At 43.3% G+C, this 72,089-nt stretch overlaps 1 protein-coding gene across 1 annotated transcript; it reads right to left on the bottom strand.

Annotated features, from left to right (window-relative positions):
• Positions 1-16,481: 16,481 nt before the first annotated feature.
• On the bottom strand, positions 16,482-48,965 carry CPLX4 (complexin 4). Its single transcript, XM_030567536.1, has 3 exons — positions 48,799-48,965; positions 45,221-45,308; positions 16,482-16,709 (listed from the first exon to the last, which is right to left on the bottom strand). The coding sequence occupies exons 1-3, from the start codon at positions 48,963-48,965 to the stop codon at positions 16,482-16,484; spliced, it is 483 nt and encodes a 160-aa protein (XP_030423396.1).
• Between the last annotated feature and the right edge of the window lie 23,124 nt (positions 48,966-72,089).

Raw genomic sequence — 72,089 nt, 5'->3', positions numbered from 1 at the left:
GCTAACGAAGATTACAGTTTAAGACTACACTGCCTTTAAAATTGAACAACATGCCCATCAGAAACATGTAAGAAACCAAAGCAACCCCAGACCTGCTGCTAGAGGGGAACCCCCTCATTTTGTATCTTGTGTAACACCTAGTAAATTGTAGAGTTTCACATATAATACAAACAAAACCTTTCGCTTGCGGACTGCTGGCGCTGTTGGCGGGGTGTGTATGTGTTTGTGTGTGTGTGTGTGTGCGCGTGCACTTCCTCTCTGTAACCATGAAATAATAGTAATCATTTCTCTGAAAAATAACAGGAGCAGAGGAAGCAGAGGTGAGCGACACAGGGATCACCCTTAACTCTCCCCAGAAGGACTAGTTTCAGTGAGGAGAGGTGGACTGAATCCCACACGCCAAGAGCCACCAGACACCTACTGCTCCAAGGTGAAGTGGCAGATACGGAAAGGGCTTGGTCTACATGGATGATGCTCTCCCACTTTTGCTCTAGCACGTACACAACGCGAATCGTGGAAGCATTAATGCGGATCAGTCACAGCTGTGTTTAAACACAGTCCTCCACACAGGCTCAGAGCCGGTCTATGTGGCCCCTTCCCCCGTTTTCCCCACCCATGGAATGGTAGCCGCTGGGAATTGTGCTTCTGATTTATGCAGGTGGGATGGTTGAGCTCTTTTTGTGTGTAAAATCAGTGCTGTTCAGAGCTCTGCCGCTGGCCTGCTGAGGGACCTTGGTAAAGTTATTTCACTTTCGTGCCTCAGTTTCCCCATCGGTAAAACGGGGATGTTACTGACGCTTCCCTTCTTTGTAAGGCACTTTGAAATCCACAGAAGAAAAGTTCTATTTAAGAGGTAAGTGGTGGTGTTAAGGATTTTGTCAATTTTTACTGATAATAAACTGCTAGATTCCCCCGTGAGACAATTTAAGACACTGATTCTTCAAAGCTTTGCACCATTTGCCAGTAACCTCATTGAAGGCAATGGACCTAGTGCTCCCAGTTATTGAGGCAAATAATGTCTTTCCGTATTTGACTCGTGCATTAAAAAAAAATAACTGTCAATTACCCAGAAACGCCTCCACATCAGTATTTGTCTAGTTTGAAAACGCTGTTGAAGAAAGTGGCAAGCTAATTTCTGAAAACGCGAACCCTTTAACGACCAGAGCATGAGGTCATCTTTTCTAAATGCCAGACTGTGGGTCAGATGACAGGCAGGATTTACTATTCAATCCCGTTGCTTTTCATTCTCTGCTGGGCTTTTACATTTTTGCAAACCTAAACCAGAATGGGAATCTCACCTATTCCTCCGTAAAGTGCAATGTGTATTTGCATTCCTGTTCACAGGTCCTCGGAGGTGGTTTTTGTAGACAGCACCATGCATCTGTCAGCAAAGTGCCATCTCTTCCATACACAATTTTGAAACTTGTCTCAAATAAGTGATTTGATTTCCCAGAGGAGTTGAACATCTCCAGAGTCCAGTGGAAAATCAAGCCACCTAAGACGCCCAAACCTACGTAGATCCAGGTAGCGAATATTAGTCACCCAATTTTCAAAATTCTAGCTGGTGTTTTTGTTTTGAGCCCTTTGCTTGTCTTTAAAAATGGTGCAAAAACTAATCCGATCCCTTTCAAAAGGTATTTTAGTTCACTTCACTCTTGCCCAGCTTTGTCACAGCATCCATTTGCTTTGACGTTCTTCTCTAGCTGCCCTCAGCCCCCAGATTTCGGCGCAGATCACCCACACGTTAAAGACCACATTACTTTTTAGTAATGCGGGACAGCGTACAGCGAAAAGTCCTTTCCAACGGCGACTTCTATAATCACACTTTAAATCTATTCGCTTCATTCAACCCTTGATTTTTATGGAATCTCATTAATCACTTGTGAGTGATTCTGATTGTACTTTCTCCTTTGACCCTTTAAACTGTGAAAATGCTGATCCTATATGTACTGACGAATTTAATTAGCTGCTTCAAACCACCAGATGCTTTCAATAAGATTTTCAAGATGTTCCCGTCATGTTTTAATTCAAAGGTCAAATGCTTTAGATGTGTTTACTGGGGTGTTTTTAGACAAGGTACTTTAATCTGCAAAGCTAGACGAAGGTTCGGCGGTAGTGTCAGGTTTATGTAGGGAAAAAATAGGAATGGAGGCATGGACTGATCACCAGACGTTGAAATTGGGCTTGTGACAATGTTTTTCTTCTTTGTGACCGGCTGAAACTTTTTAGTTTAACACACAACTGTTTATTTATTTAAGTAAAAATGTTCTGGAAACTGGTGACTAGTTACACGATGACATCACAAGAGACAAACTCAAACAAGTGCAGGGGGAGGATTTTCAAGCATAAAATATATTAAACTCTGATGACTAAAGTACTCTTTGGAGAAAGGGGGTCTTTATTAAAGCTTCTTCTCACCCCTTCAGTTAAGACGTGAGAACCTTCAAGATGTCCCAGAAGTCTTTCAGAGAAAGGGAAGACCAGACTTGACATTCCTACTATTTTCTAAAGTGAAAAGGTCAAAAACAACAACAACAAAAAACAACCAATACTTTTTGAGGGAAGGCCCCATGCTCATACATGGGCTAGAGGAGAACCATATTATAACAAATCCAGTTATTAGCAATCCTTTGCAGTTCACCTTTTAAACAATAGTTGCCAAAAGATACAACATAATGGATCCTGTGGCACCTTATAGACTAACAGACATTTCGGAGCATGAGCTTTTGTGGGTGAACACCCACTTCATCAGATGCGTGCAGATGCATTCCCACTTCATGCATCTGATGAAGTGGGTATTCACCCACAAAAGTTCATGCTCCGAAACGTCCGTTAGTCTATAAGGTGCCACAGGATTCTTTGCTGCTTTTACGGATCCAGACTAACACTGATACTTAACATAATGGATGTTACAGTTACAGGGTTAGCTGTACCACTGCCCCACTCTGGTCTCTCCAAATGCATCTTCCAGGTGCCAGACCTCATGTGCTCGTCTATTCTGGGATGGAATTTCACAATTCCTCCACTCTTAGACCAGGCCCTGGGGCTGTAGTCCCTTATGGATGCCCCAGGCTTACCCATCAGATCTGATAGGGTGCAGAACCTGCAGTTCTTCCCTTCAGGAGCCTGTGTCCCAGGGTGAATACAGTGACAAGATAGCCTTCTAAAGCTAAAAATGTTCTTTGGTTTTTAAACCCATTTTTTTTCCCTAAATGCTTTGTTCCTACTGCAAAAACAAACAGTCCATGCAATCCCCTGATGGTAACCTAGGCAGGCTTAACTTCTTCAGCCAGGCCAGCAAGTGCCTGTGTCTCAATCTGGTTTCCCAGAACAGCTCCTCACTCCATTAAGAGACCCTACCCACACTCACGCATGTGCTTAATTTTACTATTATTAGTGGCCCATTGACTTCAATACGAACACTTGTTGTGCAGCAAAGCACAAGTGAGAATTTGGGGACATAACCAGCTCTCTCATCCTTGCTCTCTGGGATGTTATAATCCTCCTAGTATTGCAGTCTTCCAGAGTCTTCTAGGCCAGATAAGAATGGACTTTATAATTTAAACAATAAGCAGATTTTATTTTGAAAAAACAAATCAAATCAAGCTTTTTTTAAAAAAATGGCACAAGTCCATTCCTCCTCACCCCTTAATATTACATAGGAAACACAAAAAAGGCCCATATCGACATCTGTCAACCTAAGTGTAGGGAACCGCGGAAGACTGTGTTACGGCCTAGCTAGGGTAGTTCTGCTTTCTCGGCAGCCGGTCACTGTAGGACACGGCACGCCAGTTATAACCCGCTTTGAACTGGTTAGGACCAGTTTGCATGGCTCTTAGCCAAAGGGCGTATACCTCCTGTGGAAAGCCCCTATTTGCTTATGTATGAGCTGTGTTTGTGTCTTGTACATATAGCTGCATGATCCCGGTCCCGCCTTTGGATTCCACACCTGGCCGAGCTTTGGTGCGCTGGGTTCCCCGCCTCCGTGACAGCAACACCAGGAATCCCTGTTGCGGGTATGTCACTTTACCTTCATTAAAGCCAATAACTCAGTGTGTGTGGGCCTCGTTCTTGCAGAGCATCTTGGGTAGGCCTGTAGCCTCCCAAGAACCTTACACTAGGCATGACCAAGGTCAAATTTGTACTACCTATAGGGCTAAATTGGTGGAAACAACAGGTTGTGCCAAACCACACTGTCTTTTTACAACCACACCCTTATATACACCTACACACTTAAGCCCTAGTGTTCAAACACCCTGCTTTTCACACACAATTATTGCACACCTTTGGCATTAAATGGACTAGCCCATTTGTAAGGAATTAAAAATAATTTGTTTAATGAAACCCCTTCAGGCATCTACCACTATAACAGAAGATTAACTATAGTAGTAGAAGAAGAGATATAGTAAAAAAGGTAGATTTACTATTCATTAGCTAATTGTAATTTGTTATAAATAGGCTAGCTACCAATTTATGGAAAGCCCCATACACAGCTTAAAGGAAGGACCCTACACCCATTCCTTCAAAGGACTGATCACCTCTGGTGTTATTTCATCTTAGCAATGGGAGTATAAATATAGCGTTAATTTGTTATACTTCAATTTCAATACATGCTTGCTTTAGTCTCATAATACAATTTTGAATTTCATCACTCATTGTGTTACTAAAGGTTCTTAGACTGAATTTAATTACCTGTAATGAAATCAAGGCCCAAACCTTGGGCTCACATTTTTAAATTTTTTCATCTAAACATATTAATGAGAATATCCAAATAAAAGTTATAGGATGGGGAGCTTATCACAAAGGGGTCTTGATTACTGACTGAGGCCTCTGGGTGTTCACTGTTTCAATAGAAATAGATATAACGTGGTAGGTATAGAGGGCTGTATGTAGCAGTCATCTCTGCAGTCTATATATCTAAAATGCAGACTGTACATCTTAAAAAAAAAAAAAAGATTTAGGGCCAAACTCTGCTTCCCTTGCACATATGAAATCTCCAGCTACCCACATGCATGAGGCCCTGACTATGGTCTGACTAGAATCACAGCAGGGAAGCCAGTTACAACAAAACTCTCAATCTGAGGGTGAATCATCCATTTCGGTGGCAGAGTGACACTGGGAGGGTGTATCTCCAAGGAGCCTTTTGCAGAGCTCCAGCCCAGTTGCTCCAATGGTACGTTTGGGAGATGCCAGTGGAGTTCAGCTGCAGAGAACTCTTCCCACCCTGGAAGAGCCCCCGGAGATCCACAAGTGGTGATAGACACAGGACAGATGCCTCCGCACCAGGTCTTTGGCTCCTAGCAGTATAGCTCCTTTGACTGAGGCTATATTAGCTTTTCTGAGTTAGCTTCCATGGGGAAGCCCAAATGTGAAGGGGGTCCTCTTAGCAAGAAGATCTTGGAAAGATGATGAAGCAGCTGTCTATACTGCAAACTGGATGCAACTCCCACTAAAGATTCCCACTGGAGTCACTGGGAGTTGTATTGCATCCCAGGGCCCCTATTCTGTAAAGAGAACTATACAAATAGACCCCTTGCTTCAGTGAGACTTCATCTGAATGCAGACTTAGTCTGTGTGGTTCTCCTTGCAGGATCAGGGCTCCCATTTGTAAGTGGGTTAAAGGGATATGATTGATTATTATATAAGTTCTCTGATAGGGTTGTATTTGACAGGTAGACAAGGCCAAAGGAAGTAGGATTTGGTCCTTGATGAACAAAGACTACATCAAATTGTGGGCTTGATTCTCATTTACCCCATTCTGGTTGCATAAAGGGGCCTTACCGAATATAAATTGAGGTCCCATTATACCACTATGTATGTGAGAATCAGGTCCCTTATGTTTCAATAACTTTCACTTTTAACCTGACTTATAAACCTACATTTTATTTTATTTATTTTAATGATGAAATGCTTCCAGCACCATTGTACAGTTCTCACTTCCTCCCCTTGGAGCAATCAGGACAAACCGTATCCTTGGGAAGCAGAAAGATTTAATTTGTCAAATCTCTCCACATAAAATTGATGCCATCATCCAACTAATTCTATTTTTTAAAAAAACACTTTATACTTCCATTAATCATAAGAACATTGTCCATTCTCTAAAACCCAAGAGCAGTCAGTTTTCATTGATAACTATAACTTTTGTGACATTAAATTAAACCACAAAGAATTTACTCAACACGAGACAATATAAAGAAACCCAAGTGAATGCCTGTTGCCGAAGCCTGCACACATCAGCGTAAGGACTGCAGGATGAGGTTCAAAACAGTTGAACTGAGGAATGTAATTACACAGAGGTAACGCCAGACTCTCCTTTGGTTCTACATACAGCACCATTCATGCACAAGGAGGATAGGTCCATCAGTGCTCAGGGATGCAATCCTATGCTCCGGGGATTTCCTAAATGCCAGACTGCCAGAAGCTGGGACTGGACAGAGGATAGAGCACTCAATAATTGGCCTTTTCTGTTTATTCCCTCTGAAGCAACTGGCACTGCCCACTGTTAGAACACAGGAAACTGGCTCTGATGACCATTGGTCGGACCCAGTATGCAGGACCGGCACTAGGGGTTTGACCGCCCTAGCCAGACGGCAATTTCGGCGCCCCACGCACTGGTCCTGCAGCTCTGGTACAGCTGCCACAGTGGTGCCTGCGGCAGCTCCACCGGAGCCGCGGACCAGCGGACCCTCCACAGGCACCACTGCGGCAGCTCCACCGGAGCCGCCTGCCGCCCCCTCTGGCAAAACGGCGCCCACCAATTATTCTGGTGCCCTAAGCGATTGCCTAGGCTGCCTAAATGGTAGCGCCGGCCCTGCCAGTATGGCCATTCTTATGTTCTTATAAGGAATTTCAAAGCTTTTTACTATTAATAAACTGGCCAGATTGGAGGAAGCTAATATCTGGATACTGTCTGCATCTAAAATTTTGTAGTCATTTCTGGTACGGGTTGCTTGTTCAGACATCTGGAAGTGTTTCAGGCACTGAGGAGCCAGAGTGTACTAGAACTCTTGTCTGGAATAAGTCTCAAGGAGCTGGCTGAAATTTTTAATCTCAATTTTTTTTTCCTTTTTTGTTCCTTTTTTAGGATAAAGCCAAAATATCTATTTTCGCCCCCAGTTTTTGGTCTCTTTTCCCCCTTTCTTTTCTTTTCCTTGACACTGAGGACAATAGCACTAATGCTGTCTAGGATTTTCGTGCACTCCCATTTTTTCTGTGTGTCAATCTAACTATTCCAAAGTTGATGAAGATTTGAGAAGTGACAAGAGTGGCAAAAGGAAAAGGAGGGGAAGAATCTAACCCCCTGGGCGCATCAGTCATTTTGTCGTGCTCAGTGGCTGGACATTTTTTCTTCAACTTTTATAACATTTGTTTTTCAAAAAATATTAGGGCTGTTAAGTGATTAATAGCATGATTAATTGAAATTTTTTTAAACAATAGAATACCATTTATTTAAATATTTTGGATGTTTTCTACATTTTCAAATATCTATTTCAATTACAACACAGAATACAAAGTATACAGTGCTCACTTTATATTTTTGATTACAAATATTTGCATTGCAAAAAACAAAATAGTATTTTTCAATTCATCTAATAAAAATACAGTAGTGCACTCTCTCTCATGAAAGTTGAATTTATAAATGTACAAAAAAAACCTGCATTCAAAATTAAAATATAAAACTTTCGGGCCTTCAAGTCCACTGAGTCCTACTTCTTGGTCAGACAATCACTCGGACAAACAAGTTTTTTTAATATTTGCAGGAGATAATGCTTCCCACTTCTTGTTTACAAGGTCACCTGAAAGTGAGAACAGGCATTCTCATGGCAATGTTGTAGCTGGCATCTCAAGATATTTACATACCAGATGTGCTAAAGATTCATATGTCCCTTCATGCTTCAACCACCATTCCAGAGGACATGCGTCTATACTGATGACAGGTTCTGCTCGACAATGATCCAAAGCAGTGTGGACTGATGCATGTTCATTTTCATCATCTGAGTCAGATGCCACCAGCAGAAAGTTGATTTTCTTTTCTGGTGGTTCAGGTTCTGTAGTTTCTGCATCAGAGTGTTTCTCTTAAGATTTCTGAAACCATGTTCCATACCTCAACCCTCTCAGATTTTGGAAGGCACTTCAGATTCTTAAACCTTGGGTCAGTGCTGTAGCTATCTTTAGAAATTTGATATTGGAACTTTTGTGCTTTGTCAAATCTGCAGTGAAAGTGTTCTTAAATCAAACAACGTGCTGGGTCGTCATCTGAGACTACCATAACACTAAATATATGACAGAATGAGGGTAAAACCATGGAGCAGGAGACGTACAATTCTCCTCCAAAGTGTTCAGTCATATTTAACTAATGCATTTTTTTTAAAACAAGCATCATCAGCATGGAAGCATGTCTTCTGGAATGGTGGTTGAAGCATGAAGAGGCATATGAATGTTTATTATATCTGGCCATAAATACAGTACCTTGCAATGCCGGCTACAAAAGTGCCATGCGAATGCCTGTTCTCACGTTCAGGTGATGTAAATAAGAAGCGAGCAGCATTATCTCCCATACATGTATACAAACCTGTTTCTCTTAGTGATTGGCTGAACAAGAAGTAGGACTGACTGGACTTATAGGCTCTAAAGTTTTACATTGTTTTGTTTTGGAGAGCAGTTATGCAACAAAAAAAATCTACCTTTATAAATTGCACTTTCATGATAGAGATTGCACTAAAGTACTTGTATGAGATGAATTGAAAAATACTATTGTCATTTTTACAGTGCAAATGTTTGTAATCAAAAGTACTACAGTGAGCACTGTACACTTTATATTCTGTGTTCTAATTGAAATAATTGTATTTGGAAATGTAGAAGGACATCCAAAAATATTTAATAAATTTCAATTGGTATTCTATTGTTTAACAGTGCGATTAAAACTGCAATTAACTGATATTTTATTGACTTAATTGCATGTGTTAACAGCAATTAATCGACAGCCCTAGAAAATATTCAAAACCAAAAAATGGTTCTGCTTCAAACTCTGCACAATGGAAACAGCTCTGAGATTTCAACATGAAATTGGCTTGTCCATTTTTCTGATCAGCTTTACTTTTATCTCCAACACGTGCTTTCCATGTGACTTACCTTGCCATTGCCCAGGTTGGACCACTAGGTCAGGAATTGGCAGTTGGGAGGCCATTGGATGATGTATGCCTCTCCAAAGAGAAGGAACTGGTGGGAAGCTGGAGCAGATGGTAACAGGGCAGCACTTAAGAAGAAGAAAATAACGCATATGAGGGGTCAGATTGGGTTGCTAAATGGTGAGGGTGGGGCTGGGTCAGAGGCTGGGAGTGAGCCAGTTCCCTCGGTGGGAGGGAGAATCAGTTGCAGGGAGGATTAGGGTGTTGGATAGTTTGAGAACTAATTAGTATATTTAGTCTCCATGTTTGGAAGGTTGAACTTTACTAAACACAGGTCTCAGCTGCAGCAGAAGTTGAGGATTCTAAGCCCCTCAAAGAACAAGGCCCCTATTACTGGTATTGCAGCAAATACGTAGGCAAATGGAGTAGCTATTATGAGCTTAGCAATAGCTGACCCACAGCCGTAGACATTAGCATCTGTTTTCAAGAAATTTAGAGAGAGGAAATGTTGAGCACACTGTAACAGGGTCAGCACCTGCCTCTCATGAGCACCCGCTCTGGTTGGGTGTGTCTGTGGCCTTTCACCCAGTCCCAGCCCTGCCATCAGGCTGTACCCCCAGGGCTTCCTCCCTGGAGACAATGGTTTGCTTTCTTAGCCTGTTTTGGCCCCAGTCTTCACCTGGGCCTCCTGACAGTTCAGTCCCCTTCTGCGGGTTTACAGATGTCCAGTTGGAGGCCCTTCCCCAGTGGCCTGTGGGGGTGTGTGTGGAGGGGGCAAGCTTACCCACTACTCTGGTCCAGCCCAGGAATTCTAAGAACAGCAGCCATGCACCACCATGTCCCTTTAGTAAAACTATCTTCAGTTCCCTGGGCCACTTTCCCATGGCCCCAGCCTTCACTAATGCCTTACCCTTAGCTCAAGGCTCTTCTGCGCTCACGCCCAGTAGCCAGCCAGGAGTTCTTCCTTGCTTCCCTGGTCCCTACTAGCACTGAGCTGTCCATTGTGTTGGTCTTACCTTTGCCAGCCAGGAGTCCCTCTGCACTCTTGTGGCTCCAGCAAGGAACTGCCTGTCTCCAGTGCTGTAGCTCCTTTTTATAGGGCCCTCCTGGGCCGTTATTGCCCACTGCCACTCTAGTCTGCTTGGAGGACCTTTCCATGGCTTCTTACCTGGGACAAGTATGGCAGGACCCTGAGGCCTCCAGCAGGGGGCCTTTGGGCCTAGTCCACCCCGTCACACACAGCCAGAGATTTTCCTTTCTTCTTTTCTGCATACTGCTGGATTTTTAACTTCCACCTTGAGGCCCAGGGGACAGTCAATTTAAACATGCTAGATGAGGGATGACACATCTAGCACTATAGTACCTCCTACAGTGGCCACAGTGGGTGTGAGCCAAAGTTCCTGTACTGTACTTGAATCTGCAACACTTGACTCGGAGACAAACTTGCTACCAACAGCTTGATGACCATGCTTAACCCTGTACAGGTAAACTTTCCATCAGAAGGAGTAGTATATATTCTGAGAGGCTTTAAACATTCCAATTTTAATCTTCTTTCATATTTCTAATGGATACACCAGGTGTCATACAGTGTGTATCTAATCATCTGGTTACTATAATATATCAGAGTCCACAGCTGATTTTTCTAATGGTTTTATAATGCTGATTGCACATGTTTTGGGAAGCATGGTTTATAAATTACCTGTAATAAATATACAATTTTTTCCCTTCTCTTTACTTACACATCACCTTTGCCATATTTTGAAACCAGTCTTGTGTGCCTGACCTGGGCTGAAGCTCCATTGACAATAAATGCAACTGCTGCCTGGGTCAAGTTTGTAGCCCATTTCCATGACTGTGTTGCCAAAGCAGTTAAGATACAAAAAATAATAAATTCATTGAAACATTGTCTTGAATATGCCCTCCTTTTTCTAAGAGAAGTCTTTAAATGCACTGTAGCCTTCTCAGTGATTGTCCTAAAAGTTACCTGCAAAGGGCTTTAAAACTTTGGGCTTGTACCATTTGTGATTCTTGACAAAGAGGGGAGGAAAGGTTTTCTTCTTCTACTTTCTAACTGTTTTCTTATCTTACCAGTATTAGGAATGATAGGTCTGATTCACCTGGTCTTGTTGGAGGACTTGTTGGGGGATGCAGCAGGTTTCCATTGTTAGATCTCCCACCATAATTGAAGGAGGGTACTGAATCTTTAGCAAATGCTTTCTTTCCCCAGAAACATTAACTGAAGTCATTGAAGTTAGAGGCGGTTCAAATTCTAGGAGTCAAGGTCTACACACCATTTTTGTACCATGTTGGCTAGGGATGTGTGTGTGTGTGTTTTTTTGTTTTTTTTTTTTTACCAGTGTAGTTATACTGAGAACCCCTTGTGTAGACTCAGTTATAAGGTATAAAGATGCCTTTTACAGATATAGCTTTCCCCCCTGCTCATATAGGAATAAGATATATAGGTATATCTGCATCCACTCCAGGTGCACTGTACCACTTTAATTATATCAGAATGGTTAAAACACTACAACTTTTGCATGTAGACATGGCCAACACCTTGATTCAAATCTCTCCTCCTCTCAGGTCCATATCCTGCAATTAATTATGTGCAGGCACAGCCCTGCACCCATTTCAAACTCCATAGTCAGTTGCAGGTGTCTCTCAATCAATCTGTAGTTGCCCAACTTTCAATCATTGGGCTCACAAAATGTCCTCATGCTAGAGAGGACCTGAATTTTTAATGGAAAAAAACAAGTAGGAAAAGCCTCCCTCTCAGTGACCTTTTATTTATTTACTCCTAAAAAAACATTTTAGACCTTCATTAAATATCATAGAAAAGCAAAAAGGACCTAAAAAGCAGGGGTCACCTTTAAAAACTCAGGACCTAAGATTTATGGGGAACGTACATAATTCTTAAAGACTCCTTAAAGGTTCCTTTCACGTATATTAAATTAAAATAAAGTGCCCCTTCTGAGAAGCCAGGCAATATCAGATTGATGCCACCTTGGTTTGTGTTTGTACTTGACTGACACCTGCCTGGGAGTTTGTGACTGATAACTTCAACCTTAAAGGGTTTTTCTCTCTGTTTGGTGAGGGATTGAGACACAGAAAAACACAGAGCTAGGGACAGTTGATGTGACAGGAGTAGTATAGTCAGTGGCTTGAACTACGATTACTTTGATGGGAAGGTCTGGAAGTGGGGCTACAGCTGTGTACATTTTTCCTGCTACTATCTACCTTCAAAGAAACCATGGAAACAATATTATGTACATAATGCTAACAAAAATAGACTGGACACAATATCCTGAGTCTATTTCATCCCTCATAAACCCATCCCTGACCTTCAAATCTTTCCTAACTGCTCAGCAGCCAAGACCAGGGCCGGCGCTTCCATTTAGGTGACCTAGGCAGTTGCCTAGGGCACCAGGATTTGGGAGGGCGGCGGCAATTCAGTGGCAGGGGGTCCTTCCGCGCTCTGGGTCGTCGTCGGCAATTCTGCGGCTGGTCCTTCACTCGCTCCGGGACCTGCCGCCGAAGTGCCCCGAAGACCGGGAGCGCGGAAGGACCCCCCCACCGCCAAATTGCCGCCAATGACCGGGAGCGCGGAAGAACCCCTGCCTAGGGCACCAAAAACCTTGGCGCCGCTCCTGGCCAAGACTGATGAATTAAATACGTAAACATTGCTGTAATTTTTTGCTAAACTCTCTAAATAACCTTAACTAATTAGAGCATATTTTCTGAAGCAAGTGCTGGGAAACAAACACATTTTAAATAAGATCACCTACATTTTCCCACTCCACAGAAAAAGGTAACCGGTTTAAAATTACAAAGGGTTAGAAAATGTGGTTGCAGAAAATAAATAAAAAATACAGATATAATATTTGAATATACTCCCCCAAATGAATACAAAAATGGCCCTTAATATGATATATACAGTAATGAACGTTTGAAGCCATGTAGTGCTCTCAATCCCTTTGTGCAACTGGAGCTGCACTGTGGATGGGGGACTGTATTATAGCTCTTGCTGGGATGATAAACTTGTAAAAGTTTTGGATGAACTTATCCAGTCTATTTTTTCCTGTGATAAAGCACCTAAGATATTGCTTCTTGAGCACCATATTGGAAAGCTTGCGGGCTAAATGCAAGCACTGATACAACACCTAAGCCAAAGCCCTGACACTGCTAACAAAATGGAGTGGTCTCGGAGGTGAGCGAATATATTATATTTAGGGAATTAACCCATTCTTAGAAATTGATCCTACTCAAATGAATGGAAAACTCTCATTGACCTGAATGGTGCAGGATCAACTCCCTACTGAGGTCTTTTAATTCCTCTTTCTTACATACATGGGATGAGTAAACTGTCAGCAGCCATTCACATGAATGTTTTCTGGTTCAATAAAATGTTATACGCTGTTGTTCATAAAGCTGGGAAGTACATTTTTATTACATTTATTCAAGTAGGGGGCTGAACTTTATATTCCAAGGGGATGTTGCACTCTTAAATTGAGCAAAATATACATTTTGTGAAAGCAAAACTGTATAAAACTAATGCTTAGGATCAATATAAATGTCTCTTTAATGCTTATAAATTCTAATTAAAACCACTGTGTTTAAATCAATAAAAACATTGCAATCCAATCAGTGCTGCACCAAATCCTGAAAGTGAAACTGGCTTCTTTGATATTCAGTGCCAAGCCAAGGGATATGCAACGGGTAAAGAGAGCATCAGCAAAGACAGGCACACTAGATTTTAAAGGATCTTTCACATTTAGTACCTAGGGTATGATTAGTAACATAGGAAAATAAATGTGTTTACCAGACCTGGTTTAAGTTGACAGAATCCCTTTAAATGTTCAATAATGGAGAGGCAGGTGTTTCTCTGTACCCACCTTTGGACTCCAAGAATGCCCAGCTACTTCCACACTATACCCACTCTCTGACGGTCCCGTTTCAAAGCAACCACACCACCTTTCTGAAGACAGTCAAACAGGAATTCCTTTGGAACTTCTCAGCAAAGCTCCTTCATTGACCATGTTTTAGATCCTGAAAGATACAAGGCACTCCTCCCCTAGGGGATTCAGGGGGCTGATCCCAGAGAGGCCAGTTCTAACTCAAATAAACCCATTAGTCCAACATTAAAGGTGGAAGCTGTTGGGAAGAAGTAATTAAAAACTGGAGGACTGGGGGTGGGGGTGTTAAACTCTTAATGGATCTCATATCCGAAGTCCATTTTAAAGCTGCCTTTGGCCATTTCAAGGAAGATAAGTGAGATGAGTTTTGGTCTGTGTGTTCACAATGAAAAAGCGATCATATTTTAATGCATTTGATCATCCTAAATTTATCCTTTACTTAAGGGGGAGGGGGCAAAGAGAGAGACAGACATATAAACCTCTCAAATAGCATTAATCCAGGTACACACATCGTAGAATGTGTGTCAATTTCATCCTAGTCTATCTGTCCAAGGAATTACACAGCCCACGTCCCCGTAGTATTGAGCATTAAGAAGTGTATTCTTATGACAGAGAAGTGTTGTTATCCCTGTGTTACAGGTGCAGAACTCCAGCACAGAAAGAGTACATGATTTGCCTAAGGGCACACAGCAAGTCTGTGACAGAACCAGGCACTGAATCTCATCTTGAGTCCCAGTTCACTGCCTTAACCACAAGACTATGCTTTGCACTAGCTATCAGTGAGTTATCTCATAGTCCCTAATTTAATGTCTCTTATTATAGGCTCTTTTAGAAAAAAAATGCTGAATAAGGACTTTGGAATTTGGTTCTGTAGTCAGGTGAAATCAAGCTCTTGGCATTTACTTAGGCTTTACTCAGGCAAGTCTCTGGTTGACATTGATGAAAGTTTTGCTTGAGTCAAGACTAAAACCTATGGGCCGGATTCTGCTATTACATTAGTGTAAATCAGAAGCAAGTCAGTGGAATTATTCAGTATTGACACTGGTGTAGCTGCTCAGAAACTTGCCTTGAGTAAGGAATTTAGGATTTAGCCCACTGTAAATATCTGCAAAACTGCAGGTAAGATAAATACTCGTGTCTAACAATTGCACTGGTTCTTCTTTCCTGATCTCACTGGTTCTTTGTTCTGAGATTTATAAGTAGCACATTTCATGAGAAATAAAATATATTCTACAGTGGCTAAGGACTGTAACGTAGTTACAGGAAAGTATGAGAAATAGTAGAGAGAAAAAAATCAACAGCTGAAAAAGAAACAAAGTTACTATTCAAGTTGTGCAAATCCCAGACTTCAATCAGATTAATTGCTAACATACCACGTGTATACAGTATAAAATGCACAACAAAGATGATTGCAGGAGTATAAGGTGACACCATGAGTTAAAATACTTACCTGTCACTTCTGGAGGTCTGGGAGCTGATAATGATAATACTTTGCATCTTTCACCTGTAGAATAAGAACCAAATTCATTCCATTTAATAATCTCAGTGTAGTCTATGCTCGATATTTGTCACCATCAGAAACCCATAGCATTTGGCACAAATGGCAATCCAGGAGAGACCCACTACTGTAATAGTAAGTTAGTGTTGTAGTTCAGGACTGACAAGCAGTTAAAGTAATTGGAGGAAGTTTGCATTACTCATTATTCCTGGTTCTTGTGCTAGCCACCTCTTTGACTTACCACAAAAATCACTATATTCACTCAGAGCTGTGTGATTGTGCAGCATCTCCTGCAAGTTCTAAATCCATAAAGCATTTGTTCTAAGATGCATTGTTATAAATTTCATGATTTTTTTTTAATGTTTAGCATAGAGGTGGTCAAAAAAGGGAAATCTAGTTTTGCAAAATGTGTCAATTTCAATATTATTTTTGTTTTGAAGAGTTTGAAAGTGAGCCAATTTTCATTTTTCACATTTTTTTCATGATTTATTTTTTCTGAAAACAATATCAGATTTATTTTTTCTGAAATGGTTATAGACATTTTTCATTTACCAAAGACCCAATTTCTAGTTTAAAAAATTGAAAACCATTCTTATAAGCTTTTTGATGTTTTCAATAAAATTTTTGGAAAAAAAGCAGCACTTTTTGCAAAAAATAATTTGACAATTTTTCATGAGAAATGTTGTTTTTGAAAATGCCATTTTTCCGTGGAAAAAATTTGTTTGAAAAATGCTGACCAGCTCTAGATTAGTGCTATTTAAGCAGGTACATTGCTTACATTGATTTAAATCTGGAGGTTTAGAACTCTCTCTCTCATATATACACATATTGCTTTGTAACTATATGGCATTCCATCAATTTTGCTTGTACTGTGCAGCAACCCCCATGATACAGTATTAAATTCATATGGTTCACAAAAACTCTCAAGCCCTGGTTTCTCTTTCACATGATACAACATTTCTGTTCAGCTGCTTGCTTTATTTCAGTGAAAGTGGCTTGAGCTTTTTCTTTAATAGTGTCTATATCCATATTCTGAATGTTCTGTAACTGTCCAAGGATAGACTCCTTGTCTTCTTCTTCTACTTGATCCTCTGCCACCATTTTCTGGAGGTCTTCTGGTAAATCTACATCATCACCAGCCATTTGTATCTGGTTCTCATCCATTTCACTCTGTGAGGAAAAACAAACATAGTACATTCCGTTATGACAGCACGCTGCCTTTGCTAATATACATCCTGATCTATCGCCTATAGAAGTCAGTGGGAGTCATTCCATTCAGTGGGAATAGAAGCAACCCATGGGCACTTCAGTCAAGATTTTTTAGACACAACAAGTACATTTTGGTGTCTAGCCTAGGAAAGCATAAAGAGGCCTGATTTTCAGAAAATGTTGAGCACAGGCCCTCTGAAAATAGATCCCTGTAAAGTGCTTCAAGTAACGATCAAAAATTGAGGCACTCAATCACTTGACACTTTTGAAAATCTTGGCCATCACTGTTAATGGAGGTGATAAGTTAGATCACATACACAAGGTACCATCTATATCAACAATATCATCAAAATCAACTTGGTGCAACTCCCATAGCTAACCTGCAGTATAACTCACTTTTGGAAGCTCATTCTTTCAGCTGTGACCTACAGATGACATGAGGCTATATTTTTAAATATTTTCTAGGCTAAGAAGTCTATTGTGCAGGTGGTCGAGAAGTCATTAGCTTTAGAGAAATTGTGCTGTCATTTTTTTGTCGCAACGCTTACAAAGTATCTATTAGATCCTGAAACAAAGCCAATGTGCCAGTTTGCACAGTGCAAGTGAAAGCTGGAAAAAATACATTTGTATTTCCTCCGACTGTCGGAAAAGGCCTCCGATCAGAGGAATGGTGGTGGTGGTTGTGCTGAGGATGGGGATTGCCCTTTTAGAATTTGGCCACTGTAACATTATGCTGGGCTGCCACATCCCTACCCCCAAATTAGAAACTCAGTAAGTCACTTTTTCTGATCTGTTTCTTTCCAAGCTGTAAACGATATCTGCAGTTCCCATGCAATCACTTTTCTGAGGCCTGGTCCACACTACAGCGTTAAATCGATTTAAACAGCATTAAATCGATTTAACGCTGTACCCGTCCACACTACAAGGCACTTAAAATCGATTTTAAGGGGTCTTAAAATCGATTTCTGTACTCCTGCTCAACGAGAGGAGTAACCCTAAAATCGATATTACTATATCGATTTAGGGTTAGTGTGGACGGAAATCGAAGTTATTGGTCCCATTCTTTTACTGAGCTACCCAGAGTGCACCGCTCCGGAAATCGATGGTAGCCTGGGACCATGGACGCACACCACCGAAGTAATGTGCCCTAGTGTGGACGCGTAAAATCGATTTTATAAAACCTGTTTTATAAAATCGATTTTATTAATTTCGATTTTACTCTGTAGTGTGGACGTGGCCTAAGGGAAAGCTGACAGGCGCAGAGGAGCATGTGGTTTAGACAGAGACATCCCTTAGGGGAGTATCTATAAATGGAGATTCCCTGGGTCCTAATAAGAATGAGAGGATGGAAGATGATAAAATACAGGTAGGAGCTGATGAAAAACAGTCCAATGAAAAAAAGTCTCATTCAGTTACATCATGTAATGGCAGACAGCTAAAAGGTGACAAGTTTTTTAGTGCTTATTTTTAGGATATAGCTATTCAGGCCTGTCTGCAAAGGCCTATACTTTAAGAATTTAGGTGTATTCTTATCACTTAGCTAGTTATAGAAACAAAACAAAAACAAAAAGATGGCTGGAAAGCCGCCCCTGAAAATGTGCCGCTACAAGCACATGCTTGGTTTGCTGGTGCCTAGAGCTGGCCCGGATGGTGGGATATAATTTGGTTAAATAACCATGTTACAGTATGTTAGGATTGGTTAGTTAAATTTCAGTAAAATGATTGGTTAAGGTATAGCTAAGCAGAATTCAAGTTTTACTATATAGTCTTCAGTCAATCAGGAAGTAAGGGCGGGAATGGGAACAGGGGATGGGGGTGGGGGAATTGGAATCATGTTTTGCTAAAGGGGGAATGGGAGCAGGGACAGCTCTGTGGTGTCAGAGCTGGGAAGGGGGACACTAAGGAAGGAAACTGGAATCATGCTTGCTGGAAGTTCAACCCAATAAACATCGAATTGTTTGCGCCTTTGGACTTTGGGTATTATTGCACTTTGTTCATGCGAGAAGGACCAGGGAAGTAAGAAGGTGGAGGAATAAGCCCCCTAACATCTTGGTGCTGTAACTCGGATGCATCGCATCGGATAGGTGAATGGCAGCCTGTAAGTCCCCCTCCCCAACAGTCCACGCAGCTGTTTGGAGGGGGTAGAGTGAACTCTTGTGATGGTAGTTGCAGGTTCTGGCAAGCCAGGGTAAAGGATTTTTTGGATAAATGGATAAGGAAGAACCAGGGCCTATACCAGGTGCAAGGGTCAGCCTGGGATGAGATTAAAGAAGGAAATGGAGGAAGTGTTAGGGGATCCAGAGGGATGGGGGTGGCTGAGGAGCCCACCCTCCTTTGGTATTATGGGTAGTGAAAGAAGGTCCCTGCTCATGGGGACTGGATGCCTTTCAGGGAAAGGAGGCACTTCAGTCCACTTGTGGGAGGTTTGAAGTAAGGGCAGCATTATGGGAAGCTGCCAGTAATCTTTCAAGTTTGGTGATGTTTCAGCAGGGGTTGCTGAAGGGTTGTAAATTAGTTAGGGGTGGTTAAAGATGATTTGGCACAACAGGGTTTAGAGTCAGAAGCAGAGTTAACAGACCACCTTTGGAGACAGAAGCTGGGACTTGGTCCTGGGAGAGTGGGGGAAAAAAGTTTCAAAGTGAAAAATGGCAAGGTTTGCAGGAGCAGATAAGAGCCAGGATGAGAACCAAGGGGTAAGGATTCCCAACTGTTTCAACCCAGGGAGCCTACTCTTGGTTCAGAGCCAACTATATCCTTTTCTTCTTTTCCTTCTTCTTTCTCTCGGTTTACTTAATTTGCTGCTGGTAGCCTGTACTTTAAACTGATCTGACAGGCTTAATTGGTTTCTCTCTACCTCTTCCCCTCCTCTCCCTCTGCCTTTCCACACTTTTGTTTTTCTGAAGTTTTAATGGAGGGTACTTTGGATACTCATGAGAAATGTTTTTGGTGTTTTGTTTTGTATTGTTTCGTTTGGGACAATGTATGATGGAGGTCTGCTGTATTCCACTGGAATTTTTGGAGTGACAAATTGAATTGATGGAGACAAATGTTTTACTGCCTTTTGAACAGTCTCAAGGTAAAGACAGCACAGGTTAAGGCAGCTGCGTGGCAATAATTGTATTTGGTGGCCGAGTTGTTAGAGACAAAGGATACTACCTTAAAGAACTAAATATAGGAGTAAGTGATTTAAAGAAGTAAGTGAAAAGTTACAAATACCTTTTGCAAAGATTTCAGAGTGATAAGAAAACACCTAAATTTTTAAAGTATAGGCCTTTCAAGACAGGCCTGAATACCTATATCCTAACACTTATATGCCAGTGCTAGAAGTCTAAATAATAAGATGGGTTAACTAGAGTGCCTCATCTTCAATGAGGATATTGATATAATAGTCACCACAGAAACTTGGCAGAATGAGGAATATCAGTGGGACACAGTAAAACCAGGGTAAAAAATATATCCAGAGGACAGAACAGGTCATGCTGGTGGGGGAGTGGTACTATATGTGAAAGAAAGCGTAGAATCAAATGAAGTAAAAAAACCTTGAATGAACCAAACTGTATCATGGAATCTCTATGGATAATAATTCTATGCTCTAATAATAAGAATATAGCAGTAGGGATATATTACCGACCACCTGACCAGGATGGCGATAGTGACTGTGAAATGCTCAGGGAGATTAGAGAGGCCATAAAAATAAAAAGCTCAGTAATAATAATAATGGGGGATTTCAACTATCCCCAGATTGACTGGGTACATGTCACCTCAGGATGGGATGCAGAGGAAGTTTCTTGACACCTTAAATGACTGCTTCTTGGAGCAGCTAGTCCTGGAACCCACCAGAGGAGAGGCAATTCTTGATTTAGTCCTAAATAGAGCACAGGATCAGGTCCAAGAGGTGAATATAGGTGGACTGCTTAGTAATAGTGACCATAATATAATTAAATGTATATTTAATATAAAACACCATAGTAGCCCAACACTGTAGCATTTAAATTTCAGAAAGGGGAACTACACAAAAACCAGGTAGTTAGTTAAACAGAAATTAAAAGGTACAGCATCAAAAGTAAAATTCCTGCAAGCTGCATGGAAACATTTAAAAGATACCATAATAGAGGCTCAACTTAAATATATACCCCAAATTAAAAAACATAGTAATAGAACCAAAAAAGAGCCATGGTGGCTCAACAACAAAGTAAAAGAAGCACTGAGAGGCAAAAAGGCATCCTTTAAAAAGTGGAAGTTAAATCCTAGTGCAGAAAATGGAAAGAGCATAAACTCTGGCAAATGCAGTGTAAAAATATGATTAGGAAGACCAAAAATAATTTGAAGAACAGCTAGCCAAAGACTCAAAAAGTAATAGCAACGTTTTTTAAAGTACATCAGAAGCCACTGGACAATCGAGATGCTAAAGGAGCACTCAAGGACAATAAGGCCATTGTGGAGAAACTAAATTAGTTCTTTGTGTCAGTCTTCACGGTTGAGGATGTGAGGGAGATTCCCAAACCCGAGCCATTCTTTTTAGGTGACAAATTTGAGGAACTGTCCCAGATTGAGGTGTCATTAGAGAAGGTTTTGGAACAAACTGATAAACTAAACAGTAATAAGTCACCCAGACCAGATGGCATTCACCCAAGGGTTCTGAAGGAACTCAAATGTGAAATTTCAGAATTATTAACTGTAGTTTGTAACCTGTCCTTTAAATCGGCTTCTGTACCTGTCATGGTATAATTCCCCACTCTGAACCTTAGCGTCCAAAAGATGGGGTACCAGCATGAATTCCTCTAAGCTCAATTACCAGCTTAGTACCCGTAGCGCTGCCACCAACCAGGAATTCCAGTGCCTGGTACACTCTGATCCCCCCAAAACCTTGCCTGGGGACCCCCAAGACCCAGACCCTCTGGATCTTAACACAAGGAAAGTAAACCTTTTCCCTCATCGTTGCCTCTCCCAGGCTTCCACTCCCTGGGTTACCCTGGAAGATCACTGTGATTCAAACTCCTTGAATCTTAAAACAGAGAGGAAAATTTACCTTCCCCCCTCCTTATCTCTCCCCCTCCCAGACTCTCCCTGAGAGAGAAAGTAATCCTAACACAGAGAGAAATTAACCTCTCTCTCCCCCTTCCCTCCTTTCTCCCCACCAGTTCCCTGGTGAATCCAGACCCAGTCTCCTGGGGTCTCACCAGAATAAAAAAACCAATCAGGTTCTTAAACAAGAAAAGCTTTTAATCAAAGAAAGAAAAAAAACAATAAAAAATATCTTTGTAAGTTTAAGATGGAATATGTTACAGGGTCTGTCAGCTATAGATACTGAGAATACCCTCCCAGCCTAAGTATATAAGTACAAATTAAAATCCTTTCGGCAAAATACAAATTTGAACTCCTTCCAGCCAAATACACATTTGCAAATAAAGAAAACAAACATAAGCCTAACTCGCCTTATCTACCTAGTACTCATCATTCTGAACTTATAAGAGACTGTATCAAAGAGATTGGAGAGAAACCTGGTTGCACGTCTGGTCACTCTCAGAACCCAGAGAGAACAACCACCAAACACTAACAGCACACACACAAACTTCCCTCCCTCAAGATTTGAAAGTATCCTGCCCCCTGATTGGTCCTCTGGTCAGGTGACAGCCAGGCTCACTGATCTTGTTAACCCTTTACAGGCAAAAGAGACATGAAGTACTTCTGTTCTATTAACCCTTAACTATCTGTTTTTGACAGTACCAAATGACTGGAGGTAATGTGATGACAATTTTTAAAAAGGGCTCCTTAAAAAGGTGACCTTGGTAATTACAAGCCAGTAAGCTTGACTTCAGTACCGGGAAAACTGGTTGAAACGATAATAAAGAACACATTTGTCAGACACATAGATTAACATAATTTATTGGGGAAGAGTCAACATGGTTTCTATAAAGGGAAATCATGCCTCACTAATCTACTGGAATTCTTTGAGGGGGTCAACAAGCATGTGGACAAGGGGATCCAGTGGATATAGTGTACTAGGATTTTCAGAAAGCTTTTGACAAGGTCCCTCACCAAAGGCTCTTAAGCAAAGTAAACTGTCATGGGATAAGAGGGAAGGTCCTCTCATGGATTGGTAACTGGTTAAAAGACAGGAAACAAAGGGTAGGAATAAAAGGTCCGTTTTCAGAATGGAGAGAGGTAAATAATGGTGGCTCTTGGGGTGTGTACTGGGACCAGTACTGTTCAACATATTCATAAATTATCTGGAAAAAGGGGTAAATGGTGAAGTGGCAAAATTTGCAGATGATACAAAACTACTCAGATCCTTCCAGGCAGGCTACGAAGAGCTACAAAAGATCTGTCCAAACTGGGTGACTAGGCAACAAAGTGGCAGATTAAATTCAATGTTGATAAATGCGAAGTAATGCACATTGGAAAGCATAATCCCAACTATACATATAAAATGATGAAATCTAAATTAGCTGTTACCACTCAAGAAAGAGATGTTGGAGTCATTGTGGATAGTTCTCTGGAAACATCCACTCAATGTGTAGCATCAGACAAGCCTTAAGAACAAAACTTCTTCTACCAAAGGCTCCTCAAAAAAGCACATCAGCGTGAGAAGGTGCTCGCATACTACAGTGATGAGGGTGGTATTAGATCCTATATAGGATAAAATAATTGGACAAATTCTTCTCCATCTTCCTTAAACCAAATATACAAAACAAACTATATTTAGGTCTCCAGTCAGCATCTGTCTATGACAGAGGTGGGCAAACTACTGCCTGCGGGCCACATCCGGCCCATGGGACCCTTCTCCCTGGCCCCTGAACTCCTAGATGGGAGGCTTGCCCCTGGCCCCTTCCCTGCTGTTCCCCCACCCCCACAGCCTCAGCTCACTCCACCGCCGGTGCAGTGCTCTGGGCAGCAAGCTCCTGGGACAGCATAGCTGCAGAGTCCGGCCTGACCCAGTGCTGTGTGCTGCACGGCACGTGGCTGGCTCCAGCTGGGTGGTGCGGCTGCCTGTCATGGTGCATCTGTGTCGTCAGCCCCCGGTGCTCCAGGCAGTGTGGTAAGGGGGCAAGAGGATTGGATAGAAGGCAGGAGAGTTCGGCTGTGGTCAGGGGCCGGGACGGTCAGAAGGCAGGGAACAGGGGGGTTGAATGGGGGCAGAGGTTCCGAGGCGGTCAGGGAGAAGGGGTGGTTGGATGGGGCAGGGGCTCTGGGGGGGGGGCATCATGAAGAAAAGGGGGGACTGGATGGGGCAGTGGGGGAAGTTACGGGTGGTTAGGAAGAAGGGGTGGTTGGATGGGGCTGGGGTCCTGGGGGAGCAGTCAGGAAGGAGGGGGGGTTGGATGGGGTGACGGGAGGCAGTTGGGGTGGGGGTTCCGGGGGGGTGGCCAGGGAGAAGAGGTGTGGATGGGGGAGGGGTCCTGCAGGGGCCATCATGAAGAAAAGGGGGGGCTGGATGGGGCAGTGGGGGAATTTACGGGTGGTTAGGAAGGAGGTGGGGTTGGATGGAGCGGTGGGTGGCAGTTAGGGGCAGGGGATCTGGGGGCGGTCAGAGGACAGAGAGCAGGGGGGCTCAGATAGGGGGTGGCAGCAGGCCCACGCCTGCCTCTTTGCCTCTAACAGGCCCTCCATACAATTTCTGGAACCTGATGCAGCCTTCACACCAAAAAGTTTGCCCGCCCCTGGTCTATGACAAGCTGAAAGTGAGGGGCTGTATTGTGCATAATCAGAGCACTGGTTGCGGCATCATTAAGTAGGGTAATGGGAGGACTTAGACAACAAAAGAGAGAGTGGAATTTGGGCGTAAGGCTGAGAATGCAAACGAGAGACAAGGGAAGGAACTAGTTAAGCAATTAAAGGGAACGAAATGCAGCAAATACTATACACGCTTGTTTCCAGCTTGCCTGCTGAAAAGCCCTGCCAACAGGACTATGTCAATTTTTCAAACAATGGTCATTTTGTTCAAAATTTATGGTGAATTCTGATGGGTTCAGCATTCAGAAGAGCAGGATATTTTGACACAGTTCACACATCAAAGATAAGCATTAATGCCTCATTATATCTCCAAAATGAAGCATGACAGAGACTAAGGCCCAATCTGCATAAGCAGTAATGCTGTCAGCAGAGGTGCTTCAGAGAGTGAGGGGGTTCCGGTATCTGAATGACTGTATGAATGAATCAGTGTAAAAATGAATGAAAGAATGCACATGTGCAGTAGACATTCAGTCTCAGTTCTATAACAAGGGAGGTCAGATAGGCTTACCCAATTGCTTAATCATTATTTACTGTTTCAAATATATTGTCAAACGAAAAAAACTCTTAGCTTTGTTTACCTCAAATCTGATTTTTTTTCACATGCTGTTAAAATAGCCTGGGCAATACCAAAGTTAATATGATGCAAATAAAATCAACATGCCATCTCGTGGCTGCTTGCAAGAAACAATAGGAATATGATTTGCTACTACTAGATCTGTTGAAGACAGCAACAATATTATAACAAATATTCTTTATAGAGTTAATGTGTTAATAAGGAAACTTTTGCTACAAAAGGAGTTTTATTTCTTGAGGTTCTTCCCAACCAGTAGTATAGGTGGATGAGGGCAGACTTCAAATGACAAAAGTTACCCTAAAAATTAGGCAAATTCCCATTAACTAGGCAGGCATAGATTTCCCAACCTTCAGAACTGTAGCAATAAATACATTAATACTACTCCATAATGAATTACTGTATATTAAACCCATACATGCACATGTGTATATAGTACATTCAGCCCACCTCTACACAGTCAATGGTGGGGTTGAACCAAAATCCCAAGACTGAAGATCCTGGACTGTTGAAGTGTTTGAAGTCTGGTTTCAGGAGGCAATTTTTTGGATTCAACTAGTCTCTGACTATAGTGGGCCAAATTTAGAAGTGATGCAAGCAAGTACAATTCTAGTGAAGTCAGGGGAATTGCAACTGCTTACACCAAATCTGTATTTGGCCCAGTGGCTGTTAATCGTGCTTAGAATTCCAGTAGGGAATAGACTACCAATGGTAAACTAAGAAGAATATAAACCTCAGCCTTCCTTTCAAGGCAGCTTCTCAGAGCTCCAGTTTTCCTACTTTGATTGTTTAATGGAAATTTAGTTTACATATCTGGATTCTACTGATTTGCATAAGTCTGATAGAACAAATCCCTTATTATTTCTATTAGAAAATCAGACCAAATTTTTCAGTGGCAGCTAGCTGGTGCCCAACACTTAAAAAAATCAGTTCTATCATTCAGGTGCCTATATACAGAATTAGGTGGCCAACTTTAGCATCCTGTTTTGAAAGTCTTGGCCTTAATAGCAAATTCATTTTAGAGCCTGCTGAAAAAAATGAAAATATCCTTTGTAATACATTCATACCAAAACCCACCAGTCTTGGCCAGCAAATTCTTTTTCATGATTTTACATGGAAGGTGCTCAGACACTATGAATAGGTGCCAGTATAAAATCCTAAGATAAATAGGTGGAAACATTGTTTTCACTGGTGAGGAAAGCATGGACTTCAATATTTTAACTGGGAAAAACATAATGTTACTTGAAGCCTTGTGGTCTGCTGATGAATCACACACTACTTTCTACATGACTCTGCAAGTGCTTTTCACCACTCACTTGAGGACTTGCACTTCTGAGAGTATAGAGTACATTAGCTACTGTTTTGCCTTAGCCTACTTCCTTTAAAGCAGCATCTGCCCTAAGCCAGAGCCCTGATTATGGACCTTATACATAAGTGTAATTAGCAATCGTCTAGTCTAACCATTCAGTCTGATCAATTCTATTTAAAATCAAAGCCAAAGGGACGAAAGATCACAGACTAATCCATAGGGGAGCCAAACGATCTCCTCAATATCATTAAGCAACAGACTATGTTTAGGTTTATCATTCTGTCATGTGATTTGCCTGTGCCTAACATACAGCAGTGCTTGGATACGGTGAAACTGAGTAGAATTCAGGGTTGTTTCAGTGCTGTGCAATGGGCAGATGGCAATTCCAATTAGAGTGAATCTGCACCTACAATGAAAGTTGCATTCAAAATCTGACTTCATTAGGGCCTTGGCTGTGTGCTGGGATTGCCGAGGGGAAGCAATTCTGTACTCCCAGGCACTGTGGCACTGCTGTAGCCTCAGGGTTGCAGTTACACCTTTTTGTGGAGAAGAATGCCTGGCAGATTTATAAATCCACTAACCCTTCTCCCCACAAACTCCCTTTGCAATGGAGAAAGATCTCACCTCCCACCCCTGTAGAGCTTCATAGCGCACAACTTGTTTGTGGAGCCTGCATGGAATCCCCAAATCTTACTCCTCTTTCTACAGCAGGGCTACATCTGTTCTGCTGGGCCAGGGCCTGAAGAGAGGATTTGGCCCTGAAAGGGAGTCCAGTGTGTGTTTTGTACAGACAGTTCTCTGAAAACTCAATGCTTCAAATTCTCCGCTTCAGGAAAGTTTCCGTTTGTGCTTTGACAATATCTATGAGGTAGAACAAGATTATGTAGCATGCAGCATAACGTTTAGCAAATCCCTTATTTTGAGAATAGTGCAGTTATTAAATTGAGTCAGTGATAGTCTGGCTCCAAAAAACAAAAAGGTTTTTAGGGATTATGAGGCTGCATGTAATTAATGACATGTTTCTTTGGTTCTTCATGCATTGTAAGAGGAAAATGTATTCCTTTTTTGAACTTAAAAAAAAAAAGAGAATGTAAGTGCATCATTTTATAATGAGCCTGTTATATGGATGATGCTTAATGATCTGTAAACCTTTTCCTTTGAGTGGCAATGACTGAGAGACTCTTCATACCCAGCAACCAGGAATCTGCCAAAGCAACGTCAATGGACAGTGAAAGTGCAGAGATTAGATTATACTGTACATTTCAGCTGCAGTCCAGATGGATATTTTGCAAAGTCTTACATAAAAGCTGGGGGCGATTTATGTTTCGCTTCTAACAATATGACAAAAATTCAAGAAACTGACAAAGTCCCACAGTTCTTTCCCTCTCCCTTGACCATTTCATTCTGACATTTTGCCCAGATCTCCTAATTTTTCCTACAATTTTTCCACCTGGTTCCTCACTGCCACCTCAGACCTTCTTTTTAAAGAAGCTATAAGCCATTCATGTACAGTTAGAGAGATGTCATCTCCCCGCCCCCCTCCCCTCAGTTTTTTTGGGAGGAGGGGTAAGGCAACAAGAAAGATTTTCTAGCCACTTCCAAACGACCTGGGCACAATGAGTAGTGAGATGTACAGTTACTGATTTGAGTACGCCGGTCTGGGTTTTAAATGTGCAAGAGATAAACACAAAAAAATTAGAGCTAAAAATTCCACTCCATGGTCTTATTACTGGGCACTGAATAACACAACACAGGTGGGAGCCAAGGAAAAGCACTGTCCAAGGTGAAAACAGACCAGTTCACTTTTCAGAGGGGAGTTACACTCCTGAGGAGAAAGGAAGAACAGGGCACCAGGGGACAAGGGATGATGTCAACTCCAAACCATATTTGGATGCCAGTTACAACAGTGTAAATCCAGACTTCATGAAGACTTTTGTGGTTGGTAGTGCTAGAGATGCCAGTGAATAAGGCACTGGATTGGGATTTAGGACACCCGGGCTACATTCCCATCTGTGCCACTAATCTTGGGCAGGCTGTCTCATCTCCATTGTCCTTTCCCACTCTGTCTCTCATCTGTTGGGACTGAGAACTTTGCAGGACAGAGATGGTCTCTTACTATATGTCTGTACAGTGCAGCTCAGTGCAATGAGATCTCAATTGAGCCACTAGGCACTACTATGACAAAAAAATAAGAGTTAGTTTGATTTACACTGGTGTAAAGCAGAACACAGTCTAGACCTACATTTAAAAACAAGCCCTATCTGATACAGAATCCAACAGAAGCAAAACGATGCCTCTCTCTTAATCTAGCACAGGACGCAGTATGTTGGATTCTCTCCCTGGCTATGCCTTAATTAAAAATAATAATGCAATACCATCTCTGTCTAACTAACAGCTATAAATCAAATACTGGAACATAACACTGAGAACTGACATCTCAGGTGCTGCTCAGATGTCAAATTCAGAGATGCAAAAACATTTTTTAGAATCAGATTTGGTATAATTTAAAATTAAAATATCAGTTTTATCAATGTCTTTGAATTTTCAATCTATTTTTCTAGACAAATCACAGCAGCACACAGTAACATCAGCACACAGTAACATATCTACAATGTAACAAAGCTTACTAGTCAAGGTATTGAATCCACACTGTTCTTCCACTATTACACCAGCATAACACTGAAGTTAGGTGGTGATGAATCAGGTCCCCCCAATGCAATGTTTAAAGCAGAGAGCTGTGCTCTTCCCCTATCTCACAGAGGATTCTTTGCGGACTACTAATTAGTTCCCTTACCACTATGCTTTCTTTTCCTGTGCAGAGAGAGATAATCACCTCCAAGTTTCTTGGCTCCTCTGTGCATGCAGTCCCAAAGTGCCTCATCATTATTATTAAATATTTATATCTTAGCACCCAGAACCCCCCAATCAGGACTGGGGTCTCATTATGCCTGGCGCTTTAATTTTGTTATTTTACCTTATAAATATTAGGAATGCCAAGTCCCGTCTTCTCTATTTTGCTGAAAGTCTTTCTTAGAAGAGCTAGACATATAAATCTGGAACTTTCTCACCCTTCAATTGAAGTGGGAAGCTATAGATTTTTTTTTTTGACCCAAAGAGCTTTTCTTCAAACTCTTATTCAGTCCATTGAGTCACATAGGTGTCAGACAACAACATTTTAAACAATCTGAATAAGAATTGCTTCCCCTCACACATTATCAAGGTTTCACCTTGCTTTCTTTCTCTAACAACATAATCCTCACAGCTCTCCAGTCATCCATGAAGTCTTCAAAGAAAATCAAGAGACACAGGCCTGACTTTCTAATGTAAGTAACTTCTCATTCAACCTCTTTTTTTTTTTTTAAAGACTCTCTGAATACATTATAAAAAAAACAATAGTAGACCTAATTTTGTTTTCATTGTTGATCATCTTTAAAATAAATTCCTTTTGTTACTGGCATTTTGTGGTTGGTTTTGGAATTACCTTGGCTGATCAAATATCTCCAGTTAGCTGTATATTTATATCAAATTGCTCAAATTAGCCTAACAGTCCCATTATGATGATGTTTGAAAAGAGACACTATTTAGTACACAATTTTGGAGGTCATAACCTAAGTTAGGGTAACAGGAACTTTCCTCAAATGATGAGCTTTTTAAATGCAACTCATGAGGATCTCCTATTCTCACCACCTTTTAAAGGCCTAATCCTACAAACTTGAGACTTCAGTGGGACCATGTGTGTGGGTAAGAAATACTCAACTGAGACCAAGCCCAGTGTTGGGTAAAAAAATCAATTATTAAGCTGAATGCAGTTGACAGTATTAAAAACATGCAGTAGAGACAGATCTTACCTTGGAAATAGGTGATATGCTGACTACTGTGGAGAGGCAAAAGTTGTCAACAAATCATACCTCTCATGGATGAAAACATCTTTTCAGTGACAAACCTAAGCTGACAATTCTGTTAATAGGATTAAGGTTCATTAAGGAACTGTTTTCTCCTATAAATCTGGTCCAAATAGCATGGAGCTTTAGGTTGTGCACTAATGTGGGGGCCCTTTTTAATCTTGACATTCATTATTTTATTTACACCTTAGGATACTTTTTGACATTGTTAAAAATTTACGCCTTTCAGTTCAATAGCTTGTTATTTAGATTCAGGCCAAAGTTTCCACCTGGTTAATGCAATTTGGCTGCTGTTATTACCTCTTTGAAAGTATTATGCAGTGCTTTAGAAGGATAATGAAGGGGTATGCTTTTGTGGGGGAGATAATTTGAATCTAATTCTTTGTTTTTTCCAATGTATAATTTATATATTTTTTCTATGATCAGAGGGAGGAAAGTTGGGTTACAACCAAGAAAATAATAGATCATGTAGACGCGCAGATCCAAAATGGTGAATCTTGCAACACTTATCCAGTTAGGCCCCAATTCAGCAAAGCACATGCTTAACTGTTTTGCTGACTCAGAGCTTCTGCCCTTATTTGGGCAAAACTCCCACTATTGTCATTGGAAGTTTGATCAAAAAGGACTGAATGAAAAATGAGGCCAGAATCCTACAATGAGCACTGGAGACATCCATTGGGCTCACTGGGATTTTGGACAGAGCAGTGTGTGTGGGGAGAGGAGACCACCTGTTTAGAGATTACTGCAGCATCAGGGCCTAAGTATTACTAGGGTTGCAGCAGTCTAATCACACAAACCCAAACAACCCTTGCCCAGTAGCTCTGCCTCGCGCCTTCTCTGAAGCCCCATTCCTGCCCCCAACCCTTCTCCGAGGCCCTGCCCTGCTCACTCCATCCCCCCTCCTCCCTCCCACCCTCACTGATGTTCACTGGGCTGGGGCAAGGGTTCCGGGAGAGGGTGCAGGCTCTGGGCTGGGGCCGAGGGGTTTGGAGTGTGGGAGGTGGCTCCGGGCTGAGCCTGGGGCATGGGTTGGGGGACAGGAGAGTGTGCCTGGTGCAAGCTCTGGGAGGGAGTCTGGTTGCAGGAGGGGGCTCAGGTCTGCGGCAGGGGATTGGGGTGCAGGTTCTGGGAGGGAGTTTGGGTGTGGGAGGGAGTTGAGGGCTGGGGCGGGGGGGGCGAGGGGAGCGGGCTCTGGTTGGCAGCACAGCAGAGCTAAGGCAGGCTCCCTGCCTGCCCTGTCCCTGTGCTGCTCGTGGAAGCAACTGGCATGTCCCAGGGAGTGGGCAATGGGAACTGTGGGGGCAGTGCTTACAGGCAGGGGCAGTGTGCAGAGACCCTCTGTTGTCCCCCTCCCCCACCCTCCGGGGGCTGCAGGGACATAAAAAGAATTCTTTGACTACACCAGTGCTAGGAGCCTGGTAACAAACAAGAACTGTATTTGTTCATTTTTTAGCATAAATTTGATCTAGTTGGTATTACTGAAACCTAGTGGGATGATTCACACTTTTGGAATATTAAAATCAATGATTATAACCTACGGACACCCCCCGACTTACACAATTGTTCTGTTCCAGAAAGCCTTGTGTAACTTGAATTTTGCGTAAGTTGGAAACGTATACCCGTACGTTACGCAAAAATTTCTCTAACTTGAAAACAATTATGAGGTAAGTCAGTCGGTAGCAGGAATTAATCGGAAAAATGTGACTAATTGGTAATTGTTTAAGAACATTTTACTAGATGCCCCAAAAGACACAATTCGATAATCGAGGAATAAGGCTGTGCTGGTTAAAAAATGTGACCTGGTTTAGAGGGGAAGTGAAGGCAGCTATAAGAAAATAATGTACAACAAAAGAAAGAAAAGTGAAGCTGATAGTAATGAATACAAATCAGAAGCTAAGGAACTGTAGAAAATTGATAGAGGAAATACAGGGACACAAGGAGAAATCTACGGCAAACAGAGCTAAAGACAATAAAAAGGAGTTTTTAAAGAATATTACCAACAAAAAGACTCCTAAGAGTGGAATTGATCCATTACTAAATGGAAATGGAGAATGATCAATAATAAAGCAGGAAAGGCAGAAACATTCCATAAATATTTCTGTTCTGTATTTGGAGGATGGGGGCGGAGGAGGAAACAGATTACGCAGTCATATAATCTGATAACACTCTGCATTCCACTAATATCTCTGGAGGACATTAAACAGCAGTTAGACATTTTTAAATCAGAAGGTCCGGACAGCCAGCTCTTTTAAAACTCTTGGATGCAAGTTAGGTTGCTGGGCCATTAATGCTGATTTTCAATAATTCCCTGAAGCACTGGGGAAGTTACAGAGGGCTGGAAGAAAGCTAATGTTGCGCCAATATTTTAAAAAGGTAAATGGGATGACATAGGTAATTATGGGCATGTCAATCTGACATTGATCCCAGGCAAGATAATGGAGCAGCTAATATGGGTCTTAATGAATAAAGAACTAAAGGAGGGTAATATAATTAATGCCTGTCAACATGGTCTTAGAGAAAACAGATCATTTCAAACTAACTAGATACCTTTTTTGATGAGATTATGAGTTTGGTTGATAAGGGTAATAGTATCAGAGGGGTAGCCGTGTTAGTCTGGATCTGTAAAAGCAGCAAAGAATCCTGTGGCACCTTATAGACTAACAGACGTTTTGGAGCATGAGCTTTCGTGGGTGAATACCCACTTCTTCAGATGCATGTGGTGGAAATATCCAGGGGGAAGGTATATATATGCTAGCAAGCAAGCTAGAGATAACGAGGTCAGTTCAATCAGGGAGGATGAGGCCCTGTTCTAGCAGTTGAGGTGTGAAAACCAAGAGAGGAGAAACTGGTTCTGTAGTTGGCAAGCCATTCACAGTCTTTGTTCAATCCTGAGCTGATGGTGTCAAATTTGCAGATGAACTGAAGCTCAGCAGTTTCTCTTTGAAGTCTGGTCCTGAAGTTTTTTTGCTGCAGGATGGCCACCTTAAGGTCTGCTATAGTGTGGCCAGGGAGGTTGAAGTGCTCTCCTACAGGTTTTTGTATATTGCCATTCCTAATGTCTGATTTGTGTCCATTTATCCTTTTCCGTAGAGACTGTCCAGTTTGGCCGATGTACATAGCAGAGGGGCATTGCTGGCATATGATGGCGTATATTACATTGGTGGATGTGCAGGTGAATGAACCAGTGATGGTGTGGCTGATCTGGTTAGGTCCTGTGATGGTGTCGCTGGTGTAGATATGTGGGCAGAGTTGGCATCGAGGTTTGTTGCATAGATTGGTTCCTGAGCTAGAGTTATTATGGTGCGGTGTGCAGTTACTGGTCAGAATATGTTTCAGGTTGGCAGGTTGTCTGTGGGCAAGGACTGGCCTGCCACCCAAGGCCTGTGAAAGTGTGGGATCATTGTCCAGGATGGGTTGTAGATCCTTGATGATGCGTTGGAGGGGTTTTAGCTGGGGGCTCTATGTGATGGCCAGTGGAGTCCTGTTGGTTTCTTTCTTGGGTTTGTCTTGCAGAAGGAGGCTTCTGGGCACACATCTGGCTCTGTTGATCTGTTTCCTTATTTCCTCGTGCGGGTATTGTAGTTTTAAGAATGCTTGGTGGAGATTTTGTAGGTGTTGGTCTCTGTCTGAGGGGTTAGAGCAGATGCGGTTGTACCTCAGTGCTTGGCTGTAGACAATGTATCGTGTGATGTGTCCGGGATGGAAGCTGGAGGCATGAAGGTAGGCATAGTGGTCGGTAGGTTTTCGATATAGGGCGGTGTTAATGTGACCATCACTTATTTGCACCGTGGTGTCAAGAAAGTGGACCTCCCGTGTAGATTGGTCCAGGCTGAGGTTGATGATGGGGTGGAAACCGTTGAAATCATGGTGGAATTTTTCCAGAGTCTCCTTCCCATGGGTCCAGATGATGAAGATGTCATCAATGTAGCATAGGTAGAGAAGGGGCGTGAGTGGACAAGAGCTGAGGAAGCGTTGTTCCAGGTCGGCCATAAATATATTGGCATATTGTGGGGCCATGCGGGTGCCCATAGCAGTGCCACTGATATGGAGATATATATTGTCATCAAATTTGAAATAGTTGTGTGTAAGGATAAAGGCACAGAGCTCAGCAGCCAGTTGTGCTGTGGCATCATCAGGGATAGTGTTCCTGACAGCTTGTATTCCATCTGTGTGTGGGATGTTTGCCATCATATGCCATCAATATATATGCATGCCATCATATGCCAGCAATGCCCCTCTGCTATGTACATCGGCCAAACTGGACAGTCTCTATGGAAAAGGATAAATGGACACAAATCAGACATTAGGAATGGCAATATACAAAAACCTGTAGGAGAGCACTTCAACCTCCCTGGCCACACTATAGCAGACCTTAAGGTGGCCATCCTGCAGCAAAAAAACTTCAGGACCAGACTTCAAAGAGAAACTGCTGAGCTTCAGTTCATCTGCAAATTGACACCATCAGCTCAGGACTGAACAAAGACTGTGAATGGCTTGCCAACTACAGAACCAGTTTCTCCTCTCTTGGTTTTCACACCTCAACTGCTAGAACAGGGCCTCATCCTCCCTGATTGAACTGACCTCGTTATCTCTAGCTTGCTTGCTAGCATATATATACCTGCCCCTGGATATGTCCACCACATGCATCTGAAGAAGTGGGTATTCACCCACGAAAGCTCATGCTCCAAAACGTCTGTTAGTCTATAAGGTGCCACAGGATTCTTTGCTGCTTTTAAGGGTAATAGTGATGTGTTTCTAGTGGGGTCCCATGGCGATCAGTTCTGGTCCTACACTGTTGGACATTTTTATCACTGACCTGGAAGAAAATATAAAATAATCTCTGATAAAGTTTGCAGATAACAAAAAAAATTGGGGGAGTGGTAAATAATCAAGATGACAGATCACTGATACAGAGCAGTCTGCATAGCTTGGTAAGCTGGGTTCCAGCAAACAAAGTGTGTTTTAAATATGACTAAATGTGTACATCTGGGAGCAAATAATGTAGGTCATACTTACAAGATGAGGGACTCTATCCTAAGAAACAGCAACTCTGAAAAAAAAAAATTGGGGATGGCCGTGGATAATCAGCTGAAGATGAGCTCCCACTGCGACATTTTGGCCAAAAGGACTAATGCGATCCTTGGAAGCAAAAATGGGAATCTTGAGTAGTAAAGATGTTAATTTACCTTGAATTTGGCACTGACACAACCATTGCTGGAGTACTGTGTCTAGTTCTGGTGTCCACAATTTAAGAAGGATGCTGATAAATTGGAGAGGGTTCAGAGAAGAGCCACAAAAATTATTAAAAGATTAGAAAATCTGCTTTATAGTGAGAGCCTCAAGGAGCTCAATCTATTTTAACAAAAAAGTTAACGTGTGACTTGGTCACAGTTTACAAGTACTTACATGGGGAACAAATATTTGATAATGGCTCCTCAGTCCAGCAGAGAAAGGTATAACAATCCAATGTCTGGAAGTTGAAGCTAGACAAATTCAGATTAGAAATGAGGCACACATTTTTAACAGAGAGCATAATTAACCATTGGAACAATTAACCAATGGTCATGGTGGATTTTACATCCTGGACATTTTAAAATCAAGATTAGATATTTTTCTAGATCTGCTCTCGGAATTACTTTTGGGAAGTTCTATGGCCTGTGTTATGTAAGAGGTCAGACTAGATGATTACAATGGTCCCTTCTGTCCTTGGAAACTATGAATTTAAGACTTAAGTGTTAGTGCTGTTATTACAATGGAGAAATTCAATGAAAGCCACAAGTGAGATAACTTTCAGAGTCTGAGGCCTTGGCTACACTGGTTATTTACAGCGCTGCAACTTTCTCGCTCAGGGGTGTGAAAAAACACCCCCAAGCGCAGCAAGTTACAGCGCTGCAAAGCGCCAGTGTAAACAGTGCCCCAGCGCTGGGAGCGTGGCTCCCAGCGCTGGGAGCGTGGCTCCCAGCGCTGCAAGCTAATCCCCATGGGGAGGTGGGGTATCTGCAGCGCTGGGAGAGCTCTCTCCTAGCACTGGCGTCGTGACCACACTCGCACTTCAAAGCGCTGCCGCGGGAACGCTCCCGCTGCAGCGCTTTGGAGTTTTGAGTGTAGCCAAGCCCTCAGGCTGTGATTTTAGGTTTAGGATCCTTTGAATATCCTAGTCTAAGGGCTAATATAAAATTTTCGCTTTCTAATGGTTCACAGATGTATCATTCAATACTGAAGAGCTGAAAGGGAGTAGGTGACAAACAAAGAAGGCCAATTTCATTTTTACACAATGTCATTTAAAAATAATCCTACCACTTTTGACAGCACCAGTTTTTCATTGATGTCACTGAGCAATTAAAGTCAGTCAGCAAGTTTTCAGTTATGGAGAAGGGTATTTTTTTTAAATGATAGATTGGATCACTAAAAAAAATTGGTTTTACATCTGGTAATGAACAAGGTTTGTCAAGTCTTATAAAGAAAGATGGCATAATTTTATGAAGCTGCAAGTTTGATTTTTTATTTTATTTTAAACAGGGCTATTTGCTTTTAAAGCTGGTGAGTTTTAGGTACAACAGCTGGTTATGCTTTAAAGTAAGAGTGATGTAATGTTATGAAAAGGTCACCAGAGGGCCTTTAATGGCTAAAGGTTAGTAATAGACTATCTAACTGCACTACATACAATACACAGATTTATATTTGCTTTTTAAATAATGAGCATGTGTGTGTTTATAATCATTTTCTGAAGCAATGTGGTTTTGTTTTCTGACAGATCAGTTTTAACTACTTTGTGGTTAGGTTCCCAGCTTTTTTGGTTTTGTTTCTTTAAAAAAAATAAACATTTTTGATGTTTTGGAAGGGAATTCTTTAAACCATTGGGCAGAGGTGGCTGTAACTAAGTTACTTTTTTTTGTAGGAGGTAGATGTGTAAAATATAGTTCAGTTATAGGTTAGGGAACATGTTTTTAAATTCTCCATTTAATTCATATACCAGCAGTCTCAGGTTTTCTTGCAAAAAAGAAGAGTTTTTGAATGACGTTAAAATATTAGCTGAAGCTGGCTGTGCAAAGTGTATGTAAATTTCCTTACAATATTTTTGCCTTGGGAATGCTCTCACAGAGGCTATTTCAATAGTTAGGGTGCTGTTTCTCTGAGACAGTGTGATGGTACACCAGTAGGGTTTTATTTATTTTTCTAGCAGACCACTGGAGATCTATGAATGATGCAGGACTCTCCAAAATCCCACACGCAGCCCTGGGTAACTGTGTGAAGCCCACAGATTGCAACTTTCTTAAAATGCTTTGTGCTCATGAATGCCTTAGGGAATTATTTTGATTTTTTTCCCCCCCACTATATAATCCAACTCCCTCCAGCTTCATTAGTGCCATCAAATACAGAGTCAGGGTGGAGACAGTGGCACACAAAAGAGCTACCAAAAAGTGCCTCCCCCTGGGAAAGAAAGCAAATGAAGACATACAGGCTGCCCTCCAGACTGTGTAAGGATACAAGATCCAACAAAGACCTTGATGAATTTGTGGCTGTGTGGTGGTTTAATGAATGTTATAATATTCTTCAGGGAGACTGAAGTGGCAACAGTAAATTTCTTAAACAAGACAGTTTACCTACTCACATTAGCTATATTATTGCAGAAGGTTCTCTTACAATTGCAAGTAACAGTGGTTAAAAGTACAGAGGTGGGTGATGGGCCTCCTAAAGCAATCAACACTCATGACATGCAGTGGAACTGGAATTGTTTTAAGAAATCTGCATGATAAGTTTATTTTTGCTGGTCGACTCCTGTGATTTATGTCAGCGTGGAATACCCCAGAGAGTTGTTAGAGGGAGTCAGACAGCTACCAGTTGTGGTCCATTTTTCAGACCAATGACAGATTGGTTTGAACAATGTCACCATGTTTGAACAGCACTTTAGGTCCTGTAGCATGAAACTGGAGACTTCTTAACAATGGGTGAAGAATCTCCACAAAAAAGGCCTTTATTTTGTTGCACAATGAACATTACTACAGCATTCTTAATGGGAAAACTTTAGTTGGTGAAAAATTTTTACTACAAGTTCTGCTTCCTGACTTTTAGCTATAAAAACAAACAGTCAAGCAAAAACTCACAAGACCTGTTCAGGTTTCTTATTCCCAATTTTACCAACCAGGGAAAGTGATAGGCCGCTGCTTACCTTGTGCCTTACCTTCACAGAAAACAGGCAAACAGTAGTTTATGTAAATGGTGATAAAGGAAGTACCTGATACACTGAAGAGTTGAATGCCACTTTAGAAAGGGTTATAAGGTTGCTAAAATTTTTAGATCGGAAGCTCTTTTGGATAAGGACTCTCTTTTTGTTTGGTGTATGGACAGCACCAAGCACAATAGTAAGAGTTGTGTTGGAAATAGGACAGAAACTATGAATATTTTTAAGAGTTAAATTTTTCCTGTTTTGAATCAGGACAAAATACCCAAATCTAAAAAATAGTAATGAATATTTTTTTTGTTTTGGATTAATTGAAACATTTTGTTTCAATAATTTTGAAATGCTTGTTTAGATTTAGATTTTTTAAAACATTTTTTTCAGGCTAGTTAGCTTAAACATTGAAATGAACAGTTGTGGCAAAAAATGTCAAAACCAAATTATTATTTTTTACAATAAAAAAATTGACTCTTTTCAAGTCTGGATATTTGTCCCTGTTTCACAAAGCTTCTATTTTGATGAATTGGCAAGTTTTGATGAAAAAAATTGTCAAAAAATTTCCAAGCAGCTCCCTGCAATAGGATATTGGACACTAACGGGGTCTCCAAGGTGCTACCACAATTCAAATAATTAATGACAACAATAATAATGACATTTGGCATTTTAGCCAAGGAACCACAGAGCCATTTGAGGAAGCACATCAAAATGCACCTCTGCCAGAACAAGAAACTTCTTCTTGTATCTCATTCATATATTGGGGAAACCCGAACAATACATAAACAAGGCAGACATTTATATTTAACTCCGCTGCCATGATTCTCACTACATTTCAAAATTGTTTTAAAATCAGAAGTTTGGGCAACAAAAACGCCCCCAACAAAAACCTGCTAAAAAAACCCTTGTCTAACTCTTCCAGTATATTTATTTTTTTTCCATCACCTTCCAGATCAAAGCAAAGAAGGGACACCAAGTGACTTCAGTATTTTTATCAACTCTGATCAGGTTAAATCTTTCTTATTGGTCTCAAATAAGCAAGAACAAAACTCATGGCAAGAAGTCTCACACTGCTAGCTAGAACTGATGAAAATTTTTCCACACAAAAAGATTTGAATGAAATAATGGCATTTTTACAAATAGTTTTGAGAAAAAAATTGACAGATTTTTTTCTTCTTTTTTTTGGTGAAACTTGCTATGATTCTAATCTATATTTTAGACAAATTTTATCAAAATTGTTTTTAAGACATTATAGAAAATGGACTCCCCCCACTTTTTTCACCAAAGAATACACTGTTTTTCTTAAATAAGACATTTTTATAAAATGTTGGTAAAAATATTGTGAAAAATCCATGAAAACTAAAAAATTAATCTGTTCAAAATCACAGAAAATAGAATTTTTTTTTTTAAGTGTGACATTATTTTCCTGGGTTTTCTGACCATCTCTATTGGTACCCTTCAGCAATGGTTATGCTATTACAGTAAAAACCCCATTTTATCCAAATAAAATGGAGGTAATGGAATTCATTCTGGTAAATGGAAGTGTTAATAAAAGTGGGAGTTTTTCCAGGTAAGTGATGCTCACAGAAGAACATAATCTAAATTAGGATAACAGAAGCATTCGGATAAGAGGGGTTAATAGAAGAGGGGCTCAACTGCATTAGATTTATTGCTGACATCCTGCATTTTCCTTACCCATTTCAGTAGTTAGCACATTCTTTTTGCACAGGAAAGAAGATGCCATAGACTTATTTTTTCTTCCCAGAAAAATCCATTCCCAAATCTGTGCTTTGGCAAAGTTAAAATTACAAGAGCTGACAGCTCATGGGAAGATTTTTTTCTTAACTTTTCTTTAAGTTGGGCCTTAATAAGGTGATTGCCGATGGGCCCATGGCTGACTCTTTATTCCCTGCTGTTACATAACCTCTGTGATAGTAACCCTGAGCAATTATGAATGAAGTACCTTGGCGGATTAATAATTTGTTAGTTGAGGGCATTTTGAATGTGTTGAACTCCCTGTTGATTGCTAACTTCGTTATTGCTGCTTAGTTAATATAGAGAACAAAGTTGCATGGAGACTTCTCAACATTTAATAGGGCCATCATCCCAGATAAATGCCTTTACCCAGTAAAAGAAGACTGCAGGAAAATGCTATGCATTTACTGCTACAATAACCTGACATTTACATACACTGCACTAGTTACTAGAACTTTACTTATAAGGCCTTGACTCAACAGTCATATGTTCGATAAAATATATCTTGATTCAGCCTGTTTGAATCCTGGGTCGAAGGTAGAGTCCACCAAAACAAAAGAAAGCCCACCCTCTCAGGTGAGAGAGGGGCCACAGAGCCAGAAACTCAGCTGATTACAAGAGACAGAGAATGAAAAACAGGGATGGGGGTACAGATCAGAGGATCAAACAAGGGATCCAGAGGAGGACACCAAGCGGAGAACTCAAGACAATGCCCCCTGTTCCAAGAAGGTGCCAGTTGATGCCATACAGAGGAACTCTTGACAAAGGAATATGTCCCTAACTGAAAGCTATATTTAGGATCAGGAAGAAATTTTCCCCTGGGTCAGATTGGCTGAGACCCTGAGGGTTTTTTGCCTTCCTCTGCAGCATGGGGTACAAGTTGCCTGCAGGTTTAAACTAGTATAAATGGTGGATTCTCTGTAACTTGAAGTCTTTAAATCATGATTTGAGGACTTCAGTAACTCAACTAGAGGTTAAGGGTCTATTACAGGAGTGGATGGGTGAGATTCTGTGGCCTGCAATGTGCACAAGGTCAGACTAGATGATCACGATGGTCCCTTTTGACCTTAAAATCTGAGAGTATTAATCTATCTAAAATCTCAGAAATTTGGTATAGTTGAGGACCAAAAACCCTTGTATGTTGTATTTGTACACAATGGCTATTTTATCCAACATGGAAAGAGAATCTCTCTACGAACCTTTAAAATGCTGTGAAGCGATCTTATTGGCGCCTCACAGGCCTGCCCGAATTGTGAGCCTAATTGTGGGAATGTGGACGGAAGTTTATAAAATGGTCCAATCATCTATAATAATAAATGTTGATGGGAAAAGGCAACAGATGACCAACTCTGCCTGTTACAGGCAATTTAACCATTTTTAACCTTCTATCCATTTTCCCACAGTTAGGCTCACAATTAATATGGACTACTAGACCCCAATGCACCTGCATGGAGCCCCATTTACATGGCTCCCCAATGCCCTTTCGATTATGGGCCTAATCAGGCAGCCTTAAATTACACAAATAGCCCCACTGGAAACACATGATCAAAAACTGCTGGACTGAGTCCTATATCAACAGCATTTTTAAACTTGCTTCATCTCATTCTAAATGTGCTAAGTACAAAGGCATATACAAATCTAATGAGGCACAATTAACAGATCTGATCCTGGAAGGCCCTCCAGGTGGGGAAAAAGTATAAAATGAGAGAAAACAGGTGGATACAACAAACGGATGTGGAGAGCAGGAGGTAACAGTGACTCAATTATGGTACGTGTCATGAGGATTAATACATTCATTTCAAAGGGTCTGACATTAAAATTACAAAGACAATTGTAATTAATATTGCTATACCACCCACTGTCCACGTACTCACTTTATATGGAATATGCCAGAGAACCATTTATCTTTTTGCGCTAGTCAAAAAGTGTAAAGATTTTACCATTGTAGTACTGATTGATGCAGCAGATGTTTGATTCTGTATAAGAAACGGAGTTGGTTCCTGGTCTGGTTAAACTGTGGTCAGAAAAATACTTTTATTACAAGGCAGTCTTGGAAGAGCAGATCTGTGTTGTAATGTAAACTCAGACCTTTGCATGAGGAAATGAAGATGTAACGCTGGCTTTTAAACTTTAAAGAGTCAGTTGCTCACACAGTACACAGAAATGTCCAGTATGAAAGGGCTTGAGGTGAAGAAACTAACCATTACATCCATGCGTAGTCTAGTGTAGCTGTTCACAGAGCTATTAGCTCCCCAGGAAGGCTGAGTGGCCCAGAATTATTTGTAGGGCTTCATAGCCTTCAGAAAGAGGGCTGACTAGGGAATCAAGGGGAAAATACATATTACCGATGAGGACAAATCAGTCTTTTAGAGCAAGGGGAATAAAAGTTGAAATTTCAAGCAGAGAATTGGCAAATTAAGTTAACCAAAGCAATCTTTAGATCTTCCTGCAGAGCTCTCCTAACCCACTAGACAAGCCCACTAATAAGAGAAAAAAAAATGAGTTCAGTATCAGAAAAAATTGATTACTAGCTCAGTTACTGCAAGTACTGTGGAACCCCCCCCAGCCATCTCCACCTCAGCAGGTGGCAGTGACTTATGGTCCACAGTATTCCACAGTGATCTCTAAGGCCTTATCTCACAGAAATGTAGAAGGAAATAAATACATTTTGCTACTTTTCACAGGCTGAAACCATAGCAAAACGCTACAACTATGAACTCAGAAGTGACTAGAAAAGAAAAAGAAGGTATGGTTGCAAGTTCTGATTAGTGGAGATGAATCACATACTTGGGTCAGATTGGTAGCCACTGGAGAAGGCCAGGCACGAAGTCAGAAAGAACAGGCTGGAGTATCAGTGAATCCCTGTCAATTTTCTGAGTAACTATTTCAGATACTATGATTTCACATTGGCTTAACTCTATAGTCAGACATATATACATCTTTCTACATATTCATTTAGAATATTCAGTCTGGGAAATGCCACTGTCTTAAGGGTTAACTATGCTATCTAAAATGCTCCTGAAGCCATCACAGCTTGCCCAGGCTGTTAGCAATATTCCAGATGTCTTTGTTGCTTGACAGCTTTTACTTCTTTTGGGGTTACCTTTTGGTTTCTCAGTTAATATTTGATTAGTGGCATTAGGGACAGGGATGGGAGAAAGAGGGACTACCCATTGCAACAAACTTCTGATCTTATAAGAACTGCAAAATAAATGAAACTCAGCATTCAAAAGGTTCAGGGGGGTTGAACCTAAAACACTGAAGTGGGAGTTTGCAATGCCATCAAAATGCTGAAAGCCCTAGTTTTCAATGTTATTGTGTGTTTCTTGCTGAGCATTGGCTCTCTGTTCAGTACAGTACAGAACAAAGCTTGAAACACGCTCATCCCCCCATATTTACAGTATAAGTACAGCTGTTAAAACCTAATAATTAAGTCTTAGCTAAATCATGTAATTTAACTGCAGACTCTGTAATACAATAGTCCAGCAGCAATGCTTGGTATACAGCCTCTATATGAAGCTTTACATTTAAAAAGGGTTCCAAATGCTAATGCAGCTCCAACTTCCTCTTTACTTCTTTTCTTTTGCTGCCAAAGCACTCTGCTTACAGAACTTCCAAAATTCTCTCACTGAGAGTAACAGGAACCTAAAGCCACACAAGTCTCACCCACAAGTTATTCTCCCCTTTTCTGCTTAATCATACATACCAAGAACCAAGGGTAACATTTTCAAAAGAGTCTATATCCCATTTTCAGAAATGACGAACACACTTATGAGCTGAAGTCCCACCGAAAAAATCAGTGGAATTTAGCCTCCACAGTGTCTTTGTCACAAAAATAAATACATTTAAAACAAAAAGAGGAGGAACTTAAGCTCCTAAATCACCTAGGTGTGTTTGAAAATTCTACCCCAAATATTTAATTGTGGTGATACCCAGTAATATTGAAAAAGGGCTGTTCACCCCCATTATTGTAGGTGGGACAACAGGAGTAAGAAACCACAATATTATTTTTTAAAATGATAAAATAGTGTTATTGAAATAATTAAAATATTTTTCACTCCTATATGGCTGCCCATCTGAAGTAGCTCATACAAATATTAATCAATGAAGCCTCACAATAATCCTGCGAGGTAAAATGGAGAAACTTGGGCACAGAGAGAGGAAGTGATACTATACTGGGTCCCAAAGCAAGAGGCAGGCTGTGGAAGAGCCAGGAATTAGAGTGGGTCAGAAAATGCCCCCTTCCCTCCCCCATGACTTTTCCTTGGAAAAAACCAACAGATTTTTGACAAAATCAAAGTTTTCTAAAGCAGACACATTTTGCCAAATATTTCATTTTATCAAACCCCAATTTTCTTGAAAAACCATACTGATGGAACATTTTCAGCCATCTCTTCCAGGAATAAAACAGATTTCTGAAGCCCAATCCCCACACCTTAATGAGACAGGGTTTTCAAGGGTGACTAGCAATTTTGAGTGCCAAACTTGATGAAGATTTATCTGAGCACTCTTTAAAAATCAAGTCCCTTTAAAGAAGGGGTTCTCAGACTTTTGTACTGGTGACCACTTTCACACAGCAAGCCTCTGAGTGCCACCCCCCCTTATACATTAAAAACATTTTTTAATACATTTAACACCATTATAAATGCTGGAGACAAAGCGGGGTTTGGGGTGGAGGCTGACAGCTCATGACCCCCCATGTTATAACCTCATGACCCCCTAAGGGGTCCCAACTCCCAGTTTGAGAACCTCTGCTTTAAAACATCTCAGGTTGGGCACCTAAAATGGAGGCACTGAAAATCACTAGCTGCTTTTGAGAACTTAGAGCTAGCCTTCCTCCATTTTTGTGTTATGTGAAGTGTAGTGTAGCATAAGAATCTCTTTGGACAAGAGACTCAGATAGTCTCAATGTGCACATTGTTGGAAGATGACATGGGTATGGAAATCTCCCCAGCCAGACAGCAGGTCTGACTGCAACTGTTTTAAAATTGGCCTGTGAACTAGATCATGATTGTGACTTCATCTTACCTTAGGAAGCCTGTACTTTTCTCTCAGATGAACTCTCAGACAGGCTCTCTCTGCCTTTTTTTGTGCAAATGCTGCATCTCTCTCCATCCTGAAAATCAAAATAATAGGTGTGTAACCAGACACCTATCATGTGACAGCTTGTCATTGTCACGGAACTAATTACTCAGCTACAGAAAACTACAGGCTGAAGTCATTCTCATCCAATTTTATGCTTTAACACAGCATAGTCTGTATCAGACTAAACAAACAACAAGGAACATATGTAGAGCTCTTTCCAGATATTTGCTAATCAGCTTCACAGCACCTATAGGAGGTAGGCTAGTATTATGCCCATTTTACAGGGAAACTAGAGACACAAAGTTAAATTACTGGTCCAAAGCTACAAATGGAGTCATGGTTAGAGGTTGCACTAGAAGTCAGGAGTCCCTGATTACCAGGCCTGTGCTTAGTCTAGTAGGTCATTAATCTCTGTAAGAAATGAACGACAAGTCTAATGACATAAGTGATGTTTTGGTCTCTCCTCCAGTTTTGTTCTCTCTACTTGGCTGGATCTTGCATTGATTTATCCCTGAGATCAATGGAGAGCTCTGTACAACAGAATCTGAATGTTCAACTCTTTCCCTGATAATCTGAGATGAGAATTTTATCCTCCATTCAGTAACAATGTGCCTGTTGAAGGGAGGCAGCTATATCACCACAAATTTAATGGGAACGCAAAAAAAAAATAAATTAAAAAAATAGTGGTCATAGGTCTGTTTACCCCTCAACATGACTATTCCTTCCAAGCAATATTTTATAGGGATGCTACCTTTGGGCCAAATGCAACAGTCCTTAATTAAAACTCCAGGATTTGGTCATTTCTATCAAATACCTTCCAAGACTGAAGCCAAATAAGGAGTAGACAGACATTCATCACTGCCAAATTTATGAATGGCCATTTTACTGAATCAAGGTAAAATTTGACTTTGATTTCAAAAAAATTCATCGTAATTTTTGGTTAGATTGTTTAAATTTTCAGCTGTAAAGTTGATAGCACTACAGCTGGTTGAGAAATATCCCCTTCCATTCCCCAACATTCTCCAAACTTCTTAATTTTCATTAATTTTTTTCATAAAATGTTTGTTTTTTGTACATATACCAAAAGTGGTTTGATCGAATCTTAACCATAAGCTTCAAAACAATATACGTGGATTTAGCAGAAAAACTTCCTTTAAAGTTAAAAACCTGCATACATAATGTGCAATTGCCTGCCATGCAGTTTCCTATTCCTGTCCACTAGAGATTAATGGGCTGTTGTAGATTCATAACAACTGTGACATATCTATTAGGTTGGACATTAGGAAAAAGTTCCTAACTGTCAGGGTAGTTAAACACTGGAATAGATTGTCTAGGGAAGTTGTGGAATCTCCATCTCTGGAGATATTTAAGAGTAGGTTAGCTAAATGTCTATTAGGGATGGTCTAGACAGTATTTGGTCCTGCCATGAGGGCAGGGGACTGGACTCGATGACATCTCGAGGTCCCTTCCAGTACTAGAGTCTGAGTCTATGTAGTTCACCCTCTTGCTGGTGCAACATTATTTTCTGTGCAACATATTCTAGAGTTTCATGTACGCTAGTTTTAAGCATCCACTTGAAAAGCTATTCCATAGCTGAATAGATCTCACTCAGGAACTTTTTCTGATATTCAGCATACATTTTCTCACCTAATGTCATCCCAATACTCTAGTAGCCTACCTGTGTACAATAATAAGAGATTCTCTTTCTGCATTTTTACATCCATCACATACTTGTAGATAGCAATAAATAAGTGGGAAATGACTATCTTCAAATCTTTATAAAGAAGATGGGGTCAAAGTGTGACTTCAGAGATGAAGTTCTAGAAAATGAAGGCTAGAACTGATGCCCATCTATCATGAATAGTGAAATCAACCTTCTTATGATGCAGGAGAATGGACTATGTGACTCATTAGAGGACCCCTTCGCTTTTAACAAGTCTCTCATTTGCTCGTTTGCATGCTTTCCTGATGAATGATGATTGATGCATTTTTACATTTTTAGCTTAAGCAGTGTTAGTTAGAGGTTAAACAAAAATAGTGGAGACAACAGGGGTCAAGTCAGGGGTTCTAATCCAGTCTGAGCCTCTGATTTACTGGGTGACCTTGGGCAAGTCACTTAACCTCTTTGATCCTCAGGCTGTGCAGCTGTAAAACTGAGTAAAATTAGGAGGAGGTCACTAAAACCAGATGTTGCATCTGCGATCATGTTTCCAGGATGAACTGACATTCAGTTACAGAACCAGTGCAGTGCCCAGTTCCATCATTCAGTTTTCTGTGCAAAAACACAACCATTTCATTCCATTTCATTCCCCTATATTCCTGCCTGTGCTGGAAGGACTATTGTTCAGCTATTGACTTATAGCACAACTTCATATTTAACAAACACAGCAGACTTCAAAACATAATTGAAATAACATGCTCTTTTCTTCTGACTCTTTTCTCCTCTCCAGATTTCTTGCTTTCCTTATCTATTCCTGCACAGCATCTTTTTGCAGGCTGATTGAAAAGAAAAAATAATCTCCTCCTCTGTAATGTACCACAAAAGAAAGCAACATTGTGAAGTGTGTTTACAAACAGGTTACATTTATTCAGAATTTTATGACTGAAGTTGCTGCTGCTAAATACAGACCTGGATACCTCTTAAATTCTATAAGTCATTAACCTTTCACCTATAATCATCTTAAATGTAGGATTTAGACAACCATTATGTAATTGATCATTAGTGAAGTAGATGCAGTGGAGATTTAGAATTCAATTGTCTTTCTTTATAATTATGCAGGGTTTAAACTCCTACCTGCTTGAAACCCATTATTTTACTTTATATCTGCTATGTAAACAGTGCCTCTGCATTTTACTTGTCAGAATGTGGTTACGGATTGCAATTATCAGCCAAATAAAATCCCTGAGCTGTAAATAGAGAGTAAATCTTCTCCACTTCATTTAATAGAGTTTGGACAACTGAAAAAATGGTTTAAACATATATTTTTGAAATTAGTCAAGCATCCTTCGAATAAACATTACCAGCTTTACATTCTTGGTTCTTACCCTGTCCTCAATTTTTGCAATGATAAATGGGGGAGATTCAATATTTTAAGCATATCAGATTTAGTGTTTTAAGAGGGTAGATCATGTGATTTTCAGCATTAACAACTGCATTCTTAGATTGCAACCAGCATTTACACCATTAAACCTACAGAAATAAATAAATGTGAAATAAATTCTCTTGCCTATATGGAAGCAGAAAGCAACACCAGCACAAGATATGTAGGTGAGTGTGTGGGGAGGTGGGGAGGATTGGAAATGAGGGTGAAGGATGAAACCACGATACAAAACATCTTACAATTTGCAGCTAGATGAGTTTTCATTTTGGAGAGGTTGTTCAGCAAGGCAATGTTCCCTATGCTTAAAAATAGGAATGTGGGGTAAGGAGACAATGTACTGACTTTTTCTGAAGTTATTCTCAGATGAGCCAAGTCATCATGAATTAGTCACACACTGATAATAAGGGAATGTGTACTCACTTCTCCTCAACAATTTGCTTTTGATATTCCTCATATTCCTCTCTAGTCATTCCTGCTGCTGCAGCTGGGTCGGAAGGACCACTTTCTTCTTTGCTTTCCTCACCTCCACCACCAAGTCCTAAATTCTTTACCTGGTTGCTCAACATGCTTTTCATTAAGAAAGCCATTTTCTTCCCAAGAAAATTTAACAAAACCAAACCAAACCAAAAAAGGCTCCCGAAAGACAACAATATGTTTGTCAGCAAGGGAATTTCTACAGCCTCAGCAGCTCTTCAAGGGCACAATGCTAGTGAGAAGTGGATGCCAAAAACAGTTCGTCAGCCATAATCTGGATTACAGTGGTGAACTCCTTAGTATTGAGAGGCAGATGGTTCAGATTACTCCAAAAAGTCATTAGATGCAGCTCCCTACTTTTAATATTAATACCTTAAACTAATTGTAAATACCGAAAAATTCACATAGTTCACAATAGCATTTTGATTTCTTTAGTCTTGAAACTCTCAATTACATGGAGACCAAAGAGCCTTCATCAGAACACACAGTATCCGAATTAAAATAAGACTTGGTTGATTCCATGATCATAGCAGAATTGTAAAATTCAGGCTACTGAGCAGCAAATCCTGTTGGATGTACACAGTCCAATGAGATTTGAAAACTAGGATTCTTCATTAAGCAAAAATCAATCCTTTTATCCATTAATATTTTTAGCCCCTGGGACAGAAAGAGTACAATAGGGATTTTCTTCATCTGCTTTTTCAAGCCTTTTGAATGGTTAGTTTCTGTGACAGATGAACGAATCCTCAGTGTGATCATAATTGCTTCCCTTTAAAAAAAAAAAAAAAAGATTTCTTCCCATTTTTCTCCACCGTTCTGATTTGCTTATGGCACTATACTCTCTCTCTCTCTCTCTCTCTCTCTCTCTCTATATATATATATATACACACACCATCAGTTTGATTGGCACTGGATGGAATATTTAGTGCTGAAGGTTCTTAGCCAGGTTTGTTCAGCTAGATTCAAGCATTGCTATCCTTTGCTGAAAATTGTCGTCTCAGGGCTGGTCTTGCACATTTTTACTCACCTGAATGAGCCCATTGACTTCAGTGGAATTAGTTGTGTGAGTTGGATATACTCACATAAGGGTTTTCAGGAGCTGGCACTTAAGATTGCAAACTCTTTGGGGACAGGAAATTATTTGTGTGTCTCAAATGTCTTGCACACTGTGGGTGTATTTTAACAATCACACTGAGGATTATTGGGTACTGTTTAATGAAATATGTTTGAGCTCTGATTATCAGAATGGCTCTCCCAATGCAGTCGTCATTTCATTGGCGATATGGGAGGAGTCCAGTTCAGTTAATGCCCTAATCTACATTAGTACCTTTCTAATTAAAGCACTCTCTGCTACTAAAAAAAAAAAAAAGTGCAGGATGTCCAGTTATCCTGGATTATCTGTGATTAATCAACAGACTTTAACTTTCCTTTTGAAAACAGATAAATATTACTTAGGAGAATTTAAAATCAAACAAAATACATTTGATCTACTGAAAAGATTTACGAAACTTGCTTTTTAAAGCCTGAAATCATTTTGTAAACATTATGCTCCCCTTTAAGGTCCTGCATAACTGAATTCTTTGGGAGTAGGAATTGCCTTCTACTTGGCTGGCTTATTCAGCCCCTTGCAAAACTGGGTCCCAAGTACTTTCCAAAAGTTTTAGTCATCCAATCAGGGACCAAGAAACAAGAACATGCAAATTAGGTGACCTATCATAGTTTGAATAGAAAATTTGGACCAGTTGCAGCTCAGGAGGAAGCCACAGACTGAAACTGATGTGAAACTGATGCACAAACTGTTTGCCAAATAATGAATAAAACTCATTATCTAGTCACGCAGTTTGCAAACGGGGGCGGGGGTGGGGGAGAGAACCAACCTGCTCTGTTCATTGGCCAGAGTACAGATACATGCAGGATAGGAAACATCACTTTTGCTTTGACAAAGGACTTAAGAATTTGCACTGATACAGTTGCAAATCTCTAAATTACTATGAGCCCACATTACACAGAAGAGAGTAGCAATAAGCAAAAATAATAATTAATGTCTTACATTTACATAGCACCTTTACAGATTCTATAGATAGGCATCACAATACCCATCACAGAAGGGAAGTTGCTTCCAAAATGGATCATGGCTGCTGTTAAAGGGTAAAATCCTGGTAGAGTGCACAGTTATCATAACCTTAGTCCCAGATTTGGACCGTAGCGTCCAAAATATGGGGGTTAGCATGAAAACCTCCAAGCTTAGCTACCAGCTTGGACCTGGTACTTGCTGCCACCACCCAAAAAATTAGAGTGTTTTGGGGCACTCTGGTCCCCCTGAAAAACCTTCCCTGGGGACCCCAAGACCCAAATCCCTTGAGTCTCACAACAAAGGGAAATAATCCTTTTTCCCTTCCCCCCTCCAGGTGCTCCTGGAGAGATACACAGACACAAGCTCTGTGAATCCAAACAGAGTGACTCCCCCTCTCTCTTCCCAGTCCTGGAAACAAAAAGTACTTTCCTCTTCACCCAGAGGGAATGCAAAATCAGGCTAGCAAATCCAACACACACAGATTTCCCCCTGATTTCTTCCTCCCACCAATTCCCTGGTGAGTACAGATTCAATTTCCCTGAAATTTCCCAGAAAATAAAACTCCACCAGGTCTTAAAAGAAAGCTTTATATAAAAAAAGAAAGAAAAAATACATACAAATGGTCTCTCTGTATTAAGATGATGAAATACAGGGTCAATTGCTTAAAAGAATATTGAATAAACAGCCTTATTCAAAAAGAATACAAATCAAAGCACTCCAGCACATATATTCATGCAAATACCAAAGAAAAGAAACCATATAACTTACTATCTGATCTCTTTGTCCTTACACTTAGAAACAGAAGACTAGAAAGCAGAACTACTTCTCCAAAGCTCAGAGAAAGCAGGCAGACAGAAAACAAAGACTCAGACACAAACTTCCCTCCACCCAGAGTTGAAAAAATCTGGTTTCCTGATTGGTCCTCTGGTCAGGTGCTTCAGGTGAAAGAGACATTAACCCTTAGCTATCTGTTTATGACAACAGTGCAGACAAATGCATATGGAGCTGAGGAATGGTCTTCATCCCCAATCTACAGCAGGTGGCATGTTTCAGCATGGCACAGCAGAAATATCACTTTTACTAGGTCCTGCATAAGTGGGTTCATAGGCCTGTGGTTCTGTACACTTTGCAGAACATCTGGCTAGAAGATCTTTGTCCCACCCCTGCAAAGTGCCCAGATTGCTGCAACAGAGTTGGTGTTCTGAATCCCTTGCACAAGTTTTCTCTGGTCTGACAGCTCTGCAGGGATTTGGGTACTCACATACCATGATGACTGGTGCATCTTAACCTGAATAGGGCATTTTATTCTTCAAGCAGTTAGCTGATGTACTCTGAAGCTAAAAACCTGGAGTTCTCTAGTTTTGCTTGGAGTAGCTTACTGTGACAGAGCAAATTCAGTTGTATTGGTACAAGAAAAATCTCACCATGCTGCTTCTGGAACAGCAGCCCTAGAAAGCACTCCCTTTCTCTTTGTTAAGATCAAGTAAGACCTGTCCTCTGTTTATTCATGTACATAAGGGCATACCATGAGAGTCAAGACAGGAGAGGACCTCTCAGAAGCAGACTGGCAACACTCCGCAGCCCATCTTCCTCTTAAGGAAGAAGCATTTGCTGGCTCTGGCGCACAGTGATAGCAATCCAATTATGTATGAAGACCACTTGAGACTATGAGCCATGTGATGGATGTTTCCTTCCCACCAGTGACTTCACTGCCACATCTATATTTAAAACCCTAAAGATACAGACTTCCTCCCATTTTTTCTGTTTCACACCTCTTTTTGGTCACTGTCCTTCTGCGCTTGGTAGTATCACTCCTCAATGACCTAAAGGAGCTGCTGTTGAACATAACACAACCTCTCAAGAGGCATCTAACAAAAATGTAACACTTACAGCATTTAGCCATCTCATAGCTCTGTATGGTCCACATTCACAGTCCTCATCACATTGCATAGTTACCATCCACACTTTAGAGGTGGGGAAAGATAAGGGATGGGCAGGATACAAAGTAACTCTCAATGTCATCAACATAGTTTTAAGTGGCTTTCCCCAGGCTATTCAGTGAGTTAGTGGCAGAGGCAGGATTAGAATTTAGAGTTCCTGCACCCCAGCTAAATCCAACAGGCTAGCAGTTGGATTGGATGGACCACCACGAGTCCATAGACACTTCCTACTAGTGAGTACAATAAAGCATTTTGAGACTGTCAGCTCTTCAGGGCAGGGACAGTTTTCTAGTTCTATGTTCAGAACAGAAGAATGACTATACTAGGTCAGACCAATGGTCCAGCCAGCCTAGTATCCTGTCTTCTGACAGTGGCCAATGCCAGAAGCTTCAGAAGGAATGATCAGAACAGAGTAATTATCAAGTGATCTATCCCTGGTGGTCTAGTGGTTAGCATTTGGCACTTTCACTGCTACAGCCTCAGTTCATTTTCCAGTCAGGGAAAAGACTTGGGGGGGGGGGGAGGTATAGCTCAGTGGTTTGCACATTGGCCTGCTAAACCCAGGGTTGTGAGTTTAATCCTTGAGGGGGCCATTTAGGGATCTGGGGCAAAAATCTGTCTGGAGATTGGTCCTGCTTTGAGCAGGGGGTTGCACCAGATGACCTCCTGAGGTCTCTTCCAACCCTAGTATTCTATGATTCTATCCCCTGTGGTCCAGTCCCAGCCTCTGGCCATCATAGGTTTAGGGACATCCAGAGCATGGGATTGCATCCCTGACCATCTCAGCTAACAGCCCTTGATGCACCTACCTTCCATGAACTTATCTAATTCTTTTCTGAACCCACTTATACTTTTGGCCTTCACAATATCCTCTGGCAATGAGTTCTACAGGTTGACTGTGCACTGTGTGAAGAAAGGTTTCCTTTTGTTTATTTTAAACCTGCTGCCTATTGATTTCATTGGGTGACCCCTGGTTCTTGTGTTATGTGTAGGATTAAATAATACTTCCTTATTCACTTTCTCCACACCATTCACGGTTTTACAGACCTCGGTCATATTCCCCCCCTCAAATCATTTCTTTTCAAAACTGACCAGTTCCAGTCTTTTTAATCTCCCCATATACAGAAGCTATTCCATACCTTTAAAACATTTTTGTTGCCCCTTCCCATTTCTAACATATCTTTTTTGAGATAGGGTGACCAGAACTGCATGCAGCATTCAAGATGTGGGCACAGCATGGATTTATATATTGGTATTATACAACTCTACTCCGATGTAATGTGACCCGATATAACACGAATTCGGATATAACGTGGTAGAGCAGTGCTCCGGAGGGGCGGGGCTGCGCTCTCCAGCGGATCAAAGCAAGTTCGATATAACATGGTTTCACCTATAACGCGGTAAGATTTTTTGGCTCCTGAGGACAGCATTATATCAGGGTGGAGGTGTATCTACTGTCTTATTATCTATCCCTTGCCTAATGATTCCTAAACTTTTTGGCCTTCTGCTGCCCACTGAGCAGATATTTTCAGAGCTGGCTACAATGACTCCAAGATCTTTTCTTGAGTGGCAACAGCTAATTTAGACCTTATCATTTTTTATGTATAGTTGGGATGTTTTTCCCATGTGCATTACTTTGGCAGATGAAATTTAATGTTGATAAATCCATTTTCTTGCTCAGTCACCCAGTTTCATGAGAAACTTTGTAACTCTTCACAGTCAGTTTTGGACTTAATTATCTTGAGTAATTTTCTATCTTCTCCAAATTTTGCCATATCATCATTTACCAAGACTACGTATGAATATATTGACAACATTGGCACCCATACTAGATCCTTGGGGCCCACCACCATTTAACCCTCTCCATTCTGAAAATTGACCATTTTTTCCTACTCTCTTTCCTTTTAACCAGTTACTGATCCATGAGAGGACCTTCCCTCTTATCCCATGACTTCAGAGCCTTTGAAGGAGGGACCTTGCCAAAGGCTTTCTGAAAGTCCAAGAACACTATGTTCATTGGATCATCCTTGTCCACACATTTGTCAACTGCTTTAAGGAATTCTAATCAATGGGTGAGACATGATTTTCTTTTACAAAAGCTGTGTTGACACTTCCTCAACAAATTGTGTTCATCTGTGCATCTGATAATTCTGTTCTTTACTATAGTTTCAAGCAATTTACCTGGTACTGAAGTTATGCTTACTGGCCTGTAATCGCCAGGATCACCTCTGGAGCCTTTTTTTTTTTAAAATGGCATCACATTAGCTATCCCTCAGTCATCTAGTATAGGAGTGGATGTACCACTCATAATTGATTTATCAATTTGCTCCAATACCTTCTGACACCTCAATCTGGGACAGTTCTGCCGATTTGTCCCCTAAAAAGAATGGCTCAGGTGTGGGAATCTCCCCACATCCTCTGCAGTGAAGACCAATGCAAAGAATTAATTTAGCTTCTCCACGATGGCCGTGTCTTCCTTGAGTGCTCCTTTAGCATCTCAATCATCCAGTGGTTCCAATGATAGTTTGGCAGGCTTCCTGCGCCTAACATACTTTTTTTCTTGTTAGTTTTGTGTCTTTTGCTAGTTGCTCTTCAAATTCTTTTTTTGGCCTGCCTAATTATACACCTATACCTCGATCTGATTCTGTCTCTGGGAGCCAAAAAATCTTACCATGTTATAGGTGAAACCGTGTTATATTGAACTTGCTTTGATCCAGAGTGCATAGCCCCATCCCTCTCCCGCCCCGAGCACTGCTTTACCGCATTATATCCAAATTCGTGTTATATTGGGTGGTGTTATATCGAGGTTGCGGTGTACTTTTACACTTGACTTGCCAGAGTTTATGTTCCTTTCTATTTTCCTCAGTAAGATTTGACTTCCAATTTTTAAAGGATGTCTTTTGGTTTCTGCCTTTTTTACTCTGTTTAGCCATGGCTTAGCTGGTGACCACACTTGCAGCCAGGTAGGAGATTCATAGATTTTTAAGGCCAGAAGTGACCATTATGATCATCTAGTCTGACCTCCTGCACAACACAGGCCACAGAATTTCACCCAGTATTCCCTGCATCAAGCCCATAATTTCATTGAGCTAGAGCATATCTTTTAGAAAGATATCCAGTTTTGATTTCAATCTACCACATCCCTAAGTAAGCTGTTCTAACGATCAATTACCCTGTAAGAATTTTGCACTTTATTTCAAGTCTGAATACATTTAGCTTCAACTTCCAGTTCTTGATTTGAGCCTTCACTGGACAAGAAAAAGGCTGGGAGGTCTACAAGAATAATGTTCCTAGCCTAGCCAGGGAGGAAGGTTTCTGTTATATAGCCTTTGATTACCCCCATAGCAGAACAGAGGTGCTTCAAAACTTGGTGACTTTTTGCCATTAATGTCATGCTGTTTTGTAGTAGTGAGGCAGCTGCAGCTCAGACATTAAGAGGTAGCAATATATTAAATTGGGGAAGGTATGCCTGGAGTGAAAGACACCTTGGATTTGCAAGAGAACAAGAAAGAGCCATACTGATCCTTAAAGCAATAAAAGTAAACATCAAAATACAGAAGAGACATTTAACAGTAGCCAGTTCAGTGTGGAGGAGGAGCTTCCTGTGGGACACAAAAAGTCATTTAGTTTTATGCAGGCTGCTTGTCTAAGTCCCTGGAGCCTGTGCTGTAATAAACCAGTCAAAATGCATGAACGGGCACAATGCCATTTAGCAGATGGGCATGAGGACAGAAGTAAGAGACCATCTCTGATTGTATTCGTTCCTAACATTTTTCTACAGCTGAAAATTTCTGCCCAGCTATTCCTCTCCAGATTATATGCATGCTGACCATCACTGCTCAAGCACCTGACAAGACTGGCTTTCAGAAACATGAAACATTGCTTCCGCAGCTGGGCTGTGGAGAACAGAAGTGCATGCTGCATGGGGAGGAGTGAGGAATGGGAAATCTAAGGCTTTCTAGTCTCCTTCTTCAACACCCACCACAGTGGCCTACAGCGTTGCTCCCCAACTGCCTTTTTGCTAAATACTGTGAAGTACCATTTTCCCTTAGTTTCCACGTATAAAGTCAACAAGCCACTTCTGAAGCCTGTTAGAAAGTTACCCCAATTCATTGATATCTGATACAGGCAGGAAACACCAAACCAGCAGAGGTCTTTGGTTCAACAAAGCTCTACTCTAGCTCCCTCCAAACTCTGCTTCCTAGGTGCCTCTAACACCCATATCCCTCACACATCACCTTGTCAGCAATTTCTGCTAACAATGCCCCCAAGCCCTGCATAGAGCAAGCAGCAAAGCAGAGGCAAAGGACAGCTATGCAAACGGAGGTTGAGAGGGGACATTTTGGCAATCACATCACCATAGTCAGATGAGACCAAAGAGAGGGAAGCAGGGGCTGGCACACAGAGCAATATCCTCACTCCCATTCCAGGCCATAAAGGGGTCTCAGCACAAGAAATGAGGAAGACTGATAGAAGGGTGAGGACCCCTCCATAAGCCCTGGGGTCTGGAGAGGCATGACCTTTGCAGGACTGGACGGATCATAAAAATGTTTAGGGGTAATTAATGCTCATAACTCAAAAACTTAAGAGCCCTTTAAAACTAGCAGTTATGCTCAAGAGATTCTAACAATAAAGGGTGATCACCAGACCTTTTCAAGGGTTAAGTCAGTGAGAAGTTAATGCTGCTTGCCCAAGTTTAGGTTCCACAGAAGTGGAGCAAACAGTGAAAATGATTCAAGGGACATATTCTTAACTTTAATTCTGACAGTCTATACAAAGCAGTTGGTAGGATAAGGAAACTTAAAGAACATAAACGTGGAAGTTTACTTTACACCCCCTTATCTTCCCATACTAGTGTGTCACAATCCCTACTCACTAATTTTAGTCTAAGCACTTGACAGACCTACATTCAGGCACGAACAAACAGCCTATCTTGTCTTAAACCTTCATACTTAACCAGAACTGGAAAACACCATAGCTAATATACATCAGATGTGAAGAAATCCCCCTGTAGCTCTCTGTTGCCAAGAGGTGAGGAACAAGAGAAGAGTTAAATACTTAATTACACTTGAATTTTAGAAGAGTTAGATTCCTCATCACTCTTACAAGTGGAAACAGAACTCAGAGTAAACAGAAAATATATTCTAAAACAAAGTACAGTATAATACCAAGGAGTGAAACTTCTGAAATCTTCTCTTATAATCTTAATCTTAAAGACTCATTTGTATGTTAAAATGGGAGATGTATTTGATCCAGATGTAGGCTTCACCCACAGCAAGCTAACATAGCACTACATCCAGACACAGATAAAGACGGTTACTCACCTTTGTAACTGTTGTTCTTCGAGATGTGTTGCTCACATCCATTCCAGTTAGGTGTGCGCGCCGCGCGTGCACGTTCGTCGGAAACTTTTTTACCCTAGCAACTCCAGTGGGCCGGCAGGTCGCCCCCTAGAGTGGCGCCGCCATGGCGCTCTATATATACCCCTGCCGGCCCGCCCGCTCCTCAGTTCCTTCTTGCCGGCTACTCCGACAGTGGGGAAGGAGGGCGGGTGTGGAATGGATGTGAGCAACACATCTCGAAGAACAACAGTTACAAAGGTGAGTAACCGTCTTTTCTTCTTCGAGTGATTGCTCACATCCATTCCAGTTAGGTGACTCCCAAGCCATACCTAGGCGGTGGGGTCGGAGTGAGAAGTCGCGGCCCGGAGCACTGCAGTTCCGAAGGCCGCATCCTCCCTCGACTGCTGGACCAGGGCGTAGTGGGAAGCAAAGGTGTGGACCGATGACCAGGTCGCTGCCCGACAGATTTCCTGGATGGGCACACGGGCTAGGAAAGCCAGCGACGACGCCTGCGCCCTGGTAGAATGCGCAGTCACACGGCCCGCAGGGACATGGGCCAAGTCATAACAAGTCCTGATACAGGACGTAACCCAAGAGGATATCCTCTGGGAGGAGATAGGAAGACCTTTCATACGATCTGCTACCGCCACGAAAAGTTGGGGGGATTTTCGGAAGGGCTTAGTCCTCTCTATGTAGAATGCGAGAGCCCTACAGACATCCAGCGAGTGGAGCTGCTGCTCCCTGCCTGAGGAGTGAGGTTTTGGGAAAAAAACCGGAAGGAAAATCTCTTGGTTGATATGAAAGGCTGAGACCACCTTGGGCAGAAAAGCAGGGTGTGGCCTCAGCTGCACCTTGTCCTTGTGGAAGACCGTATATGGGGGGTCCACCACCAGAGCTCGGAGCTCCGACACCCGTCTAGCTGAGGTGATAGCCACTAGAAAGGCAGTTTTCCAAGAGAGGTAGAGCAGGGAGCAAGTAGCTAACGGCTCAAAGGGGGGTCCCATGAGCCGGGACAACACCAGGTTAAGATCCCAGGTTGGGGCAGGGGGACGGACGTTAGGGAATAAACGTTCCAGCCCTTTAAGGAATCTCGACACCGTCGGGTGAGAAAAAACGGAGCGACCGTCCGCACCCGGGTGAAAGGTGGAGATAGCTGCTAGGTGGACTCGCAATGACGATAAGGCCAGACCTTGCCCTTTGAGAGACAAAACGTAGTCTAATATTTCGGAAACCGAAACTTCCATAGGGCGGAGATTTCTCTCTACGCACCAACAAGAGAAGCGCTTCCATTTCGCTGAATATGTGGCTCTTGTGGACGGTTTCCTGCTGCTCAAGAGCACCTCTCTCACAGGCGTAGAGCAGCGCAGCTCTGAGCCAGTCAGCCACGCAGGAGCCACGCCGCTAGGTGCAGCGACTGCAGGTCTGGGTGACAGAGGGTCCCGTGGTCCTGGGTAATCAGGTCCGGATGAAGGGGCAGGGGAACTGGGTCGGCTATGGCCAAGTCCAGCAGCATGGTGTACCAGTGCTGCCTGGGCCACGCCGGGGCCACCATGATCACGAGCGCCCTGTCCCTGCGCACCTTCAGGAGGACCTTGTGGACCAGAGGGAACGGGGGAAATGCATAGTACAGGTGGGTCGACCACTGGATGAGGAAGGCATCCGCTATCGACCCCGGCTCCCTGCCCTGAAAGGAGCAGAACGCTGGGCACTTCCTGTTCCCCTTGGACGCGAAGAGGTCCACCCGGGGATAACCCCACCTCCGGAAAATGGAGAGAGCGACATCCGGGCGAAGGGACCACTCGTGTGACAGGAAGGATCTGCTCAATCGATCTGCCAGAGTGTTCCGTACTCCAGGGAGGAAGGAAGCCCTGAGGTGAATGGAGTGGGCTACGCAAAAGTCCCAGAGCCGTATCGCCTCGTGGCACAGGGAGGAGGACCTGGTGCCGCCCTGCTTGTTGATATAGTACATCGTCGTCGTGTTGTCCGTAAACACGGCGACACAACGACCCTGAAGCTGATGACAAAACGCTTGACAAGCAAGGCGGACCGCTCTCAACTCCCGTATGTTGATGTGGAGCCCCACCTCCTCCTGGGACCACAGGCCCTGTGTCCGCAGGGTCCCTAGGTGGGCCCCCCAGCCTAGATCCGAGGCATCCGTTGTCAGGGATACCGATGGCTGAGAGGGGTGAAAGGGAAGACCCGCACATAATACGGACTGGTCCAACCACCAGCCGAGAGAATCTAAGACCTTCTGGGGGAGTGTGACTAACATGTCTAAAGGTTGCCTTTGCGGCCTGTAACGGCTGATAAGCCACAGCTGGAGAGGCCTCATGTGGAGCCGAGCGTAGCCGGTCACAAAAGTGCACGCCGCCATGTGGCCTAACAGGGTTAGACATGTCCTCACTGACGTCAACGGGGCTGACCGCAAACGTTGAACGATCGCCGCCATGGTCTGGAACCGTTGCAGAGGCAGCGAGGCTCTGCCCACAGTGGCATCCAAGACCGCCCCGATAAATTCCACCTTCTGCGTGGGCCTCAGAGTGGACTTGTCTATGTTTATCAAGAGGCCCAGACTTGCAAATATGGCGGTGATCATGCAGACATGGCTGTTGACCTGCTGTTCCGACGTGCCCCGAATCAACCAGTCGTCCAGATAAGGGAACACGTGGACACGGTTGCGCCGAAGATGCGCCACGACAACTGCCATGCATTTTGTAAACACCCTCGGGGCCGTGGACAGGCCGAATGGGAGGACTGTAAACTGGTAATGAAGAGCCCCCACAACGAAGCGGAGAAAGCGTCTGTGGCGCGGCCAAATGGCAATGTGGAAATACGCGTCCTGCATGTCGAGGGCGGCGTACCAGTCTCCCGGATCCAGGGATGGAATAATGGTCCCCAGGGACACCATGCGGAACTTCAACTTCACGAGGTATTTGTTGAGTTCTCGCAGGTCGAGGATAGGCCTGAGGCCCCCCTTGGCCTTGGGGATCAGAAAGTAGCGGGAATAAAACCCCTTGCCTTTCTCGTTTTCCGGAACCGCCTCTATAGCTCCTTTGCTGAGGAGCGTCTGCACCTCCTGTCGAAGGAATTGCTCGTGAGAGGGGTCCCTGAAGAGGGACGAGGAAGGAGGGCGGGAAGGAGGAAACGAAACAAACTGCAGGCGGTATCCCATCTGCACCAGGCTTAAAACCCAGCGGTCCGATGTTATTTGGGACCACGCCGGGAGGAAAAACGAAAGGCGGTTTGAAAACGGGGGGAAAGGATCCATAAGGGAAACTGTTACCGCGCCCTCGGGCGCACCTTCAAAATGAAGGCTTAGGACCAGGCGGGGGTTTCGAGGAGCCTTGGTTCTGCCCCCCTTGGTTCCCAGACTGCCTGCGCCTGCCGTTTCTGCCGCGGCGCCTGTAAAGGTCCTGCCGCTGGCGGAACTGGGAAAACGGCCTACGGTGCTGCTGTTGTTGCGGCCTAAAGGGTCTACGCTGCGTCACGGGGGTGTGCATCCCGAGGGACCGCGCAATGACCCGGTTGTCCTTTAGACTCTTGAGTCTGGGGTCTGTCTTATCGGAAAACAGGCCCTGGCCTTCGAAAGGAAGGTCCTGTATCGTGTGCTGGAGCTCTGGCGGAAGGCCGGAAACCTGCAGCCAGGAGATGCGACGCATCGTAACTCCTGACGCGAGGGTACGGGCAGCCGAGTCCGCAGCGTCCAAGGAGGCTTGTAAGGCCGTGCGCGCGACCTTCTTGCCTTCGTCCAGGATGGCCGTAAACTCTTGGCGAGCATCCTGTGGCAGCAGCTCCTTAAATTTGTCCACTGCCACCCAGGAGTTAAAGGCGTATCTGCTCAGCAGGGCCTGCTGGTTAGAGACCCTGAGCTGCAGCGCCCCAGCCGAATACACCTTACGGCCAAGGAGGTCCATCCGCCTGGCTTCTTTGGATTTGGGGGCCGGAGCCTCCTGGCCGTGACGCTCCCTATCGTTCACCGATTGCACTACCAGTGAACCGGGAGTCGGGTGAACATGTAAATATTCGTATCCCTTAGAAGGGGCCATGTACTTCCTCTCGACTCCTTTCGCTGTCGGAGGGATGGAGGCCGGGGACTGCCAGATAGTAGTGGCATTGGCCTGGATGGTCCGTATGAAGGGCAGGGCGACCCTGGTGGGAGCATCCGAAGAGAGGATGGTGACAATCGGGTCCTCTATCTCCGAGACCTCCTCTGCCTGCAGACTCAGGTTCTGAGCCAAACGCCTGAGGAGGTCCTGGTGCGCCCTGAGATCCAGCGGGGGGGGACTGTTGGAGGAGGTACCCGCCACCGCCTCATCCGGGGAGGAGGATGAGGAGACCCCAGGCACGATAGTGTCCAACTGAGGGTCTTCCTCAGCCCTCGCCTCTGCCTCCGGAGCCACAGCGGAGTCCTGCTGTTTGGACCCTTCCTCCCCTTCCGGGGAGGGAGGGGGGGCGAGACAAGGAGGCTTCAGGGGCCCTACGCTCCGCAGTCGCCGGTCTGGCAGGGAGCTGCTGGGGGCCCTGGGCCTGATGGTATGCCCAGGGTGTCCAGAATCCCCACTGTTGTGGGCCTTGGTCTTGCAGCGGCGGATCCCCGAACAGCGCCGCCTGCCGGTCGGTGCCGAGCGCATACCCACTGTCCGTCTGGGAAGATACGGACGGCTGCCTCGAGGGCCACGGCGGGGCCGACCCCGGATGGTATGGGTCTGCGCGGGCCGGCACGGAGGATCGTATCGGTGCCGGGGACCGGTGCCGGGAGTCGTATCGGTGCCGGGACCGGGATCGGGACCGGGATCTATCACGGTGCCGGGATCCTGATCGGTACCGGGTGCCGCTTCGGTAGCGGGACCTGCCACCAGCTCGGTGCCGGGAGGTCGACCGGGACCTGCCCCCAGCTCGGTGCCGGGAGGTCGACCGGGACCTACCACCAGCTCGGCGCCGGGAGGTCGACCGAGACCGGGACCTGCCACCAGCTCGGTGCCGGGAGGTCGACCGGTGCGGCGAGTAGCGACGGGACCTGCTCCTGGAGTCGCGGTGCCGGTGACGCCGACTGGAGCCTGACCGCGACCGTCTCGATGCCGACCGTTGCCGCGAGTGCGACCGGTACCGCTGAGGGGAGCGGTGCCGGGACTGCGAGCGGCGTCGGGATCTGGAGCGCCCAAGACGTCGGGACCTGGATGGCGAACGACTGTCTCTGGGCGGCGCCGACAGCATGGGCTTGCCTCTGGACACAACCCGCACCGGAGGTACCGGGGGTGGCAGCCGAGTGGGCTCAGTCAGGGCAATAAGGTCCCGAGCCGAGGCGAAGGTCTCCGGAGTGGATGGGACCACTATCTCAACCCCAGATCTCATGGGGGAGCTCGGCGGCACCGGACTCAACGGACCCGCCGGGCCCGGAGTCAACGGTGCTGACGGTGCCGGCGGCGCCGCGGCCGATGTCGAGGCCGGGCGCTCAAGCCGGGTCTGCCTGGCCGGAGTAACAGACTTCGACGGCCTAGGCTCTGATTCCGGTGCCGGAGAAGGTCGGTGCCGGGGAGTCTTCTCGGTGCCGGAGCGATCCGGTGCCGGTGCCGATACCACGGTCTGCGAAGCCGACGGGTCAAGTGCCGCCTCCATTAGGAGAGTTCGGAGCCTCTGATCCCTCTCCTTTTTTGTCCTCGGCTTAAAAGCCTTACAGATACGGCACTTGTCAGATCTATGCGATTCCCCGAGGCACTTCAGGCACGCTTCGTGGGGATCGCTGGTAGGCATGGGCTTCTTGCAGGCCGCACACTGCTTGAAGCCCGGCGAAACAGGCATGAGCCTGGCGCCGGGAAGGGCTAAGCCCCCAGCCAAGAACTACTTAACAACTATTTACTAAACTATCTACTTAACAATACTAATTAACAACTATATGGACTAGAGATAAGCGATAGACAAGCGATAGAAAACTAGGAGAGCTAGGGACGTGGAGGACAGCTATGCCGCGCTCCACAGTTCCAACGACCGACACGGCGGTAAGAAGGAACTGAGGAGCGGGCGGGCCGGCAGGGGTATATATAGAGCGCCATGGCGGCGCCACTCTAGGGGGCGACCTGCCGGCCCACTGGAGTTGCTAGGGTAAAAAAGTTTCCGACGAACGTGCACGCGCGGCGCGCACACCTAACTGGAATGGATGTGAGCAATCACTCGAAGAAGAACTCCATTTAATGAGTGGAGATGAGTGTGAAACGGGAACAAAAAACTAAGCGGTGCAGCAAGTAAACAAACTCAGATTCAGAGTGTCCAAGGCCATAAGGGACCATTGTGATGATCTAGTATGACCTTCTGTATAACACCTGCCAAAGAAGTTTCCCCCAAATAATTCCTACACCATAGCTTTAAGAAAAAAACATCCAATCTTGATTTCAAAATAGTCAGTGATGAAGAATCCACCATGACCATTAGTAAATTGTACTCATGGTCAATTACTCTCATCATTAAAAAGTTACCTTATTTCCAGTTTGTCTCTCAACTTCCAGCCACTGAATGTAGCAGAGAGAAGTATAACCTGATACAAGAGCCTGTTATCAAATTTGTTCCCCATAGAGATACTTAGACTGTAATCATGTCACCCCTTAAGTTCTTACATTCCACTGCACACAGAACATCAATTCTATTGCAACATTTTAAACCTCTGTAATCTTCATTCATAGACTTTAAAGGAATTATTTTTAAGGTAAGGGAAGAGAAATATTTTGGGACCTACTTGATATAAGTTAGCATTCACTCTTCTCAGAAACCTTGCGCTCCATTGCACTTTCCAATTTTGTCCTCTCCTGGCTCTGCAATGTGGTCACGAGAGCACTGGAGAAGTATCTCTTGGCTTCTTCTATAGCTGTAACGCAAAACTCCTTATGCTATAGCTTGTTCAAAGTCCTAGATGTTTTTCAACACCAGCACTTGAATATGCTCTACTGTAGTAAAAGCAACATACTCTCTCTAGGCTGCAGAAGAGCCACTTAGGTGTCAGGGAATCAAATGTGGGATGCAACCACTCCCTACTATTTGGGAAAGAGCATGGAGAATTGGCATCCTGAAGTTACGGACACTAGCCAATCAGGACAACTGCCCTTGCTAACACTGCTAGATCTTTCAATAGTCTTCAGTATTAGCAACTATGCCCACGTCCACACTACAGGGTAAAATCGATGTTATTAAAATCGATTTTATAAAGCAGGCTTTATAAAATCGATTTTGCGCGTCCACACTAGGGCTACTTACATCGAAGTTGAGCGTCCATGTTCCCTGGCGTCCATCTTTTCCCTGAGCGTTGCACTCTGGGTACCTATCCCACAGTTCCTGCACGGGTCCCTGCCCTTTGGAATTATGGGTTACTAGCCCAGTGCATGATGGGATCAAAGTCCCCATCCTGGGTGGTTCTGGGTACAGCCCCCCCCCCCTTCCTGTAAACAGCACACAGTCAGTTCGCGCTGTTTTTACTGGCTGCAGTGAGGGAAACGCCATTTTGCAGCAAGCATGGATCCAGGTCTGCTCTTGTCCTTGATCGCGAATGCTGTAAATAATTCACGCATTCTCGTTCTATCACTGCTGACCCATGATGCAGAAATGCAAGAGAGAATGCTTGAATGCGGGGACGACAGCGATGACGAACTGGAGAACGAGTTTTCTGACACCCCGGGCCCCTGCACGTTGGAGCTCCTGACGGTTATGGGTGAGGTTCTACCCGTTCCGCGCCACTTTTGGGCACGGGAAACAAGCACTGACTGGTGGGACCGCATAGTCCTGCAGGTGTGGGACGATTCGCAGTGGCTGCGGAACTTTCGCATGCGTAAGAGCACTTTCTTTGAACTTTGTGACTCGCTTTCTCCTGTCCTGAAGCGGCATAATACCAGGATGAGACCAGCCCTTACAGTGGAAAAGCGAGTGGCAATAGCCATATGGAAGCTTGCAACACCAGACAGCTACCGGTCAGTCGGGAATCAATTTGGAGTGGGCAAATCTACTGTGGGGGCTGCTGTGCTGGAAGTATCCAAAGCAATCATTAAGCTGCTGCTTCGAAAGGTTGTGACTCTGGGAAACGTGCAGGCCATTGTGGATGGCTTTGCTGCAATGGGATTCCCTAACTGTGGGGGGGCCATAGATGGAACCCACATCCCTATTTTGGCACCGGAACACCAGGGTGCCCAGTACATTAACCGCAAGGGGTACTTTTCGATGGTTCTGCAAGCCCTGGTGGATCACAAGGGACGTTTCACCAACATCCACGTGGGATGGCCAGGAAGGGTTCACGACGCACGTGTCTTCAGGAGCACTACACTGTTTAAATGGCTGCAGCAAGGGACCTACTTCCCTGATCAGAGAATAACAGTTGGAGATGTCCAAATGCCTATAGTTATCCTTGGGGACCCAGCCTACCCCTTGATGCCCTGGCTAATAAAGCCATACACAGGCAACCTTGACAGTGCTCAGGAGTTGTTTAATTACAGGCTGAGCAAGTGCAGAATGGTGGTAGAATGTGCATTTGGCAGGCTTAAGGCGAGATGGCGAACGCTTCTCACTCGCTCAGATCTTAGCCAAACCAATATCCCCTTTGTCATTGCTGCTTGCTGTGTGCTCCACAATCTCTGTGAGAGCAAGGGGGAGGCCTTTATAGCGGGGTGGGAGACTGAGGTAAACCACCTGGCCGCTGATTATGCGCAGCCGGACACCAGGGCAATTAGAAGATCTCACCAGGATGCTGTGCGCATCAGAGAAGCACTGAAAAGTAGCTTCCTCATGGGCCAGGGTACAGTTTGAATGCTGATTTTCCTTTCAATTGATTGCTGCCCTCCCCGTCTATGCGGTGTTGCTGCTGCAAGATACTTTGCCTGCAGCATTCCTCAATTGCTTGCTTAGGTTACTTGCGAGAGCTGTCCATTGGAAAACATATAATTCTGTATTTCCCAATTATTACCTACCTCCACCATTAGCTGCTTCCGTCTGCTGCTAGGCACAGGACCTGCAACCTTCCTTAACTGCTTTTTTATTGAAAATAAAGTTACTACTATGTGTTACAAGAATTGTGTTCATTTAAAATCAGATCCTTTCATCAATCAAGCATCATGCTTGTTGTTACAATACTGTGCTTGAAATTTCATAACTCAGCGTTCTATGGGGGACGGAGCGAGGGAGGTTTGGAGGAAGGGGGAGGGAGGTTTGAAAGAAGAAAGTGCATCAGAGTAGACAGAACAAGAATTCTCATGGACCAGGTTACGGTATGGCTGCTTTCTTTGTTTTCCCTTTATTACCCATATCCCCAATTGTCAAATCCTGATGCTGATAACTAGCTTCCGTGCAGCTTTCCAAAGCTGCTTGCTTCAGTTCATTACCAAACTACAGTCACACTTCCTTAATAGCATGACCTGAGAGTAAAAATAGGCAAAGGTGCCATGGGAGAAGTTTGGATCATTAGAGGAGTGAAAAAACAGGACACAAAGGGCTTTTCAATCTAATGAAAGCCTTCTGGTTGGAGTGTCCGCAGCAGTGGAGGGGGCTGGTGTAGAGAGCCTTCCCCCACGCGTTCTTACACGCCTGGTTCTGGAAGGTGTGGGACAGGGTGAGTACTGAGGGAGGTTATACACGGGCTGTAGGGGCATTCTGAAACCACGGAGCTCTTGCAGCATATCACGGAGGATGTCAGTCTGATCACGAAGAAGATCCAGAGTTGCTGCTCGCCAGCGCTGATCTTCCTGCCACCTGACATCATTTTTGGCGTCCCTCCTGTCTTCGCGTTGACTGGCAGCCTCCCTGTACTTTGCGACCAATTGCTTCCAGTCTCCCTGCTGAGCTCTCTCTGTACGGGTCACTGCCATAATTTCGGTGAACATGTCCTCACGCATCCTCCTTTTCCTCAGTCTTCTTATGATACCCCCCCCACGTGGATGAGAAGCGAGAGGGAGGCTGGAGAAATGTGCAGCTGTGTGTGGGGGGGTGGGGTTTGGAAAGAGTGATAAAAGAATCATGAGACATTTCACACAACCATTCATACAGTCTTTCTCCTCACTGACCTGTGCCTGTTACCGAACCTTGAACATTTTACTTTACCACAAGGTCACCTTAGGATTCCTTTAATACTTATTGCTTGTGGCTGAGGACAGAGAGTTCTGCTCAGACGCAGGTCAGGGAAGCACACAGACCTTGTCCGGAGAAAATGGGAAGTTAATAATGGCTAGTAATCCCTGTAGTAGATTGTACTGGTAATCAAGCTACTGTCCTTCCCTGCTTTGCTCTCGCGTTCCCCGAACAAGCAGGTCTCCTTGCCTGCGGTTTGCTGGGTGGTTCGGGGAACCGGAGAGCAAACCGCGGCGAGGCTGCTCTCCTTCCCTGCTTTGCTCTCGCGTTCCCCGAACAAGCAGGTCTCCTTGCCTGCGGTTTGCTGGGTGGTTCGGGGAACCGGAGAGCAAACCGCGGCGAAGCTGGTCTCCTTCCCTGCTTTGCTCTCGCGTTCCCCGAACAAGCAGGTCTCCTTGCCTGCGGTTTGCTGGATGGTTCGGGGAACGGGAGAGCAAACCGCGGCGAGGCTGCTCTCCTTCCCTGCTTTGCTCTCGCGTTCCCCGAACAAGCAGGTCTCCTTGCCTGCGGTTTGCTGGGTGGTTCGGGGAACGGGAGAGCAAACCGCGGCGAAGCTACTCTCCTTCCCCGGTTTGCTCTCGCGTTCCCCGAACAAGCAGGTCTCCTTGCCTGCGGTTTGCTGGGTGGTTCGGGGAACGGGAGAGCAAACCGCGGCGAGGCTGCTCTCCTTCCCTGCTTTGCTCTCGCGTTCCCCGAACAAGCAGGTCTCCTTGCCTGCGGTTTGCTGGGTGGTTCGGGGAACGGGAGAGCAAACCGCGGCGAAGCTACTCTCCTTCCCCGGTTTGCTCTCGCGTTCCCCCAACAAGCAGGATGGAGACTTTTCTAAAAACCACCTCATGGGTCAGTGTTTCAGGAAAGGTAAAAAAAATTACACTCACCAGAGGACGGTCCCTCAGCTTCATTTTCTGGAGTACTGCCTTGAGATGGCTGGCAGGGAACCTCAGTAAGGGTGAGGAAAAGATCCTGGCTGTTTGGGGGGATAAAATGCTCTGTGCTCTCTGCTGGAGCCTCCTCCTCTTGGTCCTCATCATATTGATCATCGCCATCAAATAAATCTTCCGTAGTTGCAGGAATCACGACGCCCACCTCTGAATCAACAGACAAGGGGGGGTTCGTCGTTGCGCTGTTCCCCAATATTGCGTTAAGCTCGTCGTAGAACCGGCATGTTTTGGGGGCAGAGCCTGACCTGCCCTTTGCTGCTTTGGTCTTCTGATACACCTGTCTGAGCTCTTTCACTTTCACTCGGCACTGTAACGAGTCCCTGGTATGTCCCCTCTCCCGCATGGCATTAGAAATTTTTTCAAAGGTTTTCTCATTTCTTCTGCTCGAGCGCAGTTCTGAAAGCACCGACTCTTCTCCCCATACAGCTATCAGATCCTGTAACTCCTGTGTGCTCCATGCTGGAGCTCTTTTCCTATTTTCAGGAGACTGCATTGTTCTCTCTGCTGCTGAGAGCTCCACGCTGTGCAAGCAGGAAATGGAATTTCAAAGTTCCCGGGGCTTTTCCTGTTTACCTGGCCAGCAGAAGAGTACCTTTACCTGTGTAGAGCGGCCACTAGAGCACTGTGGGATACATCCCGGAGGCCATTAACTTCGATGGCCGTCCACACTATCATAAAATCGATTTTAAAAAATCGATTTTGGGGTTACTCCTCTCGTTTTGATGGAGTTCCAAAATCGATTTTAGGGACCCTTAAAATCGATTTTATGCACTCTGTAGTGTGGACGGTTACAGCTTTAAATCGATTTAAAGCTCTAGTCTGGATCTGGCCTATGACTGGCCAGTTGTTAAGGCCAGCAGGAGTTAGAATGGATGAAGAGAATCACTATTTCTTATCATTCCAGTCACATCCTAGAGAAGTAACAGGATACTGCCTTTCCTCTTCAAGGTCCTTGGCTGTGGAGTTGAACAGGGTGCAAAATTACCAGTCTTTGTTTCATGTTTACACAAAGCAAGCTAACAATCAACATGTTGGATGGCAATTGTCTCAAGTCCTTTAAGACCCAGGTGGTGCCTTACCTTACCAAACATCTAGCAGAGAGACAGCAAGCCATAGGTGTGGTTTAAGAAAGCTCTGGGTAAGAATTATGCTAACTGTCAAAGCGAAGCATTTTCAGGAAGTGGTAATAAGATTGTTTCCTCATTTGAAAGAACCTGATCATCTACTATCTAAAGTGGTTTACAGTCTTGTGGTTTGGTATATGTAGTCGTGGTATATATAGTTTCCTCATCCATCCTTAAAAGCTTTGATGCACTGGAAGATTAAGTGGTATTAGCTCTATAACATTTTTGCCTTCCAAAATCTGAGAGGGATGATGTGTGGAGCATGCTTTCAGAAGTCTTAAAAGAGCAACACTTCAATGTGGAAACTACAGAACAAGAACCGCCAAAAAAGAATATCAAACCTTCTACAGGTGGCATCTGACTCAGACGATGAAAATGAACGTGTCGGTCCGAACTGCTTTGGATCGTTATCGAGTAGAACCTGTCATCAGCATAGAAGCATGTGCTCTGGAATGGTGGTTGAAGCATGAAGGAACATATGAATCTTTAGTGCATCTGCACAGAAATATCTTGTGACTCCGTCTACAATAGTGCCATGAGAACACCTGTTCTCACTTTCAGGTGACACTGTGAACAAGAAGCGGGCAGCATTATCTCCTGCCAATGTAAACAAACTTGTTTGTCTGAAAGATTGGCAGAGACAAGAAATAGGACTGATTGGACTTGTAAGCGCTAAAGTTTTATAGTGTTTTATTTTTGAATGCATTTTTTTGTACATAATTCTACATTTGTAAGTGCAACTTTCATGATAAGGAGATTGCACTACAGTACTTCTATTAGTGAATACTATTTCCTTTATGACAGTGCAAATATTTGTAATAAAAAATATAAAGTGAGCTCTGTACACTTTATTCTGTTATAACTGAAATACATTTGAAAATGTAGAAAACATCCAAAATATTTAAATAAATGGTATTCTATTATTGTTTAACAATTTTTGCAATCACTTGACAGCCCTGTTGCAAACCAATGTAAACTTTGGAGCAGTCTATATTCAAAGTGGTACTAATATAACTAACTATATCTGTTAGTGGTTGGATTTTTTTTAAACCAACAGTCATACCAGTCCCAGTACAAGATTGGACACTGCTATACCAGTATATTATATATATAAACCCTCCTACTGGCAGCTCTCCCCCTTCCCATACAGGAATAGCTAAATTAGTATAAAGCACGTTTAGACCAATAACTACATCCACACTAGGGAGGTTTGTACCATTTTATCCACAGCCATCTAACTATACATGTAAACAGGAAGTAGTACAACTTTCTAGTGTAGAAGAGGTCTTTGTCAGACAGAATGAAACAGCAGAGAGGTGTGAACTATTCCAGCTTCTCTTAAAAGATGTTTGTTATGAAGCTCAATGAAAACACTTCTCGGGCCAAAATTGTCAACTTAGATGCACAACTGTGTGTGAATTAAACATAGTCAATCTTATTTATTCTACCTAACAGGCAGTAATACCACTCAGCACCCTAACACCACCTTGCATCGTTCTTCTTACTGCATGTCTTAAATGAGACAGACAAGTAACTCCTATCTCACTTATACTGTCATGGCGGTGGAGTTACACTGGTTTAACTGAAAGCAGAAATCAGGAACTAAGGCCATGTCTACATCTAAAATTTTGCAGCGCTGGTTGTTACAGCTGTATTAGTACAGCTGTATAGGGCCAGCGCTGCAGAGTGGCCACACTTACAGCAACCAGCGCTGCAAGTGGTGT

This window comes from Gopherus evgoodei, chromosome 6, assembly GCF_007399415.2.
Source record: "Gopherus evgoodei ecotype Sinaloan lineage chromosome 6, rGopEvg1_v1.p, whole genome shotgun sequence".
NCBI lineage: Eukaryota > Metazoa > Chordata > Testudines > Testudinidae > Gopherus > Gopherus evgoodei.
The sequence above is the reverse complement of the archived record's forward strand: the minus strand, read 5'-3'. Positions and strand labels throughout refer to the sequence as shown.

Excerpts from the sequence above, each read along its gene's own strand:
- CPLX4 (XM_030567536.1), bottom strand. The coding sequence starts at position 48,965 with ATGGCTTTCTTAATGAAAAGCATGTTGAGCAACCAGGTAAAGAATTTA. Across the intron at positions 45,309-48,798 it reads AAGCAAATTGTTGAGGAGAA|GATGGAGAGAGATGCAGCAT; the intron begins GTGAGTACACAT and ends TTTGATTTTCAG. Across the intron at positions 16,710-45,220 it reads AAAAGTACAGGCTTCCTAAG|AGTGAAATGGATGAGAACCA; the intron begins GTAAGATGAAGT and ends TTTTCCTCACAG.